A 72089-nucleotide genomic window follows, 5' to 3' on the forward strand; every position below is an offset into this window, starting at 1 on the left:
AATGAGATTTGAAGAATGTGAAGCATTGGTCTTGAATAGAAAAGAGGATAAATAAACCTTCAAGAAACCATTTGGAAAGAGAAAATTATTAAATAGTAAGTGTCAACTTCTAGTACATAGTTTATACTAAAGTGTGGATCAGTATGCTGAAATAAAGTGAATTTGAAAGTAACTATAAAATAAGTAATTATATTGGTAATCATGTGTCAAAAGTCAGTGTCATTGTCTGTATTTAGGTTTAGAAAGGACTAACCAAAATATGTTTCAATATTCCAGTAGTTCAATGAGCCAACATCTTAACCATGTTGCTACTCCTACCAATGATGTAGATTGTAATAATTTAATACTAAACTGCTATGGTAAAAGGTAAATGGATACATAGTTACTTGAAAGTCAATGTTTTACTTCTGAGCTTCTAAGATTGTGTAGGCTGTTCCTCAGAGAAAGACACACTATCTCTACTTATATACCCTTTATAGGAACATATATCTGGAGCCAGAAGAGACCTAAGACCCCATCTAATCTAAGATTCTCTAATTCAGTTTTACATGTTGAGAAATTGAGGTAAAGTGATGCAGTTTCCTCAAGGATAAACCACTGTCACAAGTAGAATATAACCCATCTGACCTCATGTGATTCAATCTATCTAGCAAGGGTTAAAAAGTTCCAGCTGGCTCATCTATCCATTAGAAAATGAGGGCAATTAGGAACTACAGTAGGTCTTTGTTAAAGGAACATACGCATATTGATTTAAAATATATTTGGGCAAATCTCAGAAATGGAAGCTACCTCAAAAGAAGAGGTATGCTGGAGTCAGTTCATACTAGCTCTTGACCAGGTTGTTAAATTTTCAGCATAATGATTTCCCAATGCAAACACTACATCAGCAAACACTACAAATGAGAGACTGATTTGTTTTGTTGATTGTCTATACTTTAAAAAAATGGAGAAATGTTAATAATGAATATTACATTTAACTCAGTTATATTTATATCTATATGTCTGTAGCTATATATTATCCAAAAAAAGTTGTTAAATATTTATCAGCACAAAACTTACTCAGAAAGCCACTGACTGCAACCTATTACTCTATGAAGAATGTATAGTCTATAACATCCACATTAGAGTCATTCAAATTCCACTTGACAATCTCCAGTGAGAGAGGAATTGTGTTATATCTATTGGGAAATATTTCTCTTTGAATATCTCTAACTGTCAAAATATCATTTTTCCCCTTGTATCAATCCTAAAGCTACCTTTTTTTAACTCCTAACCATTGCCTTTATCTTAGTTCTACCTTCTGGGGCCAAGTAGAATAAATATTTTTTTATCTTTCCTTCAAATATTTGATGAAAAGAGATGAGATAAAAATGAATTTAAAATAATATTATTGATGAAAAAGGGTGATAGAGATAAAAATAGGGAAAAAGAACACCAGGAGCTTTGGAAGAAAAGCTTAGAGAATTGACTGTTTAAAATAAGATTTGTAAAATTTACCCAAATAGTAGATTACCTGAAAATTATATGGGACTGAACAGAAGTTAATGATTTTGGGAGACAACAAGCAATATTAAAACAAAGTCAAAAGATTGAAAAAATTGTAGACAATGTAAGGTGTTTCATCCAAACAACTGACTTGGAAAGCAGATCAAGGAAAGAGAATTTAATAATCAATCACCATACTATCTAAAATCCATGAGCAAAAAGGAACTTATATATATATATATATGTATGTATGTATGTATGTATGTATGTGTATATATGTATATATATGTATGCATGTATATGTATATATGTGTGTGTGTATATATATATATGTATATATATACACACACACATACATATTAGACCAAGAGCTCAAAGTGTAGATACAAATAAACCACCAATTACCCCCTGAAGAAAACTATGAAATGAAAACTCTTAGGAAAATTTTAAAAATGAAGAGACCAAATTGTCAAAGAAAAATCTTTCAGAGGTTGAATGGTATTTTGGGTATAATGCTGGACATGGAATCATGAAGGCCTAGGTACAAATCCTGATTCAAACATTTCCTCCTTTTTAAACACTGGACAAATCACTTAAACTTCCTGTGCTTCAATTTCCCAAGCTTTAAGATGTTATTAGACTAGATAATATCAACTGTCACTTGAATTCACAATTTGTTATCATATAGTCCAATGAAATCCCTAATTGTAAGATAAGTGAAAAATAAATCAACTATTTTTACCTAATATACCTAATATCATAGAGACTGGAAAAGATGGCCAAAAAAGGGGAGCAGTCTAGGTATATGTGTATGTGCATACATATGTAATGGAATATTATTACATAGTAAGCAATAAGAAATATGTAGATATCAGAAAATTGCGAGATGATTTGTATTAGTTTCTGACGACTAAAAAACAAAAGAAGCTCAAGTAACCCACAAATATAGGCAATGCCTAAGGGAAGTTGACATCTGAATATTAGAAAATTTACTTGTGGTACTTCAGAAAAGATAATGTATATAACCCCCTTTAATGGCAGAAATGATATAATGCTAGGAAACAATACTGTCCCTGTCACTATCAGATGCAGTGATAGTATTAGATGTTTTTGCTTACTTGTTTTTTCTTTATTAAGAGGGACCATTGAATATATAGGAAGTCTTGGAACTAGAGCTATTTCTAGAAATTACTGTGTTTTAAATATAAAAGGTAGCAATGTACTATTAATATCCATAAGGATGATTATAAATATTCAATGAATAAGGTGAGGTTTTTTTAATTTCTCAGTTGTGTTAGTAATAAAGATGCATTAACTATGAAATGATATGTTTCAATCTCTATATGACTTTGTTATCTTAACCCTGTGCAGAATATAGTACAGGGTTCCAAGACATGAATATTCTTTTAAGATTCAAGACCTTATAGTCAGTTGGTCTCCACATCCATGAGACAAGATCAAGAGATTCTATTCTATCTCATTTGTTTAATCATTGATAGCTGAACACTTTCAAGGTACTAAAAATAATTTGATATAGTAGATTGTATTATTTCACTAGACTCTCCTGTAGATAGTGATTCAGTTCTTTCCTACAAAGAACTGTATTTGGGTTTCTCCCCTTGAGTTAATCTTCTAAAATACTCCAATATTTGTTGAATTTACTCAACTGCTGTACAATGGTATAGAACTAGTCAGTAGCTAAAATAGTCTCCTCGAATGAGGGATGTGATAGTAGTATCTTTGTTCTACATTTATTAAAATGGGGTAATATAAATGCCATCAAATGGAGAAAATAAAGAATGTTTTTTGTTGTTGCTTTTGCTGTTGTGATTTTAAGTTTTTGCAATAGATTTAATATTGGCTCTAAGATTCAGAACTGGAAGGATCACTTATTGCAATGGCCTCATTTTTTTTTTCTTTTTTATAGGAAGGACATGGAGGCAAGAAAGATTAATTGACTTGCCCAAGATCACACAGGCAGATAGCAATGAGTAAAGCAAAGGACTCAACCCCTAGATGTCAGGATTTAAATTTCCACTATTCTTTTCACTATCAAACACTATATTTTGCATTTCATGCAAGTCATAACATATCTTTTGCATAATCATAATGAAAAGAAAGAGGCTATTGGCTTATAGATATAGATATATAGATATAGATAAACACACACATACATATATATATATATATATATATGTATATATATATATGTATATGTATATAGGAATTGAAGGTTTCTAAAGAGGTTATATACGTGATCTCATTAGAGCTTCACAGTGATTTGCAGATGAAGAAACTAAATCTGATGGGGGCAGCTAGGTGGCACAGTGGATAATGGACCGGCCCTGGAATCAGAAGGACCTGACTTCTAATCCGGCCTCAGACACTTGACACTAGCTGTGTGACCTGAGCATGTCACTTAACCCTCATTGCCCCGTAAATAAATAAATTAAATCCATTAATTAAATAGATCAATCAATAAACAAACAAACAAACTAAATCTGAGAGCAGCTAAGTGTCTTGCCAATGGGTTACATAACTAGTAACTATCAGAGGGAAGATTCAAAACTAGTTCTTCCAAATTTTAAGTTGAACACTATCCAGCTTGTAATAATGCCTCTCCAGAACTTACAGTAAATGCTAGCAAGTTGCCTTAGTCATGTTAAGATCATATGATTTCCTGTGATTATACAATCCACATTAGACACATGTGAGGTCTTCCTGACAGCAAGTCCAACATTTAATTCACTATACTTTGTTGCTTCCACATCCATATTAAGTAGAGACAGGAAGTGGATACCTATAGCCTGAATATCTACTTATAAAACAGGACACAAATTAACATTATCTATTTGGTAGTGTATTTTTAAAATTATTCCATTAAACATTTCCCAATTACATTTTTTTTTTGGTGAGGCAATTGGGGTTAAATGACTTGCCCAGGGTCACACAGCCAGTAAGTGTTAAGTGTCTGAGGCTGGATCTGAACTCAGGTCCTCCTGACTCCAGGGCCAGTACTATATCCACTATGCCATCTGGCTGCCCCCCAATTACATTTTAATCTGCTTCTGCTGCACTCAGAGTACAGAAGTTTCAGGAAGCTTGCTTCCTGGGAATGAGTTTGAAACCTTTGATAAAATATGATATTCATGGTAAAAACTGGGAATGATAATGAAGTTTTCTCCCATTTGTAGCTAACATCAACAGAAAGGTAGAATGTGTATGTATGCATTTTTAATAAAGAGAATTATTCTAATCAGCAACATTATAAAAAAAAACTAGGAAAAATAAATAGTTTCCTTACATTATACATTATCTTATTTCAATAACTATATTTTAAAATTCATTCCTAAATATTATTTATATATATACATATATATACATATATATATATATATATATTTTTCCATTATTTCAGTCATGTCTGACTCTTCATGATCCCACTTGCGGTTTCTTGGCAAAGATACTAGAATGGTTCACCATTTCCTTCTCCAACTTATTTTACAGATGGTGAAACTGAGACAAACAGAGTTAAGTGACTTGCCCAGGGTCACATAGCTAGTAAGGGTCTGAGGCTGGATTTTAACTTAGGTCTTCATGTTTCCATGACTTTATCTACTCTGCTACCTAGATATCACAACATATATGCATACAAATATGATTATATGCATGTGTGAATACATATAGGCATATCCTCTATATATGTATGTACATACCCAGGGCAACTAGGTGGCACAGTGGATAAAGCACTGGCCCTGGAGTCAGGAGGAGCTGAGTTCAAATCTCACCTTAGACACTTATGAGTTATATGACCCTGGGTGAGTCACTTAACCCCAATTGCCTTAAATATCCAGTCATCCATATATATATATATATATATATATATATATATATATATATATATATATATATATATATATATATATATATATATATATATCTTGCCACTGGACCCAGATGGCTCTGGAAGAGAAAGTGATGTTGGTGACCTTGTACAGCCCTCCCTCACTTACATCCAATTTAGTACAAGTCATGACATCACACCAATATCATAGTCTTCTTTGAGAATGAAGAACAAAGAACCACAAATGTACATACACATACATATATGAGTATACATATACATGTACACATATATACATAAACTCTATACATGTGTATATGTTTTCTATTATGTATATTTCTATATAAATGTATATACACACAAGTATAAAACCATATGTATGTGTATGTATGTGTGTGTGTATATATATATCTGTGTATATATATATGTGTGTGTGTATATATATATCTATACATATAAATATACACACATATTCATAGAATATGGATATTTTATATAGATTATCTTTATTGTCACCTTCAATTTCCCATTACATGGACACCTACAGTATGACTTGATGGATATAATAGTACCCTGCAGAACTTAGCATCCTTAGTTTTTTTTATTATTCTACTGACCTATACTTGTAGAAGTAGATTTATCTCCTGGATGTCAGTTCCTCCATCTGAAAGATAAGGAAATTGGATAAAATCAGGGCTTCTTAACCTGGCATTTTGAGGAGTCATGGGCACTTGGAAATCTGGTGAAGCATATGGATACATTCTTAGGTTATGTGTATTTATGCATTCATGTGTTCATACATATATGTGTATTATCTGTGTATATGTATATATGAGTTTGCTATACTAAATATCATGTACCAGTTAGTGAAAATAAAGATGTAATTTATTTTCCCACCCAAGTTCATAGATTTGGTTCAGAGAAGAAATCTATCCAGGGATGCCTTGAGAATCCATGGACAACAGGTTGAAAACAGCTAGAAAAAATAATCTGTGTTTGTTTTTTTTGTTTGTTTGTTTCTAAAATTCAATCATTTCATTTATGTCTCTTGACCTTCATATATTGGACATACCCCTTTGATTCTGGGTTTGTGATTTTATGGCTAAGGAGAATTCCCATAATAAAAACTCAGATTAATACTTCTTTATAACCTCCATATTCTTGGTGAGTTGCCTGAAATAGTAATAACTTTAATGACTTGTTCATGATCATACAAAAATGATTGAAATACATGTAAAATGTGGAACTCACACCCAGATTCCTGACTGCAAAGCCAGTCATTAATCTCATGTCCCTTTCTACCTTTCTGCTTTTTATATTCTTTATATCTCTCAATAATCTTGAGATGGGAAAAAATAAATTGGTATTTGCAAATAACATCACTTGGAGAAAGTTTTTTTCTTTTCTTTTCATTTCTTGCTTTTAATAAATCACTTTCTTAGACTACTTGAAACTGGAAAATTTAGACTTTTAAAAAAAGAAAATAAAGTGAACTAAATGTGTACTTCATGAAATATTTAAGATTCTATTCCTTTCTGGCAGAAATTTGAGTTTGAGGCTTATTTTCTTGAAAGCAGTTCACCCATCCCTAATGATGACTCTAATTTCATGCAATGCAAGGATGAAATATGCACACTGCATGAAGAAATAATCCCTTTTTCAGAAGTGAAACCAAATTAAAAGAAACATATTTAAGTAAGTAGCCATAAGGGATAATCCTTTAAAGCATTAACTGGCTGGCAGTTCACTTATGAAGCACTAGAATTTCTGCAAGTTTTAAAAAAAGAAAGAAAAAAACTGCCTCCCTTCCACCATTCCTTATTCCCTAACCTAAATTTGACACTGAAGAAATTCGTTAGCTAAAGATTTAAAGCAATAGAGACTTGCTAGGAATGCAGTTCTCCCATTGCACATACTATCTTCAAATTGTTAAAGAAAGGATCTTTCTACACCCACATCCACCACCACCTTGAACTCAAGTATATAGAAAATTTCAAGGAAACAGTAAAGGAGACTGTTCTTAAAAACTATAACCATTTAAAATACAGTAATATGCAAAGAAAATATCTTCAAAGAGTTTAGGGAGAGGAAAGGGTGAAGAGGGAGTTCATTGAAAAGTAAGTTTAAGTTGTTCAATTTCACATCCCTTAAAAGAAAAAAAAATACATGACATTTATCTGTTTTTGTAATTGCCACAAGGTTAATGTGTCTAAAGGGAGATATAGGGCCTAATGAGGCACTAAGTGTTATAAAGCAGGGCCATTTTGCATTTTCAGATTAAGTCAATACATGTATATCCATGTAAGCTATTTTCATGACAGAAATTCAATGATGGCTTGTTTAACCTGAATTTCACAGCAGCCAGGTGTCCAGGACTTATAGCATGGCCTATATAATACAAAAATTTAGCTAAATCCTGAGTGGCCTATCATTTTGATTAGAAATAAGTCAAATGGAGAAAATAATATGCTATATTAATGTGAACCATTAAAATTATTATTTCATGTCCCAGTCATAAGTAGAACCAATGACGTACAAATAACTGGACATTTAAATATTTGAGACAGCTGAAAAAACTCAGTTTGGAATTACAGAAAAGAATATTTTTTATGCATACAGGGATTGCTTAACTTTTGTCTAGTGCCTAATGTATAGTAAGTCCTTAATAAATATTTATTGAAATGGAAAATAGATTTAGAACTGGAAGAGACTTTAAAATGCAAATGCTACTACCTCCTCTTCTAAAGGATGAGTTTAATGAAGTCTAGAAAGTATAAATGACTTAGCTAAGGTCATCCAGCTTGAGAGTGACAGAAAGAGGTTTTTAAATGCAGGTCCTCTAATGCCAAATTTACTGTTCCCACATTTTACACAACACTGCCTGCTATTAACATAAATATTAACAATCGACATTTTATATCATATTCAGGTTTATAAAGGATTTTATATGCATTATCTCATCTAACTTCACTACAACCATTTGAGATAGTATCCGATATTATCCCCATTTTTCAAAAAAAGGAAATTGAGGCTCATAGAGGTTAATTAATTTTCTAGGCTCACATAACAGGTATCTAAGAGGGTATTTGAAATCAGGACTTCTTGATTCCATGTTCAAAATTTTATCTGTGAGACCAAGCAAAGGTCTACTCTCTCTAAAAATAGAAGTACTCCTCCTGAAGGCCTTCAAGTATTTTGTGTTATGAACAGTAAAACTCAATGAGCAGAAAACCATTTCTAGCTGTCTTCTCATCTGCTTCTTATCTGTCTTGGAGGTTGTTGAATGAATATAGTCAAATCACTATTATGAAAACTGCTGGTATGCAAGCACTCCACTAGTTAGAAGATTCTAGGGCTCTGGATACATAGTGCAGTTAGGCCATTTACATTGCTTCTGTGCATGGATTGAAAGACAGTTATTATGATATTCATATGCCTTTTCTTAATTTGTAAAATGCATCTAAAAAGAGAATAGGATGAGAAAGGAACTCCATATGGACAAATGGTATAGAAAAAATAATAATTAAAAAACACCTCTGAAAATATTTTTTAAAATCACCTGTCTGTAAAGAAACTACTGAAAATATCAATTTAATGATTTAACATATAATCACTAATTTGATCTTTACTAGAATGTCAAGCAGGGAGAGTAAGTAACATTATTTTCATCTTATAGATGAATAACCTAAATCTCTAAGAGGGAAATCGACTTCACCAAGGACACCAAGGCTCAGAAGTATTTGTCACACAATGTGACCCCAAAGACTACTGATCCTAATGTCAAAACAATTTCTTTTATTTCACAATGTTTTGAGTTCTAAGTTTAAAAGAATAACAGGAGAGAAGAATGTAGTTGCTACAATCTAACAAGCTTATGTTCTCACAAAAGAAACAACATTCTAACAGGGGAAACAGCATTTAGGTATGTAATATGAGATAACATTGGAAAAAGGAAATTGGTGTCAGATTGTGGAACTCAAGTACTAGGCTTTTATGACCTTTAACTTTTTATCTTTTTATAATGGAATGCTAGTGAAGACTTCTTATTAGGGGAATGACATCATCAGAAGTAGCAGAGGATGGTATAGAGTATGTATTAGTTGTGGTATAAGTCGCCATGCATCACAATAGCCAAATAATTAATCATTTAGTGGCAGCTATAGCTTTTATTCAAGCTTCCCCCCTCCATCTAAATAGTTCAAGCTTTATAAAACAGAATCAGTCTAGCACTTGCAATACATTTGAAGTTTTTACTCTTTAGGACAAACTAATTGGGTTCATACTACATTGTCTTATCCCTTGAAATTTCAGGATCGTGTTTATGCCTTGATGAAACATCAAAGGAGGCAAGAGAAAAAAAAAAGACTAAACTTAAAAATTTCAATTAAGTAGAACTCAAGCATCCAGAACAATTAAATAGATTTCATGGAGTGAATTTTTATGAGAAAGGTAACTGATGGAGAAACAAACAGAAAATAAGAATTTAACTTTAAAGAAGCTACAAAAAAGTCAGTATAAATTTAAAATAATCACTATTCTTTCTACATATTTACCTATCATACTGAGTTTTACAATTTATGTTCAGGGGGATGAGTCTGAAGCACTGTATTTTCTTTCATCAAAGAAAGCTGGAATTATGTTCAATTGAGCACATGTATTAGCAAAGAAATACCCTCATACATTTCAGAAAAAAATCTTTAACAATAGGGATGAAACAACAACAACAGATTTCCCATTTAAGCCATCCTAGAGCTATGTGTAGGTGTATTGAATATTACAATAATAATGAAAGTTTACATTTCTATAGAACTTTAAGATTCAATATTTTACAAATGTATTCTACTTTGATCTTTCCTACCACCATGTAGGCCAAGTCATTCAAGCATTGTTATTCCACATAAAGATAAAGAAAATGAAGTAAAAAATTGAGACGTCTTCCTCATAAGCAGATATGGCAGACAGGTTAGGTGCACACCTAGGTCCTGAGAATCCAAGAGTTCTAAGTAAAGGGAGATAATTTCCACTATGCACTATTTCTTCACAAGTTTAGGAAGATTAATTCATGTTCTCTGCCTTTCAAGAGCTAACCATTTTATTAAAGTGTTAAGAATACAACATCAAAGTGTTTTTTTTTTCTTAATAATAGCCCTAATTTTAGTTTTGAGTAACAACTTTAGCTTAATGATTAAATGTCAAGAGAATGCTACAGGGGAAAGTTAAAGTTAAAAGAAGGAAGTGACAGTTTATTTGGGCCTTAATGAACAAGAAGAATTCAGGTATTTGGAACAGAAAGAGAATGGAAATTTAAGTGAGGGACCAGAATTTGCAGAGGCTAAATGAAGTAAAGGGCGGGGTGGGGAGTAGAAGACATTGTAGAATGTAGGGGCCTATGAAAAACTCATGTGAGATCAAGTTTGGGGGGAAAATGTAATCAGAACGTAGAAGAGGAGTTGGTCAGAGAAATACCTTTTGAACTTATTAAACAAGTTTTATAGTTAAAGTCATGACAGTTAATGAAGAAGAAAATTTGGATCAACTTATATCTCTTAAATAGCTATCAATTGTATGGCAGTGGACTAGGTTACTATATTGTAGCATTGCAAAAATCAATAAGACTCCAGTCCTCAAGGGTTTTAAGTTTAGCAGAGGAAATATGAATATGCATAAATAATATAGTGTAGGATATGATAAATAAAGAGGAGGCAACACAGCATAGTAAGCTGAGTGCTGGTCTCAGAATCAAGGAGACTGATATTTTCATGCTCTGTGGCCTTGGGATGGGCATTTAACTTTCAAGTTCAAGGGAATCCACTAAGATTAGAGGTTGCAGAAAGTTGCACTGCTGTACAGACATATTTTCTTCCTAGACATGCATAATATAAGTGACATCACAGTTCAAATCCATATTCTTCTTTCTAGCATATGTGCAAAGGGAACATTCCAGGGCCTCTAAGATAAATATTAGGAACTCATTTATGACTTGGAGATCAAAGAATACTCTTTATAGAAGAGGTAGTATTTGAGCTTGGCTTTAAAGACTACAAGGATTTAAATTGTAGCAGATGTTGAAGGAATGTATTCTTAGTAGAAAAAATGATGCAGAAGTGAGAAATAGTAGGTCAAGTTCAGTCGATGACAAGCAGTCTAGAATCAAACATTATCATGAAATGAGCAAATAACAAAAAATTGCAAATAAAGGAACAATCTCTACTTTTAAAGAGCTTAGATTCTCTCAAAGGAAACTAAATTCTAACTATAGAAATGATATCCAAGGATATAATATGAGATAGTGCTGGAAAGGGAGAGTAGAAGCACATTGTGGATTTTGATTACTAGGCCTTTAAAACCATGAATTGTTTTTGTGCACTCTGGAGAGACGCTGAAGAGTTTTCTTTAGGTGAATGACATGATCAAAGCTGTGCAATATGACAACTCTGGTGTCATTGTGTGGGATGATGGGATATAGGAGAAAAAACAAGATTGGAAAAACAGGTAAGTCATTTCTGAAATAGTGCAGACACATGATTATGAAGATCTGATTTAGGGTGGTTAAAGTTTGAGAAAAATATTGAAAGGATACTTTAAAATTTAATTATTACTATCTGTCTTAAATGTCTCTTTTTTCTGTTATTCTCTCTAGACAGATAGTCCATTTTCCCTTTGCTATCTTCTCAATGTTATGAGGACCTGAAGGAATCCCCTGACATATTGTTTGATGCCCTGTTTCAGAGAAAGGACAAGAATCACATATGATGGGCAGGACTAGATGGTTTATGATCTGTGTCAGTGGTAGGATTAACCACATCAGTGGGACTGCAGATTCATTTAACTACTGGAATATTCTCTGAAAACTTTTATCAATTCATAGTTCTCTATTCCTATTACTATCAGATTTTCAAAACAATTACAGGGGAGGGGGGAAGGGGAGAGAACTTGTTGCACAGAAAAAGCTTAATGGCAGCAATAGTCCATTCACATTTAATCACTAAAATTCATAATTCTCTATAGTCTGGCCATATATTAAAGAAAATCCTTAATTTGTAATGTTATAATAAATCATATTACAATTCTAGAATATACCAGGATCAAAGCCATCAGACAAATTATAACATAAGGAATCTTGAGGAAAATGACATTTTTCCCTCAAAAAATCTGACATGGTAGATGCTTGTGACATTCATTGCCATATTTGAAGGGTTCTGGAGGGAAGACAATTCAAATTGTCTCATATGCTGCCATCCTTAAACCAAATGAATGACTAGGTGTCACTATGTTATTGATTAGGGAAGCATAATACCTGAGTTTTCCATCAGTTTATGCTATCTTTCAGTCAGTAACCAAATAACCATCTCAATTCTTCTCCTGTGTATTGTAGGATAGCCATCTAAAAGACTACAGCAACCAGTTTGGTGATAAGTCATTATTCAACCTTGTGACATGTAGACTACCTTCATATCCAACTGTACCTGATACAATATTACTGTATATCTATATAGGTGATTCAAGGGAAAGAGCATTGACCCTGTAGTCAAATGACCTGGTTTCAGTGGTGCCTGGGTTCAGTGATGCTTACACTTCAACAATGGAGTTAAGCACTTCAACGCCCCACTGAAACTGTGTTTAACATTATCTGTGAGAGATCACTCAAAATAGATTTTTAAATATTAAACCATTTGTTTGGAAGAAGCTCTAAGGGCCCCACCAAATATGTGGACTCTCCTTTCTCTGTTGTAATTACAAGCATTCACAAAATACAGATACGCAGTATGCTGGTTCATTGAATGTAGTAAGAACGTATATAAATTATAAATTGGTCATATGATGCTATCTTTAGCCATCTCTCAAAACTCTTCCTGATTTCCCTTCTATAAGATCTTTTAGGTGGGATCAGGGAGTTTTCCACTTAATGCCAACTGGCAGCTTATTAAAAGAAAAAAAGGAATTAGGAAAAGGGGGTATTGTGTGTATGTATGATTCTATCTCCAAATCCTGGGGTGGTGATAGGGGAAGAAAATCAGGAGCAGGATAGAATGGTTGAAGGAACTGTCTTTCCCTCTTTGCTCACCAGATCATCAATATCTATTAACCCCAGAGCTCAGTGTTCCCACCATTTATCCTCTGGTTATCCTTTCTGCTTTTGAATCTGGGTGGCCATTTAGAGATGGTCTTTGGATGCCTTTTTTTCTTTCTTTTTTTTTTTTTTGCCATTTTATAGACCCTGAGTTTATAGCAACAATGATATCATTGACCACCATAGTCAGTGCCCTAAATGACTCGTCTACCTCTTGGAAGTAGTGCCGTTTCAATTCAATAGAAACTACTAATGCCAAATTCTCACATGATGATAAGTTATTCTGGGTGCCCCAGGAGACACCTCTATCCCCTAGTCACTTGCATCATAGTTAGGGATGCTCCAATTCAAGGGCAACAGGAAAAAGAGACAGATAGTCTTGAATGTCATATAAAGATTTCATGTAACTCCCTGACAATCTCTAGAATCCATTTTCAACCACTTACAATGACAGTCAAATTCTCATGTGCACTAAACCCATCAGAAACTTTTTTATATCTCTCACCAAATGTTTTTTTCCCTAGGTTCAAGGGAAATAATAAGTCAAACAGATTAGGGGGATAAATGTGATCAAGAGTTACACTATTTTCTCTTAAAATTAGTATCACCTATATAATAATGGAAATGGGCATGGTTGGTATAAAGCAGATGTGACAGTAACAATAGCAAATTACAAATAAAAATGTAAAGAGAATATCATCAAAGAAATGAATAAGGGCAGTAAGATTATGTAGTGGATACACCTCCGCCCTAGAAATCAGGGATACTTTAAAGTAAATCCTGCCTCAGATTTGTTTGTTTGTTTGTTTGTTTGGATACAGAATCTTACTTTACTCCCTAAATCTCAGTTTCCTCATATATTAGATGAGGGGTTAGACTCCAGAGCCTTTAAACTCCCTTAAACAAACAAATAAAAAGCAAAACATATATAATACTCAAAGAGGTTAAATTCTAATTTTATTTAGCCATTACTAGTTATTACTATTACTAGCATCTAGTATAATCCTTGGCACATAGTCATTAGTAATTAATGTTTGTTAATAAATTTTTAGTATTCAGCATCTCTCTTTTAATGACCATAAGATTATATATATATATATATATATATATATATATATATACATACACATGTATGTATATATATATGTATGTATGTATAAACTTTCTATAGAACACATTCACTTAAACATTCATTTATATATATATATAAATATTCAACAAATCTTTATTTAGTTTTCACTATCTACAACCATGACAGATCAAGTCCTAGACTTTGAGTCAAGGAAATGTAGATCCATATCCCATTTCTAATATGTAACATGTATGAGTCCTTGAGCTAGTCACGAAACCTCCCTGAGTTACTCAACTCTTGAAATCTAACTATGAATTTCATAGATGGAAGGCCATCTGATTAAATGAAGAGAGATAAAAAAAACAGATCTTTGAGGTCTTGATGTGTTGAACTATGACCTTTGACCATTCAACAACTGTGATCCAATAATTTTGCTTATTTTAAATCCTTCTAGTACATGTTCTAGGAAAATTGTTCAAATTCTCTCTCAAATACTCAAATTTCTATTTCTTGGTGTTATATGCTTGCAGATATAAACATATCAGTGAGCATATCTTATTGCGGTACCATGGCACTCTCACATTCTCCACAGGCTTCTATATAAATAGAGAAAATCTATACTGACAAGATAAAGCAATGAATTATGTTTCCTAGTTAGAGCCTTTATTCCAAGCTTCAGTCTAATATTACACCTGGGAGCTGTGAAATTGCTCTAATACTCCAAGTGTATCATGCACAACCACGACAGAGGAAAAATCAACCATGTTATTTTAGTGAATAAAAAAAAATGTTATGATTAATTGATGGACAATTTAGATTCAGGAGACATACAAATCAAGCAACACATAATTGTCAAGAATAGGCTTAACCTAAATATTGAGTGACATATAGAAATGGATGACCGTCTTTCTTCTCTAAAAAGTCTCAGATTACAACACCTTGTGGTCATCAATTTCCAATAAATTATTTAAAAAAAACATAGCTTTTAGTTAGAGTTTTACAGCCTTGTAAAAAATTCCATCCAATTCATCATATAAAAGATCAATTTTAACCAACAAGCAGTTATTATGTGCCCACTTTCCACTACCCACAAAACAGAATATGCCTTTAGCTCTACTCACTGAATATATTCTTGTAAGTTTTTGAGAAAAAAAAAATATATAGTGGTGGCATTTAAGTAGGCACAGAATCAGAGCAAATCCCCCATTCTTGTTCCATTTCAGGCTTTGGCCAGAATTATTGTGCTACACATGTAGGTCAAGTGCAAAGGTTAGCAGGTGGTGATTGAGTGAATTTGACTAATGCTGTCACCCACTTTCAGGCCCCCAGTGGCCAGAGTAAACTTGAATTATCCAGAGTATTGTAGGAATTCTGAACACTATTTGCCTAAGCAGGAACCCTAAAATTTCATACTTTTGAGATGATAGAAACATGTAGAAGAGGAAAACATATAGTAAAATGATTTCACAAGTGGTACCTCTAAATATTGACCAGTATGGAAAAGGAATGGAAGGAATCATTATGTTTAATTAGTTTTTATCATTAAATACTAAACTAGGTAATCCAAATTTGAAAATGATTTGTTTAACTTTAGGAGTACAAGCCAAAAAGAAAGAGAACATACTTTTTAAAACTTCATAGAATTTCTGTCACATAACTATTTTCTTGTCTTTGTGTACATGGAGGTACTTAATGTCTTTCAAGAACTTGAGAAAGCCAAGGGCTATGGTGCCTATGGTTTTCAATCATTTTTATCATTTCCTTCTTAGAACTTTGCTTGATGGTAAGAAAGACATTAAAAAGTAACTTTGGCAAGGCTACAAAGCTATCATGAAAGGGAAGATATTACACAAAGGGATTATTAACATAGTGCTTTCTCTAAATCCTTTGCTACAGCCCCTTTAAAAAGATGCCTTACTATAGCATGGATTTGTATCTGGGGTCTCTAAGATTACCTCAATGGAACACAATTGCCAACACATCCTCCCATCTGGAAAAGCATCAAAACACAATATTCACCTTTACGGGTGACATACAAAATCTAAGTTAATACCCTCATAACCAGAACTCTGGCCAAAAGGGTATATTTAAAAAAAAAAACAACTAGAAACTTTTGATTACTGTACTAGAGTAAGGAGGATTGATATCAGAATTAGAGAAGAAAGTATACCAACTTATGAGATCACATATGCTTTGAGAGTATTTCTCTTATTTAATATGGGCCAATGAATAGTTACACTAATTAGAGTAACAAAGATGAAAAATGCCTGCGGTTACATTTTAGTAATTATGCAGTCCTTAAGGCATCAAGTAACTACCATGTGATGTGACCTTATGTGTAATATATGGAATAAAAAGCTTCCCATACAGTGGAATTTTGGTTAAATGGGAAAAATGCCCTCTGCCTTCAAATATCTCTTTCACCAAGTTTTAATGAGACCTAAAATCACTCATTTGTTTGTATTAAGGCATTGGAGAGCTGTTAAAATGCAACATGGGAACTAACATGTTTTTTTCAACTCAATAATTCCACAAGTATTTATTGGGTAACTTTCATGTGCCAGTACAATGCTAGACACAGAGAAAATAGAAACTTAAGGGATTTATATTCTAAGGGTGGAAATAAATATGTAAGTATATAATATAGAAAATTCACACAATAAATATAAAGACACTTTAAGGGATAGAGAAAACTACTAACAATAGGAGGTAATGAGGAAAGAACCCCTGTGAAAGTAGCCTGGCATAATGTAAGGATTGTAAAAAATGAGAAGTAATGGAGGATCATATACCAAGCATGTTAGAATTAGTCAATAACATGTTAAATCTTGCAAAACTATTCATGTGCTTTCCTGTTGAACTTTGACCCCAAACAAGGTAATAGCTTGACTAGTGGTTCTTCCTTTATGCCTCTTTCAAGCTATCTTTAGTAGGTGAGGGTGTTGTTAATTGACACTTAATAGGAACATTATCCCATGAGAAATCAGCATTTTTATATTCATTATCCAGTCATAAGAAGCTGCCATAGGGAAGGAACCACAAGACAGGTCATAGTTGATAATAAGAACTGAAAGACAGGGAAATTTTAGAATCCATAGTTACATGGAAGTCTTCTGATACAACATGATACAAAGATACAACATGATGCAAAGATACAACATGATGCAAAGATACAACATGAAAGTCTTGGATACCTGGAGGAAGAAGAGTGTGAAGCAAGAACAAGAGATTAAACTACTGAACAGGAAAAAAAGTCAAATTTCTCAAACAGCAAGATTATATAAAACTATCCCAAACCTCAGCTATTCCACTTTTGTGGTACTGGGCAATGCTGCACTAGTTAGGCATTAAACTAGAAAAATCATCTACCCTAGGGAAGCAAAAGCTTCCCTTTCTACTTTTGTGTAGATGGTCCCTTTACATGTGGGGATATTTTGTTATATACTTGGAAATATGTAATGTCCTAATCTTTCCAAACACCAAATAATTGAATTTGTTTCTTGGAAGATTGAATACATTGTTGTGAGAAACATATTAATATTTTGTAGTCAAACATGTTTTATGATATCTCTGTCAACATTCACATTGAGTATAAAACAATCTTTAGGTCACACTATGTGACACAGAACATGAATATTCCATGCCTAGATAGTAGGAGTCACATATTATTTCTCTCTAATTACCCATATGAAACTGGGGAGAAAGAAGGATATTTGATTTTTCAAGGCCTCTTAACATTAAGGATGTAAGATATCCTAATGAAGGTTCCATGCAATTAAGTCAGAGGGTATAGCTAAATATTAATATGGAATTCAATTCAATTTAATAGACATATTAAGTATCTGTTGTATGCAGGATGCTGAGAATATAGGGTCAAAAATTAAACAGTCTCTGCCCTCAAGGATGTCAGTTGCCTGGGGCATCCAGCTATTCCAATTTTTAAAAAATCCTAATAACTTTTGCCTCTGTTTTACAATTATTCGTGTTTTAGGTGAAAATATTTTCAAAACTATGGATTGTCTAATAATAATTACAACCACAATATTGAGATTTTGCAATGTAGTAGGCAAAACATTCATCTTGAAGTCAGGAAACATGAGATATACTGTCACCGAGACTCATCTATAACCTATTAACCATATTTGCTCATCTATAACATGGTAACCATACTACTTGTAGTATTTACTTCTTAGCAACATGATCATAAAATTTACATTAGGTAAGGACCTTAGACATAATCTAGTCTTAACCTCCTATTCTACAGAAAAGGAAACTGAAGCATTAGAGAAGCAATACATAGATTTAGCAGAAAGCCTACATTCAATCGAGTTTTTGTCATGTAGTAACTCTGTGAGCTTTCCATCATCTTACAAAACTATTCATCTGTTTTCCTGTCTAACTTTGACCCCAAACAAAATGATATTTTTCCTAGTGGTTCTTTCTTTATGCTCCTTTCAAAATAGCTTTAGTAGTTGAAGATGATGTTAGTGAATGCTTGATGGGAACATTATCTCATGAGAATATAAGGCAGAGCTGTTGATTCTCAATTGTATTTGGACTTCTTTTTTTAATTTTAACTTTCACAAAAACTTTCTTATTACGGCAGGAAGGGTTGATTCAAAAATGGGGCAAAAAATGGAAACATCATAGATAATACAGAGAGAGTCAATTAATACTCTACTAACAAACAGCAATACAAACCAATAAATTAGAAATCCCCTGGAAAGCCAGCTAAATATAGAGGTGTTAATTGAAGTTTACCTCAAACAATGGCAGTTTTTCAACATCAAAACTGACAAAAGCAGAGTTCTTGGTCAGAGAAGAAGTGTTGTTCAGTTCTGGTGGCTGTGATAAGTAGTTGGGGGTAAGGATGTGACAGGAATGGAAATTCACAGCAAGAACTTCAAATCAATAATGGTATTATGAGTTATTATGGTTGATGAAAAGTAATACTAAAAATTGAACATGGTGGTATTATTGGATAAGAAATCTTTCAGAAAACCCTGTTTTTCACCTACTATATTTGAAATGTTATTAGCATTCCACCTCAACAAAGGCAGGATGGCATGGTAGGTAGAAAACCAGACTGGAAGCCAAAAAACTGGAATTCAAATCCTTACTGGTACAGTGTCTGTGCAACCCAGTAGCAGTCACCTACTTTTAGTACTTTTAGTAGAAGCAGATAGATCTCCTCATTTCTTACCCAGATGTACTACCATGGGACTACTGTGACTAACGTTGCCTCCATAACCCGACCTCCATCCAGGGCATACTATCTCCTTTACCCCACTCCCACCACTCAATTTTCTGCTTCTTTTCTAATCTTCCCCAAGAAAATGTAAGCTCCTTGAGATCAGGAGCTTTTTCCTCTTTCTTTCTTTCTTTCTTTCTTTTTTTTTTCCTATTCCCAGTGTTTAGCACAATGCCGAGCACATAGTAAGCGCTAGGGATAGATAGGTGGCAGAGTGGAAAGTGTCAGGCCTGGACTCTGGAAGATTCATCTTCCTGTATTCAAGTCCAGTCTCAGGCACCTACTACCTCTGTGATCCTGAGCAAATCACTTAATCCTGCTTGTTTCAGTTTCCTCATTCATAAAACGAACCTGAGAAGGAAATGTCAAACCACACTAGTATCTCTGCCAAGAAAACCCCAAATGCAGCCATGAAGAGTCAAAGACGACAGAAAATGAGTAAAAATCCACAGTGCTTAACAGGATGCCTATCACAGGATAAGCAAATGTTTAATAAATGTTTGTTTGTTTTCCTATTATTGACTATTCACTAGAGGAAGATTCCTCATCTAGGAGATCCCTCCAACATAGATCCAAACCCTGTCCTTATACTACATACCTAAATGCCTAAGATTTATTTTCATATCACGGGTGTTAACAAAAATTTAATATAAATTACTTTAGTGTTGATTCCTCATAGAGAGTAAATTAAAGGATTTTTATAAGTTGTTATTATTGAGAGGCCAGCTTACTTTAATCAATCTATTATAAATCTACATTTTCCATGGACATTGCTACTTGTTGAAATCCTACCTATCTTCTGGCAATGCAATCAAATGTTACCTTAAAGGCTTATCAGATCCAATTTGGAAGAGATAATATTACCTTTCTAACTTGATTTGGGCTTCTTTTGTGCACATGTTCCTTTCTACCTTATATTGCACTCAATTTTTAAGATGATAGCATCATAGACCCAGAGGTGGAAGGGAATTTGGAGACTGTCCAGTAGTACCTCCTTATTTTATAGATGAGGAAACTTAGGGGCAGAAAGTTCAAGTGAATTGTTTAAGGTACCACAATTAGAAAATAGCAAAGCTTGGATTTAAACTAGGTCCTTTGACTACAAACCTAGTGCTCTTTCCATTGCTCCATGAAGCTGGCTATCAAGTGATTAGTGTTTTAGGTTGTGTTATACACATCTACTAATGATACTGCTATATAGACTACTTTAAAAAAAACACCTAAAAGGAATATTTACTTAGTATATTTACCTATGAAAGGGAACCAAGGCTAGAATCCAAAGAAATTATATTGGAGCAGCTAGCTGGTGCAGTGGATAAAGCACTGGCCCTGGATTCAGGATGACCTGCATTCAAATCTGGTCTCAGACACTTGACACTTACTAGCTATGTGACCCTGGGAAAGTCATTTAACTCTCATTGTCCCAAAAAAACTTAAAAACAAAACAAAACAAAGAAATCATGTCCTCATTCAAAACCCCATATCTTCACTGAATGTTTTTTCCATGCTTTTGTTAGTTAAATCATTGATTATCAAAAATTATCTCATTTTGCTTCAATTCTCAACCAGACTCAACAGACTGACCTGTTTCAGGAATTTCTATGTCTTGCACATACCAGGTATGTAATAAATACTTGTTAAATCAAATAATGAAAATGTTAAAGAAAAAAGTCTTAAAATAATTTTATATGTCCCTAGAAAGTAAAACAAAAATCCTAGAGACATGAAATGTTGACATCAGCATAGTCCTTCTGAATGTAAAAGTTATACTTTCTATGGAATTGTGGGGCACTTAATTAACATTCCAACAAGCTGGCTTCAGTGTTCTTCATTAGCTAACTTTCAATTGTCCATGTCAAGCCTGTCTTTCTGGTAAAGGTCTCTGTCAGCTGAGAAATCCACTTAAAATAATTAGCATTCTATTGGAATTAGAAGGAAGTCTGCAAAATAGAGATATAACTAGTGATACAGCAACTTGATTTGGAGTCCTCCAAGTAGAAGTATCTCACATCTTCTGACTGATGGGTTTTGAAGTTCAGACTACATTCCAAGCAGAATACATAAAGAAATGAGGGAGAAAGTTAAAATCTCCTAGAAATGGGCACCTGTCCATTTTTGTAACTATTCACTAAATGTATAATTCTAGAGATTGAGATTTTGTTTTACTGCTGTCACAACACACACCAGCCATCCCCCCACACTCACTCACACACACACACACACACACACACATTCACACACACTGACAACATACAAAGAAATGTGTCATAGTAGCACAGTGAACTGGGAGCCATTCTCAAACTCAGGAAGACAAGTTCAAATTCAAGTTCTATACCTGACAGATAGCAACTATGGGATCCAGGGCAAATCTCTTAATTTCTCAATTCAGTAGGCAAATCTCTAAGATTATAAACTGCAGATAAAGTACCAAACTGAATCTGGGGAGGCAGACCCTTCATTTTGGAGTTCCCTCTAAATAATAACTACAGTCTCCATGCCTATCCACACACAAATAGACACAGATACACGCACATATTTTTAAAGAAAAATAATACATGTCCTCATAAAATTAGGAAAATTTAAAGAAAAAAGTTGTCTTTTCATCAATTCATATTCTAGGGACAAGCTAATATAATTTATTTGCAGAAAACTATTTTAATAATAGGGTCTATTCCTGAAGTCAATTCAAGCAAATAATCAAGTGATACCTATGTTACAGGTACTATTATGTACTAGGAATACAGACATGTAAATTTGAAGTCTAAAAAAGCATAGTCATGGATTCTGAGGTTTATGAAATCTTACATTTGGGAGCTCAGAAAACAACTAGGCCTGTCCATACCTGAAAAAAAAAAAAAAGAGAATACTCTACAACTCCCCTGACTAATGGATAACTAAATTTTGCTTGAATATTTCCAAAGTGCAGGAACTCATAACCTCCTGAATAGTTTACTTCACTTTAGGATCACACTTCAATGATAAGGAAGTTGTTTTTGTATTGTTTGTTTTCATCATGACCCACACCTATTTCAGTCTGAAATTGCTCCTTTGGGCCCAGATCTCTCTTTTGTGGCCATGATAAACAAGTGTAATTCTTCCATATAATTGATAGTTCTGTAAATATTTGAAGACAGAAATATACTTCTCATTTCCAGATTAAATATTCACAAATTCCTCCAACTAATACTGATATGACATGATCTTGATATTCTTCACCATCCTTATTGTCCTTTGAATAACTCTAGTTTATCAACATAATCTCCACCTCACCAATCTCTAATCTTCTACTCTTTTGCCTTAATCCATGTCTTCAGTGTCAAACTCACAGTCTCTTTCTTCTAATTCTTACCTCTATAATAAGGGACTTCAATATGCATATTGTTACTCTCTTGCCTAAACCCTGACATCTAAAATGAAAGACTTGCCTCTGTAAACTGATTCAAATGGTCTCTTGAGGGAATTTAGATACCAGAGAATACCAATATCAGTTCTTGAGATTTAAATTCTCTTTTTCATAAAAGGGAAGGAAATCAGAGAAAGATGATGTCTGTGAAATTAAACAATGGTTTGGTTAAACGGGGGGAAAAAGAAAAATTTTAAATGTGCATGGCTACCATCCAGCCTTTGCTAAATAGGAAACCAGGCAATAGATTGTGTTAGTTTATAATCATTTCAAGCAAAGGCAGGTAAGGACTTCTAGAGGAAAAGGTAGGCATAGAAAGGATTTATTCAATGGGTACCAATCCCAAGGAAAGGGGGAGTGAGGAATTCCAGGGGTCAAGTATGTGGCCTTTGATACACAAATCATAAGGCCCTGGCTTCAGAATTACTAAATGTCTCCATGTCCGGATAAGTTTACTCTCAGGTACCGGAAAGGATTGATGGCATGTCAACCAATGAAGCCAATCCTCATTAAGTTCTTCTGGTTGGATAATTGGGGGATTCAAGCAAATCAAGGTATCCATTTTCACACGACATATTTCACTGAAAAACTTTAAGCCATTTACCTATACCTCCCTTTTTCTCATCCATCACTAATATCTTCTCATTCATGTTTTCTATAATGATCTCCTACTTCACCCTTGATTCACACAAAGAGGTAGCTCTTCACTTTGCCAAGACAAACTCTATATGTCCAAAAAAACTTGCTCCATTCCTCTTTCTCTGCAGATTTTTCCTTCTATTATCCTTATCTCTCACTAATCCTGTCTCTCCCTCCCTTCCAGCTGCTTCCCTATTGCCTCAAAATATGCCCATGTATCTTCCATTCTGAAAATAATCTTCACATAATCTTTGTATCATCCTATATCTCTCCTCCCTTTTGTGACTAAACTCCTTGAAAAGGTCTTCTGCATTAGGTACCTCCATTAACTTTTCTCTTACTCTCTCGTTAACTGTCCAGTCTGATCCTCATCCCAATTAAAGTGATATCTCCAAAGTTACTAATGATCTCTTATCTGCCAAATTGAAAGACCCTTTCTATGTGCCCAAAATTCTTGAGCTCTCTGCGTCCTTTAATATAAATGATCACCTTTTTATGTTCTCTTCTCCTTAGGCATTCATGACACAATTGTCTCCTGGTACTCCCTACCCCTACCCCCAACTACCATCTCACTGCTCCTTCTCCGTTTCCTGTGTTGGATTTTTTTGCAAGGCAATGAGGGTTAAGTGACTTACCCAGGTTCACACGGCTAGTAAGTGTCAAGTGTCTGAGACTGGATTTGAACTCAGGTCCTCCTGAATCCAGGGCAAGTGCTTTACCAACTGTGCCACCTAGCTGCCCCTCTCCTGTGCTGGATTTTTATACAGTTCATGCTTGTTAACTGAGTGTCCCCCAAAGCTGCTTTTCATTCTCTCTTCTATTCTCCATGTAGAGTATTTCACTTGGTGATCTCATTCAGGTCCAATGATTTCAATTATTATCTCCATATAAATGACTCTCAGATCTACTTCTCTACATGGCAAAATCTGTCTCCCAACATTTAGTTTCATATCTACAACTATCTGGAGGACATTTTGAATTAGAAAGAATATATGGATGATCAAGGAAGACTAGTTCCTCAGGTGTGAGGGCTGCTGAGTCTTTTCCCAGGGCTGCTTTCTAACTTTAGTTGTCCACCTGATTCACCCAACTCTCACATATAGCTCCAAAAAGCTGTAACATGTGTAGTGGCCACACGCCAGTAAACCATTTCAGCAGATGGACTACACCAGCTCAAAGGTAACCAAAGGGGTTGCAAACCCTTCACTGAATTAGGGAAAGAGATTATCTACTTTAAGCATATGAACCCTTCCTCTGCCAAATGGGTAGATGAGAAAAAAATATTGTTCAAAAGGGCATGAAGGCTGCTGAAGAAGTGGCCCCAAGACAAGGTGACTACCAGAACTTGAGTGTCAACAGGATGGTGTTCTCTGAGTGAGAACAGTTTGTTGCTAATTTGGAGAGAAATCTGAGTCAAAAGATATTAGGTAACAGTGGAGCAGCAAACCTGAGGAAAATCCTTCAGGAAAAAAAAATGGACATTCAATGAAATAGAGAACTTTCAGTCATTCTTGATGAAAAGACCAGAGCTGAATAGAAAAGTTGACTTTGAAATAAAAGATTAAGGAGAACCTTAAAAAGGTAAACAAAAAAGAGAAGTAATAAGGGACTTAATAAGGTTGAACTGTTTACATACCTACATAGGAAAATGATACTTGAAACTCCTAAGAACTTTAACATTATTAAGGCAGTTGAAAGGAGTATATATAATCAGAGGGCACATGCATGAGTTGAATGTGAAAGTATGATTTTTAAAATTAAATTAAGGAGTAAGAAAAGAATGCACTGGGGGGAAAGGAAAAGGTAGAATGGAGCAATTTATCTCACATAAAAGAGACAAGAAAAAGCTTTTGAAGTGGAAGGGAAGATGAGGAAGGTAGGAGGGAATGAATGAACCTTACTCTCATTAGAATTGGCTCAAAGATTGACATATATCTTACTCTACAGGAAAAGGGGATAATGAAATGGAATGAGTGTGATAGAAAGTAGGGAAAATTGGGGGAGGTGGTAGTCAGAAGCAAAATACTTTTGAGGAGAAACAGGGTGAAAGGAGAGAGAGAATAAAATAAACCAAGGGGAAAATAGGATCTAGGGAAATACAGTAAGCAATCATATTTAAAAAAAAATCTTGAAGCAAGTTTCTCTGAAAAAGGCCTAATTTCTCAAACAAATAGAGAAATGAGTCAAATTTATAGAAACAAGAGCCATCCCCCAGTTGATAAAAGATCAAAAGATGAAGTAATCAATGATATCTATAATCTTACCAAAAATATTCTAAATCACTTATTAGAGAAATGCAAACAAAAGCAATTCTGAGATACTACTTCATACCTATTACATTAACTAATAGGACAGAAAAGAATAATGACAAATATTGGAGGGAATGTGAGGAAAATGAGACATTAATGCATTGTTGGTAGAGTTGTGAATTCATTCAACCATTTTGGAAAGTAATTTGAAACAATGCCCAAAGGGATATAAATCCATACATACTCTTTGACCTAGTAATGTCACTACTAGGACTTAATGCAAAAAGAGATTAAAAAGAAAAAGGAAAATAATAAAAAATATTTATAGTATTTTTTTCTTGTGACAAAGAAGGGGAAATTGATAGGATGCCCACCAAGAGGAGAATAGCCAAACAAATTGTGCTTTGTTATTGTGATGGAATATTACCCTGCTATAAGAAATGATGAGCAGGATTCTCTCAGAAAAGCCTGGAAAAACTTATATAAGCAGATACAAAATGAAATGTCTTGTATACAAAGGAACAGCAATATTGTAAGATGATCAGCTATGTATGACTTGGCTATTTTCAGCAATACAATGATCAAAGACAACTCTGAAGGACCCCAGACAAAGTATTGATGGTGTCTGAATATGAATTGAAGAATAATTTTTGCTAATTTTTTTATTTTTCTTGAGGGTTTGGGTTTTTTTTTTTGTTTTGGTTTGGTTTGGTTTTGGTCTCTTTTCTTTCACAATGTGAGTAATATGGAAATGTGTTTTGCATGATTATGTGTGTATAACCTATAGTGAATTTGGTGCCTCCTCATTGGGGTTGAGGAGAACTTGGAACTCAAAGTTTTAAAAACAAATGTTACCTGTAATTGGGGGAAAATAAAATACTAAACAATGTATTTAAAAAAAAAAAACAAACATCATGCAAAGCTTAGAGAGATGGAGGATTTGGGGCCTAGTAAGGCAGCCAGGAGAGAAATTCAGTTTTACTCAGATAGTAACAACCCAACACACTTTTATCTTGTTCTGAAGGTTATTTATGGGCCAAAGACTTATGGTGAATCTCAAATACTCAGTGCTGATGGAGTCATATTTATTAATGATAAAAAAAATTATCCTGGAGATATGGGCTAAACACTTCCATAGTGTTCTCAACAGATCATCATCAATCAATGCTGAAGTCATTGTCTGTATGTTCTAGATTGAAGTCAGTCCCACATAGCCAAAATTTCAACTGAAGAAAATGTTTCCAATGGCATTAGGCTCCTCTCATGTGGCAAAGTGCCTTGTGCTGATTCCATCCTAGCTGAGATTTACAAGGCAAGTTGTCCACAGTTTATTAAAAAACTGACTGAAATTATCTAGGTTATATGGCAAGAAGAGGTGATTATCCCCAGAAGTTCAAGGATGCTTCCATTGTCCATTTCTATAAAGGCAAAGGAAATGGATTATCCTGTGACAATCACAGGAATTTCTCTCTCTTATTCTTTGCTGACAAGATTTTTGCCAGAGTCCTGCTTAATAGATGGATCCTTCACCTAGAAGATGGTCATCTATCTATCTGAGAGTCCGGTTTCTTCAGAAAGGTTCAAGGGATGCTTGATATCATGTTTGCTGCCCAAAAGCTCCAGGAGAAATGCCAGGAGGAGAAAAGAATTCTGTACATATATTTGTTGATGTGATGGAGGCCTTTGAAACTGTTGATCATGAAGGCTTGCAGAAAATTATGGCAAAATTTGATTGCCCAGAGAAATTTTCCAGCATTGTATGTCAGTTTCATGACATCGTGCTTACACGGGCTCTGAATAATGGATGATGCTTTGAACTGTTCCCAGTCACCAATAGAGGAAAGCAAGAATGTTTGTTTTCCCCCATGCTTTTTAGCATTATATTTTCAATTTTGTTGCCAGATGCCTTCAATGAAGATGAAAACAGCATCAAGATCAACTATCACATTGATGGTAAATTACTTAACCTAAAAAAGAGGGAGTGTTGGTGCGTGGTTTTTGTTCACAAATAATTGTGCACGCAAGGTACCCTCTGACGCAGAGAAACAGAAAAGTATGGATCAATCCTCCATTGATCATAGAAGCTTTGTCCATTTGGGCACAGTATGGACGAGTTTGAGCTGGTCTTGCTGGCCCAGCAAATATGTTTTGGTTTTACTCAGTTCACCACAAAGGATCAGTGATATGTGAGACTTGAGCAACATTTATTTCATCTCCTGATTGGCTAATTTTGATTCCCAGGTTATTTCAGCCTTTCCTGGATAATAAGGAAGCTCAAGCAAATCAAAGTAATCAGGAAATTCATTATTCATTCCTTCTACAAATCTAGGCCCAAAAGGCTGTAAAACTGCATATCCTTTGATCCAGCAATACCATTGCCAAGTCTTTATACCAAAGATATTTTTTAAAAAAGAACCTATTTGGAGGCAAGATGGCAGAACCTGAGTGAGTGTTGGCTGACTTTGGGGCCCAGAAAAAAGATTCCTTTGGTCCCAGAGAACCTCCTGAAGAAGAGGAAAGCCTACCAAGTACTCAAAGTCACTCAGGCTAAGCAGGCACTTTTGGAAAAGAGGAAGCAAAAGAAAGGGGGTCAGCTCAAATTCAGGCGGCTGGAATCATTTGTCCATGAGTCCCATCGCATCATCTGTGATGTAGCTCGCCTCAGGCAGCTGGATTCCAAGCCTGGGTGCTTTGTGCTAAAGGACACACATCGTCTGGCTTTTGTGGTCCGTATGGAAAGGATTAATGGAGTGAGTAATCTGGTGACTAAAACAATACAGGAGCTTCGTCTGAAGAAAATGTATAGTGGTGTATTTGTTCAAATGACACCAGCTTCGTTAAAGAAACTTCAAACTATAGAGCCTTATGTAGCTTGGGGGTACCCTAACCTAAAATCTGTCCGTGAACTCATTCTGAAATGAGGACAAACCTGGATAAATAATAAGAAAGTCTCCCTAACAGATAATACTCTGATGGAGGAGTGTCTAGGGAAGTTCGGTATCATTTGCCTGGAAGATATCATCCATGAAATCTGCTCAGAGGGAGAGCATTTCTCTCAGGTCTCGAGGTTCTTGTGTCCTTTCCCCTAATCTGTGGCCCGCCATGCTGCCAAGAATAGAGTGGGCTTTGTCAAGGAAATGGGCAAACCTGGCTACCGAAGTGAAAGCATCAATCAGCTAAATCGGCAGCTGAACTAGGCCCAGGATCTCAGAAGATTTCTCTCTCTTCTGAGTTTTCACCCAGTATCTTCAAAGAAGATTTCTTTTCTGCTGGAACTTTCTCCAGGAACTGATCAGATGGGAAGAAAAGAGTGTTATCTGTGTAGAAGGAGCTTCTTCACCTTCTATACTCTTCCTCCAGGAAGAAACCATATTGGTTTACGCCGCTAGCTTCACCTTGGATTAGAGTCTCAGGACTAGTGAAGAAGAGGAGAATACCTGCTGTCCTGGGATTGGAAGCTAGATTAAACCCATCCCAGTTTTTCCATGGTGGTCTCCCATCCAGGAAGCAATCAACTGCTGGCCATACATGATTCTCTGAAGGTTCAATGTTGTGAAATACACTTTGTCACTCTGCTCTCCACTTGGAACAAGACAATGGGACCTGATCTGGGGTTTGAACTGACTTTCAAATATAATAGGCCATCATCTCCTTGGAACTGCTGTTTTCCACGATCTGCTATGACTCATGAGGTCCTTCCTAGCAGTTATTTTAGGTGGCTTCCCATGCATTAGCACCACTCTGGTGCCACCACTGTACACCAAGGTCCCATTCCTTTCTGCCATTAAAGTAGAGCTACTGACTGTTGTCTGCCACTAACAAACAAAAAAAAGAAAGAACCTATTTGTACAAAAAAAAATATGTATGGTAGCTCTTTTGTGGTAGCTAAGAATTAGAAATTGAGGGGATATTTATCAACTGGGGAATGACTGAACAAGTTGTGCTATATGGTTAAAAGGGAATATTATTGTGCTATAATAAATGAGAAGCAGAATGATTTCAGAAAATCCAGCAAAAAGTAACATGAACGGATAAAAAGTTAAGTGAGCAGAACCAGGAAAGAATTGTACATGGTAACAGAATTGTGAATGACTGACTCATGATCAATAATGCTTTCTGCCTTCATAGAAAGAATTGTTGTTGTCTGAATACAGACTGAAACATACAGTTCTCTCTCTCTCTCTCTCTTTTCATTTCAATCTTCTGACTAATATGGAAATGTTTTACATGGTTGCACATATATAAACTCTATAAGATTGCTTACTGCCACAGGAAGGGAAGAGGGGAAGTAGCAAAGGATAGAATTTGAAACTCAAAACTTAAAAAAAATAATAAATTCTAAAAAATGCTTTAACCTGATATTGGAATTTTCAAAGAAAAAATAGTTACATTAAAACAACAACAAAAATGATCTTTTCAGACAATATATACATTTTACTCTAGTGGTCCCCCATTTTTCCAATAACAAATCCCTGTTTCGATTATATGGTAGACTTTGACTTAAATATCTTGAATTGCCATGTAAGGTCATTAGAAACTTAAGTAACCCTGTCAAATCACTGAATCCAGTTAAACACATTGCAATATATTCAGGAGGTATAGTTGTTTTTGTTGTTTGTCTTCTGTTTTTTAAAGAGGACTAGCGATATCTTGATTTGTGAGTAAATAGGATTAAAGTAAGGCAGTGTAGCAGGAAGTCATCATCCTCACTGTCTCTTCCTGAGTCATTGAATTCCATTGGCAGGACAAAAATTAAGATGACTGGTGATGGCTCAGGATGCAGTGTATCAAGATGACCTTGATGTCTTTGATATCTCACCAAGCTTTAAGTATTTTACAATGCATACTTCAGTCACCTTCATGACCACCATTACAACTAGTTCTAATTTGGCCATTCTCCTGAAGGAAAGTCTTCACATACTTGGTTGGGGGAGACATCCACCTAATTCATTGATGAGTTTGAGGTCTATTAGTTACCTTTAAATTAGTTCAGCCCATCTACTGAACCAGTTTACCAGGGTATAGTCACTGCATAAGCTACAGATTCTTAGAGCCATAGGTGAGATTTGGGTGAATCAGGTGAACACCAAAGGTGGATAAGCATCCCTGAAAAGGCTTTAATAATTCCTCATATCAGAGGTGTTAGTCCTCTTGAATAACTCATATCATATGACTATCTTTAGGACAAAATGTATTGGATTATCATTCAGACTATTTCATCTTTGCTGTGACCAGACTGCATCTCTTTTTACATTTCTCCCACATTTGTTGGGAAAAAAGTAGGTCTAAGAAAGAAATGAAATAGCTTTTGTGGTATGTGGTAACATTTAGACATACTGATATCTGAAAATAGTGATCTATAACACTCCTAGAATAGTATGACATATACATGAGGGTGTATATATAGAGAAAGATAAATGTAGATGTACATGCGAATGTATGTACATTTAACACATAAATACATATGAATTTGTGCATGGGTATATATGTGTATGTATGCACACATACACACACACACATATTCATTGTCTTCATAGGAAAATCTAAAAAAAAATGGAATTTGCATTTCTTGGCAAAACACAAGGAACCTAAAAGATTATTAGTTTACTTTTTCTAAAGAAATTGACCAGTAAGTGGAGCTGTAGAGCAAGACTCAAAGATAGAATGTTGTCTCTCTTACATCTGATATAAATGTTTCAGTGGCTGGGAATTTCTGGTCTCAAAATGCATTTGGAAGATATATTGTTAGGGCCAGCTATTTGCTTCTCTTCCCCACTTCCTGACAAAATCAGTAGGCCTCAGCCAACTTATTCCCATTAAGTTCTTTCACATAGCAATGATTTGATGATAGTCAGACACATATTATTCCAGGATTTGGAATCTCTTGGAGGAAACAGGCCACTAAATTAACACTCACAAAAAAGATGGCAAAATGAAAACTCCTTAAATTCTTCAAAGTTATCTAGTTGGTCTCTCAAAATTGAAAACTAGGCAAGCTTTAGTCCTACTTCAGAAAAAAAAAAAAGTAGAAGAAGCCAGCTGGGGCTTATTTGCTGCTTGGTAGAGCCTAGCATAATTTTGTCAAAGTGAAAAGTAAAACAATTTAGCAAACAGTTTCCTGCCAATTTTAACTAGGGTGTAAAATGTTAACAAATTTAATCTTTCTTTTTTTTCCTCAGAAGAACATTTTACTTCCTCAATCTTTAAAAAAAAAAAAAAGGTTAGATTCATTATTCCTTCTTTATATGAAGAGCTATTGATGAGATACATGGTTTATGGATATTTGCATTGACCATTAAATTATACGGATACTAAAGAAAAAAAAAATAAAGGCAGTATGGTATAGTTGTTATAGTTCTTGACATGGTTTCAATTATTGCCCTCAGAGCTCCTACTTATATGACCCTGGGCAATCCACATAAATTGTATGAGATTCAGGCAAATACATAGAATTCACTAGCTAGGTAATGTATAGATTATAATAATAATTTAAATCACATTTTATTTCACTTTAACACCTAACAAGCAATTGATATATTTCATATCATTTGATATTCCCAACATCCCTGTTAAATGAGTATGTTATTTACTATTTAATTGGTGAGTTAATCAAAATTCAAAGAGACTAAGTTACTTGTCCAGGGCCAAAATATTAGTAACCATCTGTGTGACAAGATTGAAACCAGGTCCTCCTGACTCAAAGTCCAATTTTCTACCTATTATACCTCTATCCTTTTCTGTATTGATTGCAATCCAACATAATAAGATCCACATTCTTATGGAATCCTAGAGATTTCATTTATTTGGATAGAGAACAAAAGGAAAATGGAAGGTTAGGTAAAAACTAAATTAGAAAAGTACCAGAATAAATACTGATTCATTCAGATAAAACACACACACACACACACAGAGGATTTCACATTTATATAGCATTTATTGCTTTACAAAGATTTTTCCTCACAATAATCTTGTGAGCTCAATAAATCCAAATTGCTATTTTTTAATCCTGATTTTACAGATGAGAAAACTAAGACGAAGTGAAATTGGATGATTTTCTCATTATTTAACAGTAGTATGTTTACATTTTGAACAAAGGTGTTCTAACTCCAAATCTATCTCCATCCCCATCATTTGTACTGTCTTTTTGTTCCATATTATTTTTGGGGGGAAAAAAAGTAGAAATTTGGCTCAATTTCTCAGGCCACCTTTCAATGCCAACATCAATATATGAAAATTCCATTCACCTCTGACAAATAACTGAGAAAAGACACAAAAAAGTGTAATGGGATTGGGATGAGGATTTAAACAATATCACCATGCAGTCAAAGAGGGAAATGTTAGGTTTGGATTAAATATTCAAGTCATATCTTGGCTCTGCTAATAATATATGATTTTGAGAAAGTCACTTAACCTGTCAGGTCCTCCATTTCTTTATCTATAAAATGAGGGTCTCAATGGCCTTTGCAGACCCTTCAGGCTCTCAAGCTATTATACATCAGAATATCAAGAGAAATAATGAAAAATACAGTGTGAAAGGAAGAAGACTATCAGTACCATATTCTAAAGTACATTAGAGAGGAATAATCATCAATATAATTTGGTACTGGCAGATTACGCATACAGCATACCAACAAAAACAAAAACAGTAGCCTAGTGTTCAAAAATACCTGAAGTGTTTGGTTACTTGTGTTACTCATATACTCATGATTGAAAAAAGTGTCAAATTAGGTTTGGACCATCACTCACACAATATACCAACATAATAGATATACACTTAGATATAAAGTGACAACATACATAATTTGGAAAGACCAAAGAGGAAAAATCCCTTTTTACAACTATATATAGGGTAACAGTTTATTCCCAAACAAGATAGAGAAAATTATAAAGGATAAAATGTCCTTTTTTTATTAAGTAAAAATTTAAAATTAGTTACATAACCAAAGCCAATGCAGCTAAAATTAGAAAAAAAATTGGTACCCAAGGGGGAAGGGTTGAACATCTTTACAATAAGTTTTTTTTGACAATAGTCTTATTTCTAAGATATACAAGGTACTAAATGAAATTATAAGATTAAAAACATTTCTCATTTGATAAATGGTTGAAAATATGAATAGATTATTTTCAAAGAAGTCCTAGCTCTCAATAACTACATAAAATGCATGATATGCCTAATAATTAGAGAAATCTAAAGTAACTGTGATGCTCCACTTCACACCCATCTAATTGACAAACTTGACAAAAAAGAAAAATTATCAATGTTGAACATAAAGAAAGGTACATTGATACACTGTTTGCAAAATTATGTATTGATCCTGCAAGAATTCTGGAAAATAATTTGAGACTATGTTCAAAGCTTTACTAAACTATACAAATATGCAGTGGTATTGTAACTAGGTTTGGACTCCAAAGAGATAGAAGATACAGGACACATATGAATACACACACACACACACACACACTCATAATAAATACCAGCTCTTTCTTTTTTTTCCTAGAGAAAAAGTATTAGAAACAAAGAGAATGACCAGAAACTGGGGAATGAATTGATGAATAAATAATAAATAGAATAGAATACTATTATTTTTTGAGAAAAAAATAAAGGTACAATTTCAAGAAAAAAGTGGCAATACTATAATGATAAAACATGCAACCTACATCCTAACAGTCATGTGATAGTCTCAAGGTGTGGAAGGAGACATTTATTTTTGTTGTTGTTGTTTACATAGCTAATATGGACATTTGTTTTGCTAGACTATATGGATTTGATAAAAGATTTTTGTTTGTTTTCTATTAGGTAAGAAAACAAAAGAATAGATCAATGAAAAATATTAATAAAATATATTACATTAAAACTGCTTATTTTGCAGACTTCTTAGATAAAGCATATTTTTACTAGTATAAAACCAAAGTACTGAAGAAATCTGATCAGATCAATAACAAGAATATTAAGATACATACAATAATGACACATGGGATCCAAAGGTCTCTCAAGCACAGAGTAAGAACTGAGTATTTTTTTTTTTATCGGTAGTCTGACAAAATGAGCTTGCCTTTCTCAAGAATTATGTCTCCACCCCAGAGTTCTACTTTGGGAAAATCTGACTAAAATCTAAGAATGAGTTCATGGCTGTCTTTCCAAATATGTATAAAAGGGGCCTGTCCCAAATAAGTATTTTATAAATAACATGGATTTCAGGTATAATACTTTTTTATGCCTTCAAAGAGAGATAATGTAAAAGATGAGAAGTACTTATAATGGTCTATAGACACATAAACTATGCAAAAATTCAAAGAGCTTACAGACTTCCTCTATAAAGGAATGATAGTTTGTGAGAGTAATGAACAAATACTGCCCACTCATTTCAGATTAAGTGCCTTCCGAGGAACTCACAGTAATATGCAAATATTTGGTAAAGTCCAGACCTCATGTCTACATATGGCATGGTATTTTTTTCAGTCCCTAGTACAAGACTATCCATCACACCTGTTTCATAAGATTCAATTTGATAGGAATTTTTTAAAAAACAATTCTTCCTATATCCAATTGTATGAAATGATATTTATCTAGACAAATGTATTGATGCACTATAAATTCTTATTTGTCTTAGGGCAATGATCATCATAATCATCAACATAACAATGTATTGGTTGCTCATGGTATACAATTAATAAGTTATCATACATATTTATATCTAGCTATACATATGTGAGTATAGAGACATAGAGATATCTCTATATACCTGTGTGACTATGTATATACATTTTACATATAGAGAGAGACAGACAGACAGACAGACAGGCAGGCAGGCAGAGATTGACAGAAAGCAAGAGACCAAGAGATTGAGACGCAAAGACACAAAGACACACACACACACACATGCACACACACACACACTGATATCTTTCTCAGGTTTACGCAATAACATGGTCAATATGGGAATATAAGTCCTTTGACTGTAAATTTAACACTATTCCCATAATCCCTTATATATTTTTGGAAAAATTACACATTGTTGAGATCAAAGAAACTATCTTACAAGACACAGTATATTAAATAAATTTTCTTATATGTGGCCAAATGAATAGAGTGCTGGATTTGAAATCAGAGTGCCTTCATTCAAGTTTCAGCTTTACTATTTTCCATTTGCATGGTTTTAGGCAAGTCACTACCCTTATCTGAGTTTCAATATCCTAATTGGCAAAATGAGGGAATTGGTCTAGATGACCTCTGCTGTCCTTTCTGGCTCAAAAATTGATTCTCTGATACAGCAATAACAGTTTCTTATAGAGTTTAAATTGGATTTGGTTATACAATATTTTCAAACTGAAGAAATACTGCATATGCTCCCTGAAGATGTTTTGAGACAGATTAATGTGAACATTTAATTTTTTAACCTGATTGCATTCTTAGAGATAACAAATGATGATAGCTATGAAGACCTGTGCATGAACTGGATATTTGTATTTTTTCATCCTGTCCAGTGGAATGACGGAGGTAAAGGAAGCTCCCAAACATTTGGGGGAATAAGGACCAGGGAGCCTAATTAATAATTATCTCCCTAATTCCAAGGATTTTTAATATATAAATCAATGTATTTGGGTAAAATAATTAAATCTCAGGGGCAGCTAAGTGGCACAGAGGATGAAGCACCAGCCCTGGATTCAGGAGGAACTGAGTTCAAATCTAGCCTCAGACACTTGACACTTACTTGCTGTGTGACTCTGGGTAAGTCACTTAACCCTCATTGCCATATCAAAAAAAAAAAAAAAAAGGTAAATCTCCATGGAGAAATGCCCTCCACCTATGTAGATAGGCAACTGGTCTGTACCTTACACTCATGTTCTTACCTGGATCACTGAGAGGTAATGTAATTTATCCATGATGATAAGGCAATATACATAATTATTAAATCTTAATTCAGATCTTAGCTGCAAGGTCTGCCCTCTACAAGTTATATTGAGAATCATAATATAAATCTTTTAAATCAGTGTTCTTTTGTTTCTTCTTTGATTCATTTCATTGATTTATTTACTTTTTGAAATCATTTTGAGGTAATTACAAGAGTGCTTGATCATGCCAATGTCCAAAGTGAATTAATCAGACTTAAAGTTTCAGCACCTAAGAAATTTGTTATGCCAGTGGCTACAATGAAATCTCCAACATCAACACTGAAAGAGATGTCTCATGAAAAACAAAATAAACTTTTAGGGGTTTTTTTAAATCATAATTCTGTTCATTTCTTTTAAGGTTTCATATTTAATCCTTTCTTTGATGCTTTGAAGTATTATCATTTAGAAATATCAGCATATTATAGATGGAACCCTTAGAGGATATACTTCTTCAAGGAATGTCCAAAATGTTTACCCAAACTTCATATAACTATCATACATGACCCTTTGACAGCACAAAATTAGTATTAATGTTTTATTTAACTATCATTCTTACTCAGAACGATCAGAACATCAACAGGAGTATAACAAAGTTCAGAGGAAAATGCTAATTATAGAGAACTAAAGAACCTCTTTTTTTTTTTCTATTGTGCTTTGCTTTTGGCATGGTGAGTGCTTTATAAATGCTTGTCGAAATTGTTTTGGTTTGGTTTGGTTTGGTTTGGTTTTGAGTTCTAAGGAAAGGAAGTAGAGTTGTGGTAGAAAAACACATTGAAAGTTGAAAAAAGGGGATATCCAATGAGAAGATTTCAATAAAAGAAAGATGATACATGTAAACAAAGGATAATACATTTTAAGGAGAATCGAAGATGAACTTTGATGCTTTCTTGTTTTATGAGAACTGTCATGGATTAATAGTGAATATTCAAAGGGACTCTCCATTCTCAAAAGGACTAAAGTGTTCCCTACAGCTGCTAAATGACCTACAACCATCTTCATTGTCTGTGATTCAATCTACTTCCTATAATGTTTCCACCCCTCCCTTTGGATGCTGAAAACCAAGAAGCCCAATGGGATCATCATGGCCCAGCTTCTGAGAAAAAGACTATAGAAACATATTTGTTCTAAAAAAGGTGTCATTAGCTGATTTCTACTCAAGGACTAAAAACAAATAAACCAAGAGCAAAAAACAAGCACAAAATATATTAAGCTAAAATAAAAATTTCTCCAATGGGAAATCAACACAACTAAGACAATGATAATAACATTTGATATAGTTTCATGAAATGTGCAATTTGGCAATGAGATGAACAATTGAGGAATATCCCAAATTGCTGGGTATGGGCCATAATTGCTAGTTTGTAAATATGTCAGCTCCTTTACCATGCAAATTTTTTTTCACAAAAAGAACAAAACAACAACCCCTAAATCAAATGTTCTATATTTAAATAGTTATACAGGGATGAAATAAAATATGTTAAATGTCTAATATCCTGCTGATTCAGATTATCTACTAGAATGTCATTTGCTGGTTAAACATTATATTGTATACACAGAAAAATGACAGTTCAGAAGTTATCTTCAAAGAAAAAAATCTGATTTCAAATAATAAAATCTCATTCAGACCTGCTTTCCCCCCTAATTTTAGTCAAATTTAAATGTTAGATAATATTTTGGTTGTTTTGTTGAAGTATACTGATTCTTGTAGAATAGTACCAAAAATTCCTGTGATTACAACAGTGTAGGTATCAATCTGCTGATAAGAACTATAACTTTTACTAAGGCTTTGCCCAAACTGTGGATTCACCTCTTCAAATTTAGCAGATGGTAGACACGCATGTGGTCTATTATGGAAATATTTATTCCTTTTCAGAATGTGCTAGAAAATAGAGCCTTTAATGACACCTTATCACTTTCACTTCATTCTGAGTAAGATTTTAGTAAGGGGTTCTTAATTACCATGAAAATATACAAAGCCTTTTATTATGCTAATCCTATGAGGTAGATAATATAAGTATTCCAGAAACAGAGAGTTAGAAAGGAACCCTAAAATGATCTTGTCCAATTTATACATATGTAGAAATCTTCACTATAATCTTTAAGTATTCACCCAGTCATTGTTTCATTATCTCAAGGAAGGAGAACCTACTACTTCCTGAGGGAATTCATTCTATTTTTCCACTACATCAATCATTAGGATGTTTTTTACTATATTAAACCTCAATGTGCCTTTCTGTCACTTCCATTCAGTCTTCTGACATTCCTAATTTACCTTCTAGGTTTAAAGTGGGGAAAAAAGATAATCTCCATCTCATGAGAACCCTTCACATGCTTGAAAACAGCTGCCCTACCCACTCATTGGTAAATTTCTTTTCCCAAGTTTAATGACCACCTCCCTCTTCTTATTATTCTTATTCAAAATTTTTGAATTTTGCAACCAATATTATTGTAATGTCCCCATATAAATAATATATTAATTGATTTATGAAGATTCATATTTCTTTAAAGTAAAAAAAAATGAAGGTATTTAGTATCCATGGAAAATGATGCAGGATGCAATTATATATTTGGCTATTTGTCATCTAGATAAACTGTGACTTCAAGAAGCTATAACATGTACAGTGATCAAACCTCTGTAAAATTGTTTCAGCAGATGGGCTAAACCAGGTTGAGGGTAACTGAAAAGCCAAAAACTCATTGGTGAATTAGGGGGACATATATTCCAAGCATGTGAAACTGATGGAATGGGTAGATAAGTACATTTTCTTACAACTTCCATGAAGGTGCTGTGGAACAGTTAGAACTTGGTCAGAAATGGAAGATACCAAGGTCAATCATTGTAGTCCAGGTCATCATTAGTCATCTTGATTTTTGGCTCACCATTAGACTTCAATATCTCTGGAAGACAGGGTGGAGCTCATAACTTTCTGCAACTCTGCCTCACTTAAATCCAATTCATTCAGTCAAGACATCATACCATGATGTTGTTAGCCCTCTTCTAAAGCAACAAAAATCTAGAAAAGAACTGATATTCAAAAAAAAAAAATACTGCTCAAACAGTGTTAACATTCACTTTTTTGAATGAGTTGATAATTCATTTACAGAATGTTTATAGGTGAAGATACATAGACTATATAAAATGTAACTGTGATGCAATGTTAATCCATGTCAAGGAATGTAAAAGCCACATTCACATATAATAAAGTATCTATAGGGTATATTAACAGTAAATAAACCACTGGTGAAACATATAAAAAACTTAAGGAAATATGTGCTATTTACCATCCTATAAGATCTTGTCAGCCTTGGTATTCTACCTCATCACAGACCTTTGCCTCTCTAAATGAATAGTGAGGTCATGTACTCTGAACCTCCATTTAAAGATACACACATACACACACACAGAGGTGCGTGTATACATATATATGTGTTTGTTTATATACATATAATTGTATACACATACATCTAAAAATATATACATATACAAATATACAGGGGCAGCTAGGTGGCGCAGTGGATAAAGCACTGGCCTTGGAGTCAGGAGTACCTGAGTTCAAATCCGGCCTCAGACACTTAACACTTACTAGCTGTGTGACCATGGGCAAGTCACTTAACCCCAATTGCCTCACTAAAACAAAACAAAACAAAACAAATATACAGCTAGGTGGTGCAGTGGATAAGGGTTCCAAAGGTTTGTCATGCTGGGGTGGGAGTGGGGATAAGCTCCCACTGTCTATAAAATGCTCCAATAGCGTCCGTCTCAAATAGCCTCTGACAACCAAAGCCCAACTCCTGGCCTTCTCGTGGCAGAACTGTTTCCACTAACAGGAGAAGGGGTGAAGGCGAGTCACTGGGGCCTTAAACCCAGTCACTTCGGGCAGGTGGGGCTCCTTAGCCTTTGCAGACAACTTGCCTAGGGGAAGGATTTTAAACCTCAGCTGCCTTGAGGCTATACCCATATATGGGAAAGGTTTCAGAAGTAACCCTGAGGAAAAATCAGGAGTCAGAGTCCCTTAGGCAGTTGGATGTTGGACATCACATCCCTCTGGCAACTCCTGAGGAGGCACTGGTGCCAAACTGTATTGGCTCTGCCTTTCCTTTGGATCCACCAATGTCGCAGAGAGGGAAAACCTGCTGCATGGGCAACAGCTTGTTTTCCATATTGATCTGCCCAGGCCAGCCCCCTGGAGAGGACACTCCAGCTACTCCTCATGGGGTAGATAAAACACGGGATGAGGTAGTCACTCAGGAGCTGCGGCTCCCGTATCAGACTGCACAGCCACACTGTTGCCTGTGGCTCTACAAGGTGCTGATCCATGGTCATCCACGACTGATGGAAGCCTACTACTACTACTACTACTACTACTATTATACATATATATGTGTATATTTTTGTATCCCTAGAGCTAAGCACAGTAACTAGTACATATCAAAGGTGTTTTTTTTCCATTTTACCATTCTGCCACATCAACAGTACTGGTCACTATTCATTGTCTGGCTCTGATAAATGAAAGCATATCCAACCAGGACATTGTATATGCTGACATATATGATAAATTCCATGATCATAGGAATTGTTTCTTCTTTATTTTATTTGTACATACATGTATACATTTGCTCATTGATCATGTATTTGCAAATTTGTTTTTTCTACTTATTTTTGTTTGTTAACTTATGTATTTGTTTGTCTCTATATATCTATCCATTCATTTGCTTATTTATTTATTTTTCTGTCTCCACTGCCTAGTACGGTCCTTTACACATAGGAGGCATTGAATATATTCTTTTCTATTGATTTGTAGAACAATTCAATATGGAAATTCTCTGCAGGATAGGGGGAGGGAAGAAAAAGGGATTAGAATGTGAGGAGCAGAGTTCATCTTTGTTTTATGAGGGAACTCCTATTCCCAAGATTCTTATGTTCAAGTTAGTATATGATGCATCCATCAGGATCTAAAGGAAGGTAATGATCAAGGTGGTAGAGATTATGGAGATGGAATGCTGACTCTATCCTCTCTCTTCATACCTTGAAACTTTATTATAAAATATGTCAAAGCACAAAGTATTTTATTGCAGTTTAGAAGTAAACTTATAGGTCATCTTGTATGACCCATTCATTTTACAAATAAAAATTCTGAAACCATAGAGATTAAGGGATTCACTTTAATTTATACAGGTAGAAAAATACTGAGTCTGAATTTGAAACTTTCTTCTTTGACTACAAATACCATACTTTTCCTTGTATCATGCTAATTGTCCAAGATGTCACTTTAATAGCTGAAGGGTAGAATTGAAATAAAAATCTGTTGCAGTTGGTATTAATATTAAGATCTTAAATATGAGGTCACTTTATTACTTTAGAAACTACTATGAAATCACTGCACCTCAGGAACTGAATCCATTTTTAAAAAAAGACTAAAAGAGAAAAACATCACTACATAACTATGTACCCTTATTTTATACACATCTTGCTTTTTTCCCCCTCTACAATAGTTAAGGGACAAGTAACCACCATGACTTTTTTTTTTTAGTCAGTCTTGACTATGATAATGGGCCTTCAATAAACAACTGTCATCTTCTGATAACATTATTACTTCCTTCCGTTTGTGAATTTGAAACCACAGTTTTGAGGTGGGTACATATAATAGTTTTGTTACTGACGAGTCTCCTTGGAAAGACTCATTTTGCTTAATTTGGGAGTGTCAGATGAATTATTATCATTATGAAATTTCTATAAAACAAGTCCTAAAGTATGATGATAATGGTGTGTGAAATTTTTAGATCCATATTTTTAATAAAGAATAGCTTTTATGCTAAAGATGAATGAAGGATGACAGAATAACATCTATGATTTGATTTGTTTGGTAAGTTCTCAGGTGAATCATATTGAATGGTTCAGAAAAGTTTCAAGACTTAGTCTCAGTTCCTTTTGAATCCAACAAGAGTGACTCCAGTTGCTGTATATGGAATGACATGTCAAATGATGAGAAAACTGGCAAGTATTATTTCCTAACCCCCTCTAACAATCTGCTTCAGAGGATACTTGGTAATCTTTGCCATAAGTTTAACTTGGTAAATTATTTGAGAGAAGTGGGATATAATTGTAGACACTCATATAGCATCCATCTGCAAATTCTTCAAATGTAATTGAGGAAATATAGACCAATTGTCCAAAAAAAGTGTCTGGCAAACCATATGTTGTAAATAAAAGACTTAGAGTTGTAACTGTTATAGCGGAACTTTGAAAGGAAACTGGAAGTTTTAAAAAGATTTTGATAAAATGATTTTGCCTTCCTTTTTTAACTATAAAATCAATATGGTTCTTAACCAAAGCTTCTTAGTTATATCTCAATAGGTGTCTATGATAAGTTATTACAAGTGGCTATCAATGTAATATATTCAATTATAATAATTTTAGTATTAAAAGTAATTCTGTGCTTCAAGATTTTTATTCTAGTTACTCTTTACATGTGAACACTTGCCAGCTTTGATGAAAATCCCATTTCTAGAATGTTTTGCTACCTTCTGAAATAACAATGAGATGCCTAGCAAAATACATACATACATACATACATACATACATACATACATACATGTGTGTTTGGCAGGTACTTCATATAAGGAAGATATGAATCCATATTCCTTAATATAAATATTATATAATAAAATGCCTTGAATTCATTGATCAACTTCCCTTTGGATGTCCTCAAAAAAGAAATAGCATATTCATAGGCTTCATGGATTTCAGCATGTGTCATGATATCATTAGTGCCAAGTGGAAAAGTATACAATAATACTTTGTTGTTTTATCACCTCTCCCCAGAGATGACTGACCAAAGAGATCCAAAATGTGTTAATAGACTGTGGTTAACCTGAAGGGAAATCTCTACTGGAATACTATAGGGCTCTGTCTTTGTTCCTGCTCTTTTTAACATATATTTTAATCAGCAACCTGGATGATTATATAAGTATCGAGTTTATATGATAGGTTAGTTGAAAAAGAACAGATCCAAACAGATATCAAGATCAAGAAATGATAGGCAAGGCTAACATCATAAAAAATAACAGGTGAAAATTAAAGTTCTTCATTTGGGAACATAACAACCAATTGTTTAATATAATATTGTGACACATGAAAAGTCCAAGAGATAATTTCTAAGTAATTGTTAATAATTTTATTAATTGCAGCTAAAATAATTAATAAAATAGTTCAGTGGGAGTCTTAGGGACCAAAGAAAAACCTTGGGGGCCTCTGAGTCTTTAAAAAGCCTTTGAAAAGGGGGTACACCTGAGAGTGGAAATCAACTCTGATTAGCAATCAATGAGGGGGCTCAAGGGAACCAACATATCAGAGAGCATCCCAACAATTGCCTGAACTCTCCCAAGTTTCTCTTGCAAACAATGTTAAATCAAGCCTCTAAACAGATTCTAGGGCTACAAAACTTACAAAAAGATGGAGTGAAACAATCTTCCATCTTAAGATAAATTAGAAGAATTTCAGAAAAGGTCTGTCTCACTTGGGTAAAAGAGAAGAAGAATCCAAAGCAGATGGTGTCCATACAAGCCAGTGGGAAGCTTTTAGCCAGAGCACAGATTAAAAACCAAGGTGGCTGGGGCAGCTAGGTGGTGCAGTGGATAAAGCACCGGCCCTGGATTCAGGAGTACCTGAGTTCAAATCCAGCCTTAGACACTTACTAGCTGTGTGACCCTGGGCAAGTCACTTAACCCCCATTGCCCTGCTAAAATAAAAACAAAAAAAAAAAAACAAAAACAAAAACAAGGTGGCTCGGTCCTGGCTCAGCAGGCTAGTGGCAGAGCAGCCCAGCTCTGAGGTCTGCAACTCCAACACAGCAAGTAAACTTTAAGCCCAGGAACTCTACACATAACAGACACAACTATGCCAAGCCACTCTAGCATAGTGGACAAGCCACCAGTCAGAGACTCTGGTGCAGAAAGCCAGTGATCAGGCCCCTGGCTCCTAGTGCAAGAAGCCTGGGGCAGTACTCTCTGGGCCCCAGCAGCACAGCTCCACTATAAAAGTTATATAAAATAGACTAGAACTTGAGTAATAAACTAACAAACAAAACAAAACAAAAGAAAAAAACCCTTACCATAAAAAGCTACTATGGAGACAGGAAAGACCAAAACATGAACTCAGAAGAAGACAATGCTGTCAAAATGCCTATAAGTGAAGCCTCAAAAGGAAAGATGCATTGGTCTCAAGACCAAAAAGCCTTCTTGGAAGAGCACAAAAAGGATTTAAAAAATCAAATAAGAGAAATAGAAGAAACATTGGGAAAAGAAATGAATTATACAAGAGAATTATGAAAAAAGAGTAAACAGCTTGAAAAGGAAGCACAGAAAATTGACTTAAGAAAAGAATTCATTTAAAAATATAAATGGCCAAATGTAGATTGTCCAAATGGAAATGGAGATACAAAAGCTAACTGAAGACAATACCTCTTTAAAAAATAGAATCAATCATATGGAATCTGATGATTCTGTGAGACATCAATAATTGGTAAAAACAAAATCAAAAGAAAGGAAAAAAAGAAGAAAATGCAATAAATCATTGGGGAAAAAAAAACAGACCTAGAAAATTGATCGAGGATATATAATTTAAGAATTATTGGACTATCTGAAAGCCATGATCAAAAAAAAAAAAAAAAAGAGCCTGGACAGCAACTTTTAAGAAATCATCAAGGAAACCTGGGGATACCATCTGTGTTGAGCTATGTTCCCTTTTTACCCATGTGAGACAGACCTTTTCTGAAGTCCTCCTAAGTTATCTTAAGGTGGAAGATTGTTTTACTCTATCTTTTTGTAGGTTCTGTAGCTCCAGAATCTGTTTAGAGGCTTGATTTAACATTGTTTCTGAGAGAAACTTGGGAGAACTGAGGTAAGTTATCTGATTCTCTCTGCCTGGCTCCCTAGAGCCCCCTCATTGTATCAAAGATATTCTAGAATAAGAGAGTAAAATAGTCATTGAAAGAATCCACCAATCACTAGGGGGACAGGTAGCTGATGTAGTGGATAAAGCACCTGCCCTGGATTAAGGAGGACTTGAGTTCAAATCCAGCCTCAGACACTTGACCCTTGCTGTGTGACCTTGGGGAAGTCGTTTAACCCTCATTGCCCCACAAAAAATGTAAAAAAAAAAAAAAAAGACCTATTGACTAAAATTTATTTATAAACTAAATAATTTCATCCTAAAGAAAAAGTAGGCAAATGACAAATCATGAAAATAACAATTTCCTCATAGAGTAGATAATAATGAGGTAACATACCGAAACTTATGGGATGCAACCAAAACTGTGCTTAGGGAAAATTTTATAACTCTAAATTCTTACATGAATACTAAAAAAGCTAGAAAAAAATGAAAATCCCTATTAAATACTAAATCAGAAATTGTGAAAATCAAAGAAGAGATTAATAAAATTGAAAGTCAGAAAACTAATAAATGAAAATAAAAGCTACTTTTGTGGAGAAATATAAAATAAATAAACCTCTGTTTTATTTCATTTTTAAAAAAAGACAGAAAAGGGGAACAGCTAGGTGGCACAGTGGATAAAGCACCGGCCTTGGATTCAATAGGACCTGAGTTCAAATCCAGTCTCAGATACTTGACACTTACTAGCTGTGTAACCCTGGGCAAGTCACTTAACCCTCATTGCCCTGGAAAGAATAAACAAAAAAAAAATTAAATTAAATTTTTAAAAAATACAGAAAAAAATCAAATTTTCAATATCAAAAATGAAAAGGGTGAATTCACCATTAACAAAAAGGAAACTAAAGCAATAATTAGGAGCTGTTATGCCCAACTATATGCCAATAAATCTGAGTGAAATAGCTGAATTTTTACAAAAATGTAGATTGCTCAGATTAACAGAAGAGGAAATAAAACATTAAATAACTCCATTTTAGAAAATGAAATTGAGTAAGTCATCAATGAACTCCTTAAGAAAAATCTCCAGGGGCAGCTAGGTGGTGCAGTGGATAGAGCACCGGCCCTGGAGTCAGGAGGACCTGAGTTCAAATCTGACCTCAGACACTTCACACTTACTAGCTGTGTGACCCTGGGCAAGTCACTTAACCCCAATTGCCTCACCCCCCCAAAAAAAAAAAACCAATAATCTCCAGGGTCAAATAGATTTGCAAGTGAATTCTACTAAACATTTAAAGAACAATGAATTTCAATATTATATAAACTTAGAAAGAGGTGAAAGAGTGCTAGCAGATTCCTTTTCTGAGACAAATATGGTACTGATATCTAAACCAGGAAGAGCATATGTAGAGAAAGAAAATTATAGACCAACTTCCCTAATGAATATTGATGGAATTTAAAAAAAATAAAATATTAGCAAAGATATTACTGCAATGTGTTACCAGGATCATACACTATTACAAGGTGGGAATTATAACAGCAATGAAGGGCTGGTTCAATATTAGGAAAACTCTCAATATAATTGACCCCATCAATAACAATACTAACCAAAATCATATGATCATATCAATAGATGCATATGTATTTTTGACAAAATAGAAAACACATTCCTATTAAAATACCAAAGAGCATTTATATATATATATATATATATATATACACACATATATATAATTCACCAGTGCTTTTGAAATTTTTACAGATAGATATAGATATATAGATATAGATACAGATCAAAAGCACTGGTGAATTATATATATATATATATATATATATATATATATATATATATATATATATATATATATATATATATATATATATATATACACATACATACATGTATGGAGTTTTCCAGAAAATGATAAGCAGTATCTAAAACCATAAGCAAGTATTACATGTAATGGGGACAACTTAGAAATATTCTATAATTCAGTAATTATTATAACTGATTCATTTGATATAGATTACAAATTATTTATAACATGTAGTTTTAGCGAGTTGTCAAAGAGAAAGATCAAATTACTTGTCTGGAATTACATAACTAGCAAGGTTCAGAGAGTTAAGCCTACATTTTCTTGATGCTAAGTTTATCAATCTAGCTGCATTCTACTCCATATAATCTCCTGATAATTGCAAGGCTAGAAAAAATAATGACTATAATCAGCTATTTTTAAGAGTGTTAGATAGCTAAGATTTAGAAATGCACAAAGTGTTAGTGAAATATAAATATATTTGGTAAATATAAATATTACCTAAATAATCATGTGAAAATCTTTCAGAATGTTATAGGTCCAGAGCATCCCAGAAGTTCTCTGGGACACATCAAAGAACCTTCTCCTTGAGAAACTAAACCAAAGGACTGACAAACCTAAAGAGATAAGTGGAACCAGTTAGGACTGAGCTAGCATGATGATCCACCCTTCATTCCAGTCTCCCTCAACAATGGGGAGATAAGTTTAGGTGTGCCTGCTTCCTTTGTGTCCTGAGGAGATGGCACCAAAAATGTCATGGGGAAAATGGGGTAAGGGATAGGGATTTGGGGTCCTTAGGAATTCCTCTTTAAAGAATTACACCCTCTTGCACACAAAATCAGTTAGAATAAGATGGTAGTTTATTTAGAGGAAGGGGAAGGGAAGGGAAACCATGAAAGAAGTCCTTCGACTTCTCATGGGGAGAAGGCATGGCACAGAGCATGTCTCTGAGATACCAATCTCCGGAAGCAGGAGACTGGCAGGTACTTTTATAGAGGACTTATGGGGGTGACCATCTGACTGTGGAAAGTTCCCTTAGTGAGGGAGGACCATCCCCCACTGGTAGTGGCAGTAGGAGTTGGGTGAGGGGTGACTGCAGATATCTCAAACCATCTCCTCTAGACACAAAGGAAGCAGCCACACCTAATCTTATTGCCCCAGGGTTGAAGGAGACTAAAATGAAGGGTAGGGGTCATGGAGCTAGCTCAGTTCAATCTGGTTCCACTTATCTCTCTAGGTGTGTCTGTCTTCTGGTTTAGTTTCTCATGGAGAAGGTTCTTTGATGTGCCCCAGAGAACTTCTGGGGTGCCCTTGGCCCATAACATGTATATCCTTTAGAAATAGAAGCAGGTAGGTGACTCAGTGGATAGAGCTCTGGACCTGAAGTCCAGAAGGCCCAAGTTCAAATGAAGTTTCAGACACTGTGAACTTAGGTAAGTCAAACTCTATTTCACTCAGTTTCCTCATTTGTAAAATTAAAATAATAATATCACTTACTTCCCAAGGTTTTTGTGAGATTAAAATGAGATAATAATTATAAAGCACTGTTAATATGAATGTATAGATCAACTAGATTTGATGGAGCTGCCTTATTATTCAAATGGATTTTATGAGACCCTGAATTAATAGGAGTAAAATGCCTTTTGCTCAGACTTCAAACTGAAACCAGACAGTTGCTGTTGAAATGATTTGTATTGTTTAACTGATATACATTTGTAGTATTTGCTTCTGGTTGATTTGTATCATGCTAATGAAGTTATTCTGTAACCTGTGAGCAAAGAAACCTTAAAAACCCTTAGAAAGAGGAGGTCTCTGAGCTCCCTTCTGAGAAGGGTGGTCTCCAACATGATCATGTTATATTTCTTCTTGGGACAAAAATTAAATTGGTATTATGTTTTTTTCTATCTGTCTCTGATCTGGTTTGTCTTGTAGGAGACATTATATTCTCTGATGTTTTTAGCTATGTTCTCTGATCTGTTTTTCTTCTTGTTGTTTTGTTTTTTGTAGGACAAGTATAGAAACAAATTGTAGGAGATATTATAATATTAATTTCTCTGATCTGTTTATTAATTCTGTTTGTAGGAGACAGGCATATTAAACTATATTTAATTTTCTATAGCATTTAACACAGTGTCTATCATTTATTTTATTATTACTATTGTTAATATTATACCACATCTAATAATCCTGGAAAACAAAATTTGGATTTCTACAAATTCTCAGCAATGCTTGGGCAAGCAGAAATTCCAAAGTGTCTTGGAGTATAATGTCCCTCTATTAGTGATAATTTTGCATTGCCTTTACTAGTACAATGGAAAATCAGTTGTTGATAAATTTAGGTAGCATCAAGTTTGTAATAGTTGTTGTTGCACAGCAAGAAGAGTAAGGAGATGATTCTCTGTAGATACTGGAAAATTGTTCTGAATAAATGCTCTATTAACAGGATATTTTATATTTCCATGGCTTCCATTTGACATTTTTGTTGTTCATCCTTCTTTCTGGAAGACAACCAATGACATCATGAGTGTAAGGTCTTGACTTGGATTTAGGTGAGGCAGAGCTGCAGCCTCTCTCTCACCTCCAGTCTCATCAAAGTCCAGTGACAAAGCAAAAACTGAGATGACTGTCAGTGATCCAGGATACAGTGGATGAAATTGGCTTTTCTAAATTAAGGTCTTTCCCAGGCCTTGGTTTGTTATTCATTCAATCATTAAGATATGTGTGTTGTGGGGCAGCTAGGTGGTGCAGTGGATAAAACACTGGCCCTGGATTCAGGAGGACCTGAGTTCAAATCTGGCCTTAGTCACTTGACACTTCCTAGCTGTGTGACCCTGGGCAAGTCACTTAACCCCCCATTGCCCTGCCCCCCCAAAAGATATATGTGTTGTTTGAAATATTGGGGGGAACCCTCTCTCTGTTCTAAATTATTGGGGAACTTAGCTGGGATTTCTAATATATTTCTATTTATAAATTAATGGCTATTTCACCAGTTTTGGGCATTAAGCACTTATTAAATATTAGTAAAGAGTTGACCACATTTAATAAAAGCTGAAAACAACCAGCACCAGAGAGAGAGAGCATTCAGCATTCCTCAGCTAGTATCCACCCCAAAATGGTGTTCACCTCCTGACCTCAGTCTCCTTTTCTCTTCTGAGAGAGGTAGATCTTACACATTACTCAAAGCTTAATTTTTTTTTTTAAAGACTTGACTTGACCTAAGGGTGGTCCATATTAAAATGAGCTGGACCATACTGACACCAGGACCTAGTGCAAAGACAAACCCTCTGTGGATAAAGGCTCTTTTGAAAGGCTGTTGTTTTGATCTCCAATACAACTTTGGGGCTAGCTCTGAGAAACCAGCTAGAATTCCTGAGGGGGGTGAGGTCACTGGATCCCCCCAAAACACATTATTAATAATTACTTTCTCACATTTATAAGAATTGAAACTTCATTTACCATCACAAAAAATACCAGTCCAGAAGGGAAAGAGCCCTTAAAGTTTCTGGCCAGAACAAAAAACAATTGCTATCTGCATTCATTCTAAGCCATCAACAACTAAACAATGAAGCTTGAGCTGGGCTATCATTAGTCTCTCCATGCTAGCCGAACTGATTTTGATTAAAGATCAAGTCAAGTAGCTTAGTTTGAAGCACAATGGGTTAGTCCAGAGAATCTCTGGAATCTTTTAAAACCATTATTTATTATTTGACATTATTCTTAATCTTTAGGAGTGTAACAATTTATGTAACTTCAAGAAATATAGATTCAGTTTAAGAAGAATTTCTTTGATAATAAAGCCAAATTATCCTTTACAATGTTCCCTTTAAGTAAAAAGATCATTTCTAACTTTCAAAAGCACTAATAAAATAACTAGATAGGAAGTTTCTTTGTCAGTTTATAAAATATTTACTGTTTTATTGCATTGAATGCCTTAGAAAAAGAGATAATAGCAATTTAATCATAAATGTTAAGGGCTAGTGAGAAAGGTAACAGATTTTTCTTAGGCATCTTGCAAGATTTATATTTTTACTCTAAAAATAATATGGTTATATTCCTTTTACTCAATTAATTCAACAAATATTCTTTGACTTCCAATAACTGTAAGATACTGTGGTATGGTTAGCAGTTCTTTTAAAAAATAAATTCTAAGGAAAATACATTAATATCTCTGACTCCTCAGACTGCATGTATATAATAAAGGCAATATGCTAAAATAGAGGGAGGATACTATTATTGGGAAAATGATAAATAAGAGAAAATAGAAATTCTCTTCAGTGCCCAATTTCCAAGCCTGAATGTTGCCTGGCAGTAATGAAATAAAAAAAGTTGCCTATGGAATTTTTAAAATTACTTATTTGAATAATTTTCTCTCTGGGTGAAAAGTAGCTATTGTTTTAGAGAAAAGAAATTTAAATAAACCAAATCATAACATGATCAAATTGATATTTCTTTGTAACTGAGAAAAGACAGTATAAATCACTCATAACTAGATTTTGTCATGTATTGAAATCAAATGAACACATATAAACAAATATGTACAAATGCAAATGCAGACTTCTAATGATAGTCATTCATATAATAATTAAAGTAAGTACATTGGATCAATTCTATTGAAAAACAGCAGTAACAAAATAAGGTAGGGATGAAAGTAAATATTTAATTACATCTATTGCTACTGGATAAAATTTTAATGTCTCAATCTTGTCTTCAGTAAAATTTCCATTTAAAAATAGAAGCTTCCACCCTGAAAAATCTCTTTATTTTGCTTTTGTCAGGAAAGAAAGATATCACAACAGTGTAACTCCAAGATTTGGATAAGGGCAAGAAAACATGTTATTAAAAGAAAATGTATGACAATATTTGTAATTTGAAACAGTATAAAATGAAACAGAGCAATGAACTGATTTATATAAATAGTACTACAAACATAGATGTAGACTTTATAATTATTTACTATCATTACATTTTTATCATAATTTTTTTCAAATTTGAAGACCTTAATTATGTAAAACATTATAGGCTTCATGTCTTTTTCTAAGTGATTATGTGTAGTGTGTATGTGTGTGTGTGTGTGCATATATTCATTCCTGATTTCATGGCTGTTACTGTAATGAAAAATCCTAGAAAGGAATCTATTATTCATTCAGTGATTCATTTGACAAATATGCATTGAGTAGCTTCTTGAATAAGGTCCTACTCTGATGCCTTCTCAGAGCATGAATATGACACTGGGCTCTTAGAGTCTATGCCAGCATAGGAAGACAGATTTTATATATTGTTAAAGATGAAACAAACAAAATAAAACAAAATAACCCTCAAAAAATGTGAACTCTTAAACAGAAGAAACCCAAGCCTCAAAGAGGGGTACCTGGAAGGAGCCAGAGTTCATACTTTATACAGATTATAAATAAACAAGCAAATAAATGAGTAGATGAATGGATAAATAAATACATATTATATATTATATGTAACAGAGATACATAATATTATATACACACATATGTGTATGTACAGATAGATAGAGATAGATATAAATATTTAATATTTTACTGCCTGAGAAGGAAAAGCTTGCAAGCTGGAACAATGTTCTGACAAGTTTAAGCACAGTTGGAAAGACTGAGCTATTGATACATTTCAGACAAAGGGAATAGGGTAATTTGGGGAGAAAGGCAGGAATGAGTCATTACCTGCTCCCAAAGAAGGGTATATCCAACAGTAGAAGTAAGGAATTCCAGGTGTCAGATATGTGGCCTTTTGAAACTGTGAGAAAAATAATGGGATTCTGAGGGACCTGGACGGCCCCCTACTTGAGGGAACCTTTCCTGACCTCTTTTATGGCCCGCCCAGAGTCAGTGTAATTGCAAAATAAATGTAGATTGACCTTCCTGACTACATAAAGGTCACCTGGGTGACCTCCCAAGTCATGTCAATCAATTTACTGACCAATTAGCTTGAATCAATGTGCAGTTACCCACCTCTACCTGAGAAAGGATAAAAATCCTTGGAAGAGGGGGGTAGCTCTCTTCTCTCCCCTTCTCTTTTCACTGTAACTCTCCCCATCCTTAGATTTTATGCTGGGCTTGGGAAACTGGAGGAGGCATCCACAGGGCCACCACTTTCTCTTTTATCTATCTAGGTATGTAGGGCTTCTAAACTCTAATTATGAGCAATGTGTTCCTCTCTTTACTAACATTGAAAATGCTTTAATAAATGCTTAATGCCCCAAACAAGTAGCCTCTAATTTATAAGTAGCAATGTATTAGAAATCCCAGTTAAGTTCCCTAAAACTTAGGACAGAGATGGACACACCCATATATATATATTTATATATATTTTTTCAGGGCAATGGGGGTTAAGTGACTTGCCCAGGGTCACACAGCTAGTAAGTGTCAAATGTCTGAGGCCGGATTTGAATGCAGGTCCTCCTGAATCCAGGTCCCATGCTTTATCCACTGAGCCATCTAGCTGCCCCCACACCAACACCCATATATTTTCAAAAGATACAATACACAAATCAACCAGACAGTTCAAGGCCTGAGCACAAATGATAAGATAAGGGGATGTGAAATAGGATGAATGCTAGAGACACATAAGGAACAATTAGGGGAGTATCTGAAGACAAGGACTTCTCTTGAAGGTCTAAAAACAATTGACTGGCTCAGGGTCTACTTCAAGGCTTGTATGAGCTTAATTGACTTCAGAGTTGCTGATTTTCTGAATATCCAGCTAGGTTTTGTTCTTGGTCATTGCAAAGGATTCTTGGTATGTCAAGTCAAGTCTTTATACAGTTCTTCTGGCTACTTGGATAATTGCAGGTGGGAGGGGAAGCTGAGGTAAATCAAATTATCCATTTTCATAACCTGTACCAGCTCATTCAAGAGAGATTTAGCAACTAGGTGACACATTGTGATTAGATTTTCAGCTATGCTAAAAGATCATCTTTGAACTTAGAATGCCAAGATGGCAGGGTAAAAAAGGAACCCTTTGAAGTTCTCCCAAATTTCCCCTCCAAACTAATAGAAAACTGCCTTTGAATTATTCCAGAAACAGGGAAGCAGCTTACCAGCCCAGGAGTAAAGTTTTGTCTTACCTGGATGTGAGGGAAGTTAGGTTCAAGAGCAGCAGCAGCAGCAACAGCAGCAGCAGATTCTGGAATCACAGCAGGGAGCCTGAATCAGGGCTTTGAGCCTGGGGAAACCAGTGCGGCCCTGCCCCACTGTAAAAGAGGATTCCCCATGGCAGGTAAGCAGTCTTGGTGGCATAGTAGGGATCCTCACCAGGCATGCCACACCTATCATGGACAACCAGTGAGGCCTTGAACCCACTGCTGACCAGTGGTAAAGCCCCATGTAGAAATGGCCAACAACAAGTTCCAACACCTGGGGCCTAACAGCAGAAAGACCATTTATTCAAAGCAAACTAGTATCAGTGGGCTCTAACCCTCTGGCAGAGCTGCAACAAAATTACCCCTCCAGGGCCTACTAGCAGAGTGACTCTGTTACCAGAGTAGCTCAGCAGCAGGGTACCCACACACGGAAAGATTTACAACAAAATTATTCCCCCAAGGCCTTTTAACAGAGAAGCCCTGTTAAAAGATCTGCCATTAACACAGTAGTAAAGTACCACACCTGGGAGAGATTAGCAACATGATCTTTCTTCTAGTTCCAGCCACTAGAAAAACTTTGTTAACTTTTGCAACCCAGAAGCAGGACAACATCCCTGGAGAAGGCCAGCCCACACCTAGGTGAGACCAAAATCGAAGACCAGCCCCCCCTCCTCCCAACATCAGACAGAAGGGAAGCTTACTCTACAAAGAAAGCAAGAGGCTAAGCCCTAAAGCCCAATGAAAGCCCTCAGTAAGATCCAGAGTCTCAGCACAAAATCTTAGGACAGGGGCAGCTAGGTGTCACAGTGGATAGAGCACAGGCCCTGGATTCAGGAGGACCTGAATCTGGCCTCAGACACTTAACACTTACTAGCTGTGTGACCCTGGGCAAGTCACTTAACCCCAATTGCCTCACAATAAATACATAAACAAACAAATAAATGAATAGATAGATAAATAAATAATAAATAAATAAAATAAAAACAAAAACTTAGGACAATGCAAAACTAAAGCCCAACTCTCTCATAAAAATAGCAAGTGACCAAAAAAGTCATAAAAATGAGCAAGAAATAAAATGTGACTATAGAAAGTTACTGTAGTAATAGGGAAGATAAAGGCATAAACTTAGAGGAGGACAATAGTGCTAAAATGACTACAGGTGAAGTTTCAAAGAAAAATGGGAAATGGTCTCAGGTGCAAAAACAATTCCTGAGAGAACTTAAAAAGGACTTAAAAAGGTAAATTAGACAAGTGGGAGAAAAATTGGGTAAAGAAATGAGAGTGAGTACAAGAAAATCATGAAAAAAGGGTCAATAACCTGGGAATATATAAATATATATACACACACATATATATGTAGGTATATATACATATATACATACACCTATTTACATACACATATATGTATGTGTGTATATGTATGTATATACATATACACATACGTACATACACACGTGTGTGTGTGTGTGTGTGTGTGTGTGTATAAATTACCAAGGAAAGTAACTCCCTAAAAGCAGAATTAGTCAAATGGAAAAGGAAGTATAAAAGGTCACTGAAGAAAACCATTGCTTAAAAAGTATAATTGAATAAATAGAAATAATGACTCTATGAGACATTGTGAGAAACAAGGCTTCTCACCAACAAATTCAACCCAACTCAGGACATAAGCAGGAAGGCAAATTTATTGATCAGTCTTGTAAGAAAGGGTATCTCTATGGGCAAGGAACACTCTGGCTACAGACACCCAGATTTTTATCCCCTAAACCTAAGCAGAGACTCCCTGAGGTTTCCCATTGGCTGGTTATTACAGAATACGCAATCTCCCTAGAAGAATCTTATCTATATTGTTTAGTATGATTTCCCTTCCCATTATATGCATTTCCATACATCACATGTTCATAAAATAGTTATAAAAGCCTGCCCAGATGCAGGGCAGATAATATTCATAAGTTCATTAATATTTATTAAGCATGTGCAGAAAGAATTTGAATTTACTAGAGTTCACAACCTACCTTAACCAACATGATCTAGCCATTTTTGACAGGACAGGACAGAGGTTGCTTTGCTGCCTCTCTGACATAAGTGATAGGGTAATCCAACCTCTCATCGATATCAAGATTTAATAAAACAAAATCAAAAAAGTAAAAAATAGAAAAAAATAAAAGAAAATGTGCAATTTCTTATTGGAAAAACAACTGACCTAGAAAATAAATCCAGGAGAAATAATATAAGCATTATTGGACAACCTGAAAGCCATGATAAAAAAGAAAAGTCTAGACAATACATTTCAGGAAATTATCAATTTGTCCTGATATGTTAGACCCAGAGGACAAATTAGAAATTGAAAGAATCCACTGATTACCACCCAAAAGAGATCCCAAAATGATAACCCCCAGGAACATCATAGCCAAATTTTAAAGTTCACTGATCAAGGAGAAAGTATTTCAAACAGCCAAAAAGAAACAATTCAAATATAATGGAGCTACAGTCTGGATTACACAGAATTGGCAGTTTTCACATTAAAAAACTGTAGGATTTGGAATATGGTATATAAGAAAGAAAAGGAGTTAGGTTTATAACCAAGAATCACCTACTCAGAAAAAGTGAATATAATCTTTCAAGGAAAAACAAGGATATTTAATGAAATAGAGGACTTTCAAACATTTCTGATTAAAAGGCCAGAGATAAATTAAAAAAATAAATTTACTTTCAAATACAAGACTCAAGGGAAACATAAGAAGATAAAAAAGAAACAAGAATAATATATATGTATATATATGAATATACATAAAATTAAATAAGGTTAACTTGTGTATATTTCAATATGACAAGATAATATCTATTAAATTTCAACAACTTTATTATTTATAAAAGCAATTAGAAGGAGTACATGTAGACAGAAGGTGTGGTTATAAGGTGACATTGTTGGGACAATACCCTGCCCCTCCCCCCAAAAATAAAGGGGTAAGAAAGACATTGCATAGAAGGAGGGAGTGATTGAAGGGGGTAAATTGTTTCAAATAAAAGAATCATGAAAGAACTTATAATGGAGGGGAAGGTTTGGTTGGGTGGTTTGGGGAGCCCAGCTTAAACCTTACTTTCATCAGATTTGGCTCAAAGGCAGAATAACACACATTTAGTTGGATGTAGAAATATAGAAATCTATCCAAACTATAAGGAAGCTAAAAAAAAGGGGGATAATAGAAGGGGGAATAGGAGACTGATAAAAGGGAAGGGGTCATGGGGATGGTAGTGATAAGAAGTAAAACACTTGTAAGGAGGGAAAGGGTTGGAATTAAGAGTGGGGAAGATAGGGGCAGCTAGGTGGCTCAGTGGATAGAGCACCAGTCCTGGAGTCAGGAGGACCTGAGTTCAAATCCGGCCTCAGAAATGTAACACTTACTAGCTGTGTGACCCTGGGCAGGTCACTTAACCCTAATTGCCTCACCAAAAAAAAAAAAAAAGTGGGGAAGATAAGCAAGTGAAAAATAGCATGGACTATTTGAAGATAATAGGAATTTGGGAGGCAGCTTTTGAGGAGGGAGTCATTAAAAGATTGGAATACTTCCCTATTTTAACTAATTTATTGTTAGTAAAGAAAGGCTAAGTTAAACTTTATAAACTATGTCAGTACTTTCTAAATTTTCAATGCCCTAAAGCAAATTCCCATTGCTTTGGCTTTATTTGAAGTTAGTTAGGTCTGTGAATTGTAGACCACATGCTCCTTGTACTTTTATTAAATAACATGAAGAATACCAATACTCCTTAGGGAATAAACTCTATATAAATTTTATCTCACAGCAACACTGAGTAAAAATTTGACTTCTTGAAACAGAGCACTTAAGATTACCCTTTGAAAACCCATCATACTGTTTTGTTTTAGAGATGTTACTTTTTGTCATTTTCTTTTATTCAGGATTTCATTTTACTCTTGGCTTTGCTGTTATTATTTTAAAACTTTTTTTAGTTTATCTCAATGACATGGAAAAAAGTCTTAATGGGGTGAAAAAAACACAATAGTTGGGAGCCAACAAAGGGGAAGGTGTGAAGTGCACCTGTTGTCTTCATGAAAAGCCTCTCAGAATTCTGTAACAATATCCTTTCTCCAAGACCAGAAAACATTCTTCTGACCTTCTTCAGAATGTTTATCCTAGGAAGAGAGCCATTCAAAGCCTTTTCTGCTTGTGAACTGCTTTAGGAACAGACAGCAGGGGTTTTTATTATTGTGGGCTTCCTATGAGCCCACTCCTATGCAGCTGATCACATTACCTCCATAGCAGGTCACACTACCAGCTCCCCAGGTCAGCTTTATGTGAACTGCCCTTGAAATGAGCCATCTTGCTGACATGGAGATCTTACAAAATAGCCCTGCCACCTCTTGCAAAAGAACTCTATAATTACCTCTGAGAGTTATTGTTTTATATGGCTGGGCAGAGTTGAATCAAACTCATTGTGCAATGAAAGACAAGTGCTTTCTAAACATCCCCCCACTGGGGCCTAAATTAAACACCAAAGACTATACTGAGAATATACTGCAATCAAAATGGAGTGGGGCTGATGCTGAGAAGGAAAGTGCTGAATTCCACTGACCCGTGAATATTCATAGACAATAAAATTATAACCTTCTTAGAGACAATCTAAGAATGCCAGAGGCAAACATAGAACAAACCCTCTCTTGACTAACCAACTGCTCTTTTCACAGTCTATACAAATGTAAAGGTTCTTGTGGTAAACATCATTTGACAAGAACTCCCCACCTGATGAGTTTTCTTTCCTTTCTGTAGCCTCATTTTTAAAAAAAATCAAACCCCATTAGTTACCCTTTTAGAGTTCTTATATAGTAAGCTAAAATCAAGTAAACATTTGAGATAAAAATGTTTCTTCCTTTAAGGTGTGAATCAAATATTCATGATTTATATGCTATACAGAGTCTATCTGTAAAACAAGCACTTCTGATAAGCAACACACATAAACACACAAATATACACCTCTTGTGTTTCTGGTTGAGCTGAGAATTTTGTTTCCTATTGGTATAGATGAAGTCAGGACAAGAACTAAAGAACTGAAGACATCATATAAGACCTTATCTTGATATTTTCACTATTATATATCAGAATCAGATTGACCAATCAAACATTCCAGGGTCAGAATTTACATTATTTACATGTACATATAATTCATTGGTGCTAACTACTCCACCCCTCATCCAGCAAGATTGTTAAATAATCAGTATTTCTTTTCCCAACCCCACTACCCCCCCCCACAGTCAGATAAATACTACCTTCATAAACTGCTGATTCAGTCCTTAGAATGAAAATAGAAAATATCAGATTTCATATTTTTTCAGTCTTCTAAAATTGCGTATAATTTACTCACAAAATTCATAAAACTGAAATGTATCAAAATTCTTGTGTGTGTGTGTGTGTGTGTGTGTGTGTGTGTGTGTGTGTGTGTGTGTGTGTGTAAATGTCCTTTTCCTTCAGCTTCCATTACTGGAGCAAGTTTCCTTAAGAACATCTGTACTACCATCTACTGGAAAGGTGAGTAACTATGCATCAACAATCTTGCTTTTGACTGAAACAAAAACACACAACACCTGGAAGGAAAAAAAAAATCCTTTCATTTAAAAAAAATTGTTTTGAGGCCTCTTAACATTTTCTGAGTTGGGTACTGTCAGATAGGGTGAAATATCCCTTGATGGCTTGATGACTGAGCAAAGAAACCCTGTATTAAGTAGATTCTGTACTTAACAACCAGCATGCCCTTTCTTCCTTTCTGGGGCTGTGATTCAAAATTAGTATTCACAGGGGCAGCTAGGTAGCACAGTGGATAAAGCACCAGCCCTGAAGTCAGGAGGACTTGAGTTCAAATCCAGACTCAGACACTTAACACTTACTAGCTGTGTGACCCTGGGCAAGTCACTTAACCCCAATTGCCTCACCACAAACAAACAAACAAAAAATTAGTATGCATGTTCAGATTCACATCTATATCTAAAGTAGGGTTTTGGTACCATATAGTAGCATTTTATCTCTTGATATCTATAGTCCAACCATTTGTTATTGTTGTTGTTGTTGTTTTTATAAAAGATCCCTACTTAAATTAAAAGGTAACTTTAAAACCTAGTTAAACATTCAAATAAATTATAGGAATTAAAAAACAGAGTATTTTGGGGAGGATAAGAAGGAAAGAAGATTTTGAGCAAATTCAATCCATACTCACAGGATCACAATATTATAGAAGTGCAAGACAGAATGAAACTTATGAAGAGGTAAAGTCCAACCTTCTCATTTTACAAATGAAGAAATCGACATCCAGAGATGTTATAGAAATTGTTCAAGGTCAGTCAGATAGTAAATAGCTAATGTCCCTATGTATGCCAAAGAGACAGAAGGATAATTGGTAAATTTGTGGAATATTTATTTAATTAGTCAGCCCTACTTTATTACAGGCTTTTAACTACCATTAAGAGACATTAGCAGCCATTAGGTGGGCTGATCACATAGCAAGTAAGACCAAGGAATAACTGATAAGTGTGCTCCATTGTCATCCATGTAAAGGACAGAGAATGAAAGCCCCTAGAATATTGGGTGGGGAGATATGGGAAAGAATGGCACAGAAAGGACAGGTAGGGACTGATTGCACTCTGTATCTTGAGCAGGAATAAACCCACTCTTCTGAGATCATAAATCTATTAGAATACTACAGCACTGACATCAACCATAAATACATTTTTAGAAATGTGTTTGAAATTTTCAACTCTTTTATTTCATTGTAAATATATTATCTCTGCAAGGGCATGTATAAGCTGATGCATAAGGAATACTTAACTAAATTAGTTTATTATTGATTTCAACATATATAGGTGTGTGTATATGTTATATGTGTGTGTATACACTCATACCAAAATGCTCACATGTTTGCACACAAACACAAACACCCACAGATGTATCTTAAAGACTTAGTGAAGTTTTAAGCTATTAAAATTTAAATAGTAAAACCAAAACCTTCAGGACATTACTGTGTATTCACATTTTACTTCAATAGGTCAAGGATCCACAAAAGCTATGAATTCCTTCAGTGTAGACAGTGACCCATCTATACTTCTAGTGACATATTTTGTGAATATTGTTGTGATTTGAAAAAAAATACTGTCTCTTGTGATGAGATGATTAAAAGTAAGACAATATATTCTCAGTCATGTGAACAATGCCTTTTCATCTTAGTAGTATTTGTCATAGTTTTACCTGGTTGAAATAACTTTCAGGGGCTTAAGTCATGCCATGGGTTCATCGCCATTTCATGATCAGACAGAGCAAAGTGCATCTATGACCATATCATAATCCTACTAAGTAAACTTCAGTCACTCCCATTTGTCTGCATAATCAAATAGAAACTCCTCTGACATAGAAAGATCTTCCAAACCTGTAACTACACTAGAATTGAAGTCTTATTACACATTTGTCACCTTCCCATACATTATGGTTTGGCATTCCATTTCCTATTTCTATACATTAACAGAGGCTGTCCTCATGGCTGTACTACACTTCTTCTTCACCATGGCCTGGCAATTCACTATCAATCTTACCTAGAAAAATTCACTTAACATCTCCAGATCTCAATATCCTCATATGAAAAATGAGTTTTGATGTTACCTCTTCATAAGTTTCATTCTATCCTCTATACTTCTATAATACTGTGATATTGTGAGTATGGATTGAATTTACTCTTAATATTCTTTCCTCCTTATCCTCTATAAAATATTTTGGTTTTTCATTCTGAAAACTTACCTGAATGCCTAACCAGGTTCTGAATCAACTTTATAATTTAGGTAAATTTTAAAGTGATTAATAGTAAAATGGCTTTAGAAAACATTGCTATGGGTAGATGAAATAGTAATATATGGCACCCAAACTCATCATTAACCAACTTTCTTCAGTGTTCAGCCAGAGTGTCTCCTACTCCAGATAGCCTTTCCCGGCCCCCTCATTAATTGGAAGCATCAATTTAGTAGTGACTTTATGTCCTATGTATGTGTTGTTGTTTCTTTAGGTTAGATGCAATGCTCATTTTTGTCTTTTGCGTTTTTAAATCTCTAGTACCTAGCACAGTGCTTGGTACATAGCAGATGTTAAATACTCGTAGATAGATTGTTCAAAATATGTGTTCAAATATACATAAATTGTGTGTATGTCCATATAAACACAATCAATAAAACCATAAGGAATGGTTTTTTTTAATTATTATTGTTTCAATACATTAAAAAGTGTGCTTCCTGGATAAAGCACCGGCCCTGGATTCAGGAGGACCCGAGTTCAAAGCCGGCCTCAGACACTTAACACTTACTGGCTGTGTGACCCTGGGCAAGTCACTTAACCCCTAATTGCCTCTCAAAAAAATAATAAAAAGTATGCTTCCATATTGTAGTTTAATACTTTTCATTTTAGAAATTAATATGAAACATTTTATTCAGTTATATAGTGTGAATTATAGAGATAAGAATAAAAGTTTTAATGTGATCCTGTTTCCATTGGCTAAGATGGACAGCACAACAGAAAAGAAAAGCACTAGACTATTAGTTCAGAAGATATGAATTCAAATTCTGTCTCTGCCATCCATGAGTTATGTGGATCTGGGCAAATAACTTAATCACTATGTGACTAAAACAAATCCCTCAAACTTAATTATTACATGATAGGGGGCAGCTAGGTGGTGCAGTGGATAAAGCACCGGCCCTGGATTCAGGAGTACCTGAGTTCAAATCCGGCCTCAGACACTTGACACTTACTAGCTGTGTGACCCTGGGCAAGTCACTTAACCCCCATTGCCCCGCAAAAAAAAAAAAAAAATTATTATATGATAGGTTGAGTTCTGTATTGGTGGAGGGAGTTCCTATATTAGGAGTTGTTTTTATTGATGAAGGCATAGATCACTTAGAGAGTTATATTTTAAAATTATATTAAAGAACTGTCTTTCATTTTATATAGAGTGATGGGGTGTGTGTGTGTGTGTGTGTGTGTGTGTGTGTGTGTGTGTGTGTGTGTGTAAGAAATAAGTTTAAATACCAGTAAGAACAAGAGTGACTTAAATATTCAAATGTGGATATTGGGAATAAAAATAGACATCAGAAAAAGTCAGAGGCTGTAGGACTTTCCTCTCAGCAAATGGAGCTATTTTTCTGTATATTGGAATGGGAGATTATAAAACAGCAGCTATTTCAAGTAAAACATTTTTAAGAAGCTCATCATTTCTCCTCAAGTACTCAGTAAGTACTGTTGGAAATCAACATTTAATGCTTTTGATTAAACATCAGAGTAAGGAGGTAGGGCTACAAATAATAAAATCTATATCCCTGTATTAGGTGTTAAAATAAAATGTAATAGAAAAGATAAATTATTTTGCTATAAACTATATGTATATATATAATATGTGTGTATATGTGTATACATGCATACTTTAAGAAATCATTTTTGTAATTAATATCTTAGAGTTATAATCCTAAATTCCTCCCCATTCAAAAGTCATTCTTGATATAATTAAGTCAACTCTCCTTTGTTCTGGTCATGGCTATAAACTTTTAAGAATTTTGATAAGATAAGAATGACCCTTCTAAATTATTTTTAGGACAATAAAAAAAATTGGTCTGAAGTAAAGATTAATTATTACCCCTAGGTTGGGGGGGTCTGCTATCCCCCCTTCATTTTAATATAGCCTACCTTCAAATTTAATTGACCAATCAGGAGTGATTAGGCATGGCTCAGTAACATCTCCTCTTCAAAGGACATATGATATGTGCTATTAGTGGTCTTTGGTCTGAGAGAGATGGCTAAACACTTCATTTTACTGATAACCCATAGCCTTAGTAATGAAATTATTAAATAACCCAGAAACTAGGTCATATTTTTAATCATCTCAATACATATACAGATGCATATGCCTATGTATGTATACACACACTCAAAGTCCATCAATTAATAAGAGGTAAATACAGCAATCTGACTAACATATCTACATGCCTACATTCACTTTATGAGCTTCTTAAATGAAACCAAGTACTTTAAATAAGCCTAAAATAAAGAAAATCAGCCTTCATTGGTGATTCACAAAGTTTTCTTACTCCACTTCACAGTAAATAAATCTTGTACAGCAAAAACAGAAAAATCAATTGTTATATGAGATTACAATAAGTAGTCTGGATTTTTCATTCATAAGGGAAATAGAAAGTAGAGTGATTTCCAATAGTGTATGTAAATGAAGAATATGGGGCAATATATGATTGAAAATATAACCACATCTGCCACAGTAATATATAGATATTCTTGCAGCAAACATAGACGTAGAATACTAAAATTCAGGAAATCACATTTTAAAAAGCCAAATCTAGTGGTTATAAAATGAAATAAAGGGAAAAAAAGATATTCAAGTAAAACATGCTAATTCTAATTAATATTGGGGCAGCTAGTTGGCACAGTGGATAGAACACTGGCCCTGGATTCAGGAGGACCTGAGTTCAAATGTAGCCTCAGACAGTTATCACTTACTAGCTGTGTGACTCGGCAAGTCTCTTAACTCCAATTGCCTTACCAAAAAAACAAACAAACAAACAAACAAACTAATTAATATAGAAGTCTGTTTCTAAATTTTGGTGGGTCAGTCATATATAATTAGTATCTATTTGATGAAATTTCCTAAGGTGAAGTTTTAAAAATATGTTATTAATATTATTCACTATATATTGAAGAAGCAACATTTTGAACTTGTAATAGAAAGATTGAAAGTAGTGTTACATAAATATGTATATAAATGTCTGCATATATACATACTTTTTATATATGTATTTATGTGAATATATCCATATAGATATATAGTATTTTGGTTCTGTGGTATTATATGTGTATCACAATACTCTAAAGGACCTATGATTTGTAACTGTATAACTCTAACCATATATATGTATGTGTTAGCTTGAACCTATTATTTCCTCATCATATATAAGAAAAATGTTCACAATCATGTATACATACACACAGGAAAATAAGAGAGTGAAAAAGTTGCATTTAAATCCATTAAAATTAAATGTCTTTAAATCCTTTTTTCTTTAAGGATCATGAAAGTAAAATTATTTTAAAAGATGATCACTGACTCACTAGCCATTTTGAAATTAGAAGAAAATTCTTAAACTTGTTATATATGTGGTAAACTGAATTGATGAATGATAAGACAATAAATTCATTCCATCTGATCTATTGATACATCTGAGACTCTCAATCATTCCCAAGGTGAAATAACTCAAAGCCTCTGATAATCACCTTATGAAACAAGTGGAATAGTTTTCTTCAAAATTCCCTGATCTTCATATACTTGTCACTTCATGGAAACCTCAACCCCATGCTACTTGGGTAGGTATCAAATTCGATATGACCAGGGAACGGACTTCTGGATACTTCCCTTCCTGCCAGTGGAGCTCCTAGAGACACACTACTCCCAAGGAATATTTAGAAAGATAGTTGTGCCTTTCCCATGCCTTCTATGCATTTGAATCTTGCTCTGAACATATCCCAAATTTACCAAAGAATGCAAAATTGAGGAACAGTATAATTATTCATTGCCAAATGGTAATAGCTCCTCCTTTTCTCAAAAATCTCAATCTATACCTTTGCACAACATTAATGTCAATGTGAGCAGCCAGCCAGCTGCCATCTGTGCAACTGATTTATCTTCTCTTTGGTTTAAGAAAGCTGCTACCAACTTTGATGCTTCTTCTAAACATGAAACATACATCAATATGCAAACTCTTTTATGATCATTAGTGGAGACTGATGTCCATATCCCTTTATATATTAAAACAATTACAGAAATAATACATAACCTCCTAACCCAAAGACAAGAAATATTCTAATGACAAAGTTTAAAATAAACTAATCTGGAAGACATACCTTATGGTCCAGATTCCATTTCTTTTCATACACACTTTTCCCAAACATATGTGAACTTGCATAAACCACATTCCACCTATCCATAATGCATTTATGATTTCTTCTCTGTCTCTATTTTTCCTTATCTTTTTCATCTTCCATTATCCAAAATTCCTCACTCATTGAATCTTCATTGTATATAGATTGATTCATCAATGTGTACTTTTATTAAATTTTCCCACTTCCTGTTTCTCTCCATGTATATTAGGCATTTTTATAAGTTTCATTAACACCCTCAATCCACTCAAGAAAGCAAGATGCTTTATTCTACTATGCACTATATATTCTGCTTACTAGACATTATACACCAGTGGAGCCAAACTGAAATAGAAAGTGGAGTCACTAAATAATAGATAAAAATCACTATAAGTTGCATATTGACTTGGATAACCATGTACCAATGTTTGTTCTGTTGTATTTTATTTATTTCATTAAATATTATCCAATAGCATTTTAATCTTGTTCTCAAGGCACACAGTAGAGTTGTCAAGGCTCAAGGAACCCAATGGTTGGATATTTGACATGTCTACTATACACCATTGATATAAAGTCTGGTAAAAATATCTCTACACTCCACAGCCACTTATGGCTTGTCATTTATGTTACTTACTTTCCCTTCTTGGTTAAAACATAATTTTCCTTCCCTGGCCCAAATATTAGCAGATATTCTCCATCCACATGATGCTGTCATTATTGTTTTAATTTGGGGAGAGGTGTTCTTTTAACTTTTAGTCAGGAACAATTATTACATTAGTAAAATATATTCCCTCTGCTGATGCTCATAAGCTTTATAACTTAAACTTTAAGGAAGCTGCCAAAAATACTGAAAAATTGTGGCTTGTCTATGGTGATTCTTCTAGTATATTTCTGAGACAGAACTTAAACCAAAGTCTTTGTGGCTCCAGCCTTCTTATTGTTATGCTCTGATACTACTCTATTCCACTGATACATGTGCATTCTTGATCAGTAGGAACATCTAAGTTTGGGCAGCATGAAATAGAAGACTGTACCCTTTGCTGGTGCAACCCATTCTATCCCTACTTGTTGGTGAATTATTTTTTAGTCACGTCTGACTCCTCATGAGCCCATTTGGAGTGTATGCAGAGATAATGAAGTGGTTTGCTATTTCCACCTCCAGCTCATTTTACAGATGAAGAAATTAAGGCAAACAGGGTTAAGTGACTTGCCCAGCGTCACACAGCAAATAAGTGCCTGAGGCCAGATTTAAACTCAAGAAAATGAGTCTTCCTGACTCCAGGGCTGGCATACTATCTCTCTACTGTGACATCTAGCTACCTTACACTATCACTCACCTGGTAAGGCTTTCTAAATAGAGTTAAGATACTTTTGAATTTACAAAAAGAAAAACAAAATTGATTGAGATTGGTCCAAATTAAACCCTATTTATCTTAACATTTGACTTCATTGATACATCCACCCCTGTACCTCAAAAAGTCTCCATTTTCTTGTCTGCCAGGTCATTCAAATTTTTCTTCTTAGAATGGATTTAAAGTATTTCTTTCCACAAACAAGCTTAATCTATAATGGCAGGTTTTTATTTTTTAATGTATGAGGTATTTTATTTTTTCCATTACATGTAAAGATAGTTCTCAACTTTTGTTTATACATGCTTTACAATTTCAGATTTTTCTCCCTCCCACCCCTCCCTCCCCCCCTCCCCTAGACAGCAGGTAATCTGATATAGGTTATATCTATACATCTCTATACATATACATATATATATATATACACACACATATATATACACATAATAACATTAATCCTATTTCTGCATTAATCCTGTTACAAGAGAAAGAATCAGAGCAGTGATGCAAAACCTCAAAATAGAAAGAAAAAAAAAACCAACAGCATTGAAAACAAAAGAAATAATATGGTTCAATCAGCATCTATACTCCACAGTTCTTTCTTTCTTGTTTTTTTCTTGGATTTGGAGATCCTCTTCTATCATGAGTTCCCTGGAACTCTTCTGTACCATTGCATTGGTGAGAAGAATATAGTCCATCACAGTAGGTCAACACTCAATGTTGATGATACTGTGTACAATGTTCTTCTGGTTCTGTTCATCTCACTCATCATCAGCTCACGTAAGACCCTCCAGGTTTCTCTGAACTCTTCCTGCTCATCATTTCTTACAGCACAATAGTATTCCATTGTATTCATATACCACAACTTGTCCAGCCATTCCCCAATTGATGGGCACCCCCTCAACTTCCAATTCCTTGCTACCACATAAAGAGCAGCTATAAATATTTTTGTACATGTGGGTCCCTTTCCCCCTTCCATGATTTCTTTGGGCAAAAGACCTAAAAGTGGGATTGCTGGGTCAAAGGGTATGCACAGCTTTATCGCCCTTTGGGCATAATTCCAAATTGCTCTCCAGAATGGTTGGATCAGCTCACAGCTCCACCAACAATGCATTAGTGTTCCAATTTTCCCACAGCCTCTCCAACATTTATTATCTTCCTTTTTTGTCATTTTAGCCAATCTGATAGGTGTCAGGTGGTACCTCAGAGTTGTTTTAATTTGCATCTCTCTAATCATTAGAGATTTAGAGCATTTTTTCATATGGGAATAGATAGCTTTGGTTTCTTCATCAGAAAACTGCCTGTTCATATCCTTTGACCATTTCTCAATTGGGGAATGACTTGGATTCTTATAAATTTGATTTAATTCCCTATATATTTTGGAGATGAGGCCTTTATCAGAAGCACTGGCCTCAAAAATTGTTTCCCAGCTTTCTGCCTCCCTTCCAATTTTGGATGCATTGCTTCTGTTTGTACAAAAGTTTTTTAATTTAATATAATCAAAATCTTCCATTTTGCATTTTATAATATACTCTATCTCTTGTTTGGTCAAAAACTGTTTTCCTTTCCAAAGATCTGATAGGTACACTATTCCTTTCTCTCCTAATTTACCTATGGTATCACCTCTTATGTCTAAATCATGTATCCATTTTGACCTTATTTTAGTATAAGGTGTAAGATGTTGGTCTATGCCTAATTTCTGCCATACTATCTTCCAGTTTTCCCAGCAGTTTTTGTCAAATACTGAGTTCCTATTCCAGAAGCTGGAGTATTTGGGTTTATCACACACTACATTACTAGTGTCATTTACTACTGCATTTCCTGAGCCTAGCCTATTCCATTGATCTACCACTCTATTTTTTAGCCAGTACCAGATAGTTTTGATGACTGCCGCTTTATAGTAGAGCTCCAGGTTTGGTACCGCTAACCCACCTTCCTGTGAATTTTTTTTCATTATTTCACTGGATATTCTTGATTTTTTGTTTTTCCAGATGAATTTTGTTATTATTTTTTCTAGCTGTATAAAATAATTTTTAGGTAGTCTGATTGGTATGGCACTGAATAAGTAAATTAATTTAGGCAGTATTGTCATTTTTACTATATTAGCTCTGCCTATCCATGAGCAATTGATATCTTTCCAATTATTTAGATCTGATTTGATTTGTGTGAAGAGTGTTTGGTAGTTGTGTTCATAGAGTTCCTGGGTTTGTCTTGGCAAGTAGACTCCCAAGTATTTTATATTATCTACCATTACTTTAAATGGAATTTCTCTTTCTATCTCTTGCTGCTGGACTTTGTTGGTCATGTATAGAAATGCTGATGATTTATGTGGATTTATTTTATATCCTGCTACTTTGCTAAAGTTGTTAATTGTTTCAAGTAATTTTTGACTTGATTCTCGAGGATTCCTTAAGTATACCATCATATCATCTGCAAAGAGTGATAGTTTTGTTTCCTCCTTGCCTATTCTAATTCCTTTAATTCCCTTCTCTTCTCTGATTGCTAAAGCTAACATTTCTAGAACAATATTAAATAATAGGGGTGATAATGGACATCCCTGTTTCACCCCTGATCTAATGGCAGGTTTTTAAAAGAATGAAAAGCAAAAATAAAATAAACCAGAAAACCACTCTCTCTAAGGATTAACCCTCTATTTTTAGACATCAGACTTTTCTCTTTGTTACCTCAACTGGAAACTGAAGGCATTGAGATCATATGTCCTGTATAAAAAGAAGTGTAGGGCAAATTGATCTCATCTAATCCTATGTGAATAAACTAGTTTCTAGGCCTAACCTATGAGAGGCAAATAAATTCTTTCTGAACATGAGAGTCCCATTTCTCTTCCTATACACTAAATGACACTCCAATGTCCTGAAAGAGTTCATTCATCTCTGAGCTATAGTTTAGACATTGAAGCATTACACAAAAATATTAATTTGGATCGTAATTACAGTGAATTAGGACCATACCATCAAGAATTCTGTGTTACCTATAATCACTTGTATTTTGATGGTATCAATGTTCACATAATCAACACTGACCAAGTAAAGCAACAATGCCCATGTTAATAAGGGTTGCAAAGGGTAACCACATGATATAGTGAGGAAATACTTGAAAATATGTTCCTTCTACTTGCATGGTGAAAATATCTGAATTTCTATTACTCCTCTACTTTCTGGAAGCTTGTTATAAAGGAGCAGTTTATCTTCTTCAGAACATCCTTTGCCCTTTTCCATTTTGTAGGATCTTTTAATATCTCTATTCTCACAATCTTTATAGCTCATTTTCTTTTCAACCATCCCTCACTTTTCTTCTAGTCACGAAACAGGGAAACAGAATAAAACTGAAATCAGAAATTGCCTTCTTCTCTTTTAACATTATGGGGTGAAAAAAATCTCTCTCTCTCTCTCTCTCTCTCTCTCTCTCTCTCTCTCTCTCTCTCTCTCTCTCTCTCTCTCTCTCTCTCTCTCTCTTTCCCTCCCTCCCTCTCTTCCTCCCTGTAGTTTCCCCACATATATCCTTCACTGTCCATAGTAGTTATGAGGAAAAAGCACAGTATGTGGGGGTGTTTGTGCCTGACAAATAAAATCACATAGCTGAAAGGTTGAGGCCCTGTTTTAACCCACTTCCCATTCCTCCAAAAAAATAAAGAAGGCAAAATTTAAAAAAAGGAAAAATAGAACATCAGGAACTCCAAATATAGTTGTTTTATTTTGTTTTTTTTTCAGATTCAAATACAGCAAATCTCTACCTGTTAAGCACATTCACACTACTAAAAAACAATAACATTGCAACAAAACAGTAACATTGCAACCAACAAAATAGTCTTAACATCTCTGTGTACAATTTCACTATGTACCAGTGATTGATGATAGCTAGAGAGTGAACATAGGTTAATGGCATTAGTTGGTATCTGCTATGGGTAAAAAATTGTGTTTTTCCCTAAAAGGATAGATAATTCATTAGTATTTCATTTCTTAAACTACTGTGAACTGTAGTGTTAGACTTGGATACAAGTTTAAATTCTACTTCAGAAACTTACTAGTTGTATGATCCTGGGAAAATCATTTTAAACTCTC

At 34.6% G+C, this 72089-nt stretch overlaps 1 pseudogene; it reads left to right on the plus strand.

Moving 5' to 3' along the window:
- The first annotated feature begins 24885 nt into the window (after positions 1 to 24885).
- Positions 24886 to 29211, plus strand: LOC122732116 (annotated as a pseudogene).
- The last annotated feature ends 42878 nt before the right edge of the window (positions 29212 to 72089 follow it).

This window comes from Dromiciops gliroides, chromosome 6, assembly GCF_019393635.1.
Source record: "Dromiciops gliroides isolate mDroGli1 chromosome 6, mDroGli1.pri, whole genome shotgun sequence".
NCBI classification, from domain to species: Eukaryota; Metazoa; Chordata; class Mammalia; order Microbiotheria; family Microbiotheriidae; genus Dromiciops; species Dromiciops gliroides.